At 44.9% G+C, this 55,483-nt stretch overlaps 1 protein-coding gene across 2 annotated transcripts; it reads right to left on the bottom strand.

Annotated features, from left to right (window-relative positions):
* Positions 1 to 10,721: 10,721 nt before the first annotated feature.
* On the bottom strand, positions 10,722 to 19,650 carry LOC144121789 (uncharacterized). Of its 2 annotated transcripts, none has more exons than XM_077655185.1 (5): positions 19,453 to 19,650; positions 17,253 to 17,410; positions 16,064 to 16,137; positions 15,437 to 15,520; positions 10,722 to 12,265 (listed from the first exon to the last, which is right to left on the bottom strand). In XM_077655185.1, the coding sequence occupies exons 1-5, from the start codon at positions 19,561 to 19,563 to the stop codon at positions 12,138 to 12,140; spliced, it is 555 nt and encodes a 184-aa protein (XP_077511311.1). In that variant the 5' UTR covers positions 19,564 to 19,650; the 3' UTR covers positions 10,722 to 12,137. The 2 variants fall into 2 exon arrangements, with proteins under 2 accessions (XP_077511311.1, XP_077511312.1); XM_077655186.1 differs by having other exon boundaries at positions 16,067 to 16,137; positions 19,453 to 19,641.
* Positions 19,651 to 55,483: the final 35,833 nt, after the last annotated feature.

The following is a 55,483-nucleotide window of genomic DNA, read 5'->3' as shown; positions in this document are numbered from 1 at the left end:
AAGCGCTGAAGCTTACTCTTCAGTCACCAAACTTGGCTACAAAGTCAATTTTTCACTCCTCTTTCTGATGCAACCATTTTTTTCTTCTATCTTTATTATTTCACGAGCTCTCGCACATTGCTGCGATGACTTCAGGCAGTTGTGACGCCAAAGCCTTTCGCGTTTCGCAACTAATTAACTAGTTGATCTACGGTCATCAAACGTGGCTTTTAAGCTCATTTTTCCTCCTCTTTCCGTTGCAACCATTCCTTTTCCCCTATCTTTATTAGGTCCCGAGTTAGTGCAGTTTGCTGTGACGATTTTCGGTGGATGTGACGTCATATCATTCCTGTGGCTATATCCACGTCCGTGTTCTATCGACGCAATTTTGATATTTTTGGCTATGATTTATTAACTAATTACTAGACGATTATCAAACTTGGCTCCTAGGTTTAATTTTTCCTCCTCTATCTGATAAAACCGTTCCTTTTTCTCCTAACTTTTATAGTTTCCTAGTTATTCGAGTTAGAATGCGTTACAGACGATCGGACAGACACGGTCGTGGCCGCGAGCATGAGCCATTAAAGGCTTTCGCCTTAAAACCACAGTGGCACATCTTGGCGGTGCGTTCAACCAGTAACTCGCGCCTACTGCTATGTAGCTGTCTTTTTGCGTTGTGTTTCGTGGCGTATCCTAAATTCTTTGTAAATAATTTAATTAATGTAAATTGAACATTTTTTCAATCCTCTAAATGTCATACTTCTAAAAAAAAAGCTGTGGCGACAGCGTGGTGGTCTGAAGCAGTGGCCAGCGGAACTCATTTTTTAAGTCCTACCGCGAGTTCGGATCCCACTACCCCAGTTTTAAATTTTTTTTGTGTGTCTTCTCCTGGTGCGGTGCCAGCTTTCGCTGCAGTGAGGCTCTTATGCGTCGCTTAAAAAAACACATTATTGAGGCCACTTGAAAAACAAACGGCTGGCTAAAATGCATCATTTGGGCTGAATAATAGTAATCACTAACTCCTCGTGTCTGGAGTGAAAGATTCCTGTGGTTGTCATTATAATGCTCTAGTGCTTCCAATCCGCCGAGAAGTGGTTGTCAGTCTGTTCGAAGCCTGCTTCTAGCACGTTGGCCACCTTGGTCACGTGACGTTTTGACGTCATGACAAGCTGCCCAACGGATTATGAGCAAACTGTCCACCGTGGCAGTTGAATTTAAATATTAGTCGCGAGAGATTCCTCAGGAACAATATAGGCCCCCCAAGCCTCACTGATGGCAGCACCTGCGATCGCAGGGCACTGGCGCGTAGCTGAAGTGCTACACCTCTGCGCTGGAGCGAAATCAGGACTCGCAAGTATTTGTGAATGTTAAGAATGACCAATTCTACCCCAGTACAAGTCTAAAATGAGGAAATAACACGCACACTTGCATCATATGAAATATCAACAAAAGAAAGCATGTTCAGGCCAAGCAACAGCATAGAAACTCAAGATAAACCATGCGAAACAGAACTAACGGTGCTATCGCACCATAATTCATGGTTAACCGCAAACGAAAGCACCCGCGATTTTTTTGCTTACCCGTCTACGCCCTACTCAAACGCTCAGTGCCAGTTACCTACCATGCCTGCTAGAAATTTGGCTCATAAAATCAGGCTTGCGATTACGCGGCCACAGGACTTATAAGGGACAGAAAGAAACCAAGAAATGCTGATGTTATTTCGAGAGCAGTAGAACTTTTTATTTTCAGCACATCGTACAATGCAAGTCTGAAAGAGCGATGATTCAGACCAAGGTGGTTAAGGTGCAGCTTTATTTTCATGCTCAGACTACAGAGGTCGCCTTTGCCCACCACACTGTGGCACCGCTTTCCTATACCGCAGTTCCAGAGTAAATAGAATACAGAGACAAGCTATGACTGTACTCAACTACCCACATTGTGAATAAAAAATTCCACAGCACGCCGCCAAAAGGCTTTGATTTGACAGTGGAATTTTGCAAAAGCATTTTTTTTGCACCGGAGCCAACGCTGTGCAACCTCACTGATCTGAAATCGGACTTCGTTCCGACAAAGAAGGCAAATAATTTAGGAATTCAACAGCTTTACTGGTTTGGTTTAGTTCGGTTTACATGGGTTTACCGTCCCAAAGCGAGTCGGGCTATGAGAGACGCCGTAGTAAAAGGCTCAGGAAATTTCGACCACCTGGGGTTCTTTAACGTGCACTGACATCGCACACTACACGGGCCTCTAGAATTTCTCCTCCATAGAAATTCCACCGCCGCCGCCGTGATCTAACCCGCATCTTTCGGGTCTGCAGCAGAGCGCCATAACCACTCAGTCACCGCGGCGGCTTCCAGCAGCCTTACTAGGTATAATTTCTGCGTGTTTTACTGTACACTCTGATCATCCGACAGACTAGGGGCAGATAATGAAAATGCTGACTACGGTACCATGGTTCCCGCTGGACTGGCAGCCACCCACACGGCCCGACCAGTGGCCCCTCGTTATTGCACATTTAGGGGGTTTCACTGAATACCTAACACAATTAAAAAAAGGTTTTCGAGCTAGAAGAGCACTTTTTTCGGCGACGGAGAAGGTGTGCTGCACCCGCTTTTCGGGTTCGCCTCGTGTACCACTAGAGGGCAGAAACTAAGTCTTCCCCGGCATCAATTCACCCGAAGAAGAAGCGATTCATAATAGGAATTCATAACATAACGTAAAAGACTTTGCACTTGCAATGTCCTTTACGGGAACAAATTCAAATTACGGGATAAATTGTTGAGGCTTTGGAGATAGCGCGCGCTGGCGATGACTGCATAAGTGTTTCGTCAATTCTGCGGTCACAAAAAGAGATGTCCTATCTTTTATCGTCCAAGTGTGACTCTCTATGACTGTTATCCGTCTTTCACCACTCTTTGTTAATGCCTTGCAGGCATTATCGAGAGTATAAAATTCCGTTTCTTGCATGTAATAAAATCAGTTGGAAGTGAGCGCTCGTGCTGTCTGTCTTATTCTGTCCTTGTTTATTGCGCTTTTACGTTCAGCATGAAAACCAACGAGCCCAAATGCGGTCTTTATTGCGGATATGGCATTTGTTGTCATTCCAGCTTTTGAAACAGGCTGTTTTAGGTGTTGTATAGAAATAAAAATGCATATCAACGTTTATATTATACCCTTTTCTATGCATCAGCAGACCTAAAGGCCAAATCGGCATCACAGTCATGATTCGGCTGATCAAGCCTAAACAACATAAGGGAAGGAAATGGAATTATAAATTTTTAATGGTACTCAAATACCACTTAGAGATTCATGTATTCTAATGTCTAATGCAGCATTTAAAAAATATGTGACTAAAGTTACGTGCTTATAGTCCTTGAAACTAATTTTTTAGGTTTTTGCACATTTCACTGTTCTCAATTTGCAGAGATAGCAGTGTTTTGTACTGCGTGCCTTCGTTTTGTTGTTCTCTTTTCATTCATTGGTTGTGCCCTGTTTTCCTGTGTTATTTTATGTTGTGTCATCGCGTAGTGCATACTTTTTTTTGCTTGTGTATTACTTCTCTTCAGTGTTTTTTTTTTGTGGCAAGCCTCATGACAGCTAGCAGCTTTCCTTTCAATTTTGCCTTCTCCTCTGACGGTGCTCATGGTGCTAGACAAAATACAGTTTACTGAAAGGCTGAATTCTAAATTTTACAGCATCATTTAGGTGCCCTCTTCCTTCTTAGCATATGCCATTAATGGTGATGCCTACTGTTGCCAAGAATCTTATATTGACACAAATTTGTTTCACAAGTGCAGGGCAGGCTTTGCTCTCATGCAGAGTTTGTGCATAGTTTGTACTGTGTATAGTTTGTACATTCTCTCTTAGTTGGTGACAGACACAGTGGCCTCGCTAGCTGACTTTTGTATTATTACGATGGGTAATTATAAAATGGCTCTTAGCAGTCACTGCGTGTTGATTTAAACATTGGCAGTGCACCTACTATTTTTATTTTCAGTACTTGCTGCCACACATACTAATCTGCGATTTTAAAGTCAATTTTTTTTCAATAATTGCGCAGTTAAAGTTGCAAATTCTAAAAGGCAAAGCAAGCAGTTGCCTTTTGTACTTCACACTGCTATCAAAACTCAACACTATTGCATGGCACCATCATCGTCAAGGTGTAAGTCTTGTGTTGGTAATAAAGGAAATGATTTCTTACTTCCTTGCTTCAACAAGCGTTAAAGCATACTGCCGCTGTGAAGTGTACAAATACGATTAAACATAATATTCCTGGCTGCGAATATGGCTAAGAAGTTTTATACGCTTGTTATTTTTCCTCTAGGTGTATCTGAATTCAAGATAGAGAAGGCAATGTATGACACCATGAAGGAAATCCCAAAGGATGCAGTGTCTCACAAGAGGTCTGCCACTACCATCTGGTCAACAGAAGCAGTTGTACAATGCAGTTCCAGTGGCAAGTGCTCAGGAGGTGACAGCGGAAGGCAAGGAAAGGTTCTCCTCAAGGCTAAACATAGAGGGCTGGGATAGTTGGTTCTGGGCATAATTATGAAAAATTCCAGAGCACAAAAATGTGTCCGGTGTCCGTCGTGTGTATTATCTTTGTTCGTGTGTTTTTGTGCACTGGAGTGATGTTTTATAATTCACTGAAGTGAAAAATGGATACACTGAGAGGTAACTGTTAGCTTTAGCTGGATTTATCTCAGAGGCATATACTCACTCCATCAGTGTATGTGAGAATTACGACTCAGGTTTGTTAGTGGTTTATAATATAATAGCGCGAAACAAAGGATAATGACAAACATACAAGACGTGACCAAATAATTGTAGATATTGTCTTCATGTGAAAGTTTATTTACAGGAGGTTATTTAATGGGTGCAGTTAGCTCGTGTGAGGATAAAAGCTGCTTAAAGGCCTAGCTATATGTGCAGTGCGGCAGTGCATGATCAGCGATATTGCTCATAATGAACAATTGTTATTGAATACTTCTCATGCCATGGAAACAGAAGACGGACGGTACTTAGCAGTCATGTGCCCTGAAGTTTGGAATTTAAGTGCTGAGTCCGATGTGATGCTGATTCAACATAGGTATTTTTGGGTGGCGTCACATTTGCCATCGTCCATAAATTCTCTGGTTGTCTCTACTTAACGACGAAAATTTGTATGTTATAACTTGTAGCCATTACTGAAAGCATGTTGCATGAAAATAAACTTGAATTGAATGCTAGCTGGCCTTTCGTTTAGCAGACAGATGCCATGCTGGAAGCATGCTGCCATGCTTTTCCCTTATCTTCTCCGCTCTCTTGTCTAGCTGTTATGCGTACAGTTTTGCAAATCAGGTTCTAACTTCGGCTACTTCAGTTTAGATGCAAAAAAATTTTGGCAACTTTTTACTGAAGCATAGGTGTGCTTGGGCTCTCTTTTGCTAGTTTGGCTGCATGCTTTGTAAAAATAGTTTGCGGCATTGAATATGGCAAAGTTATCTTAGCCACTTTTTTCACACTTAGCAGGGACGGCTCAGTGGGGCCTGTAGAGAAGGATCGAAGCGGTTCCAATACTTTGTTGCATACATGTTGGGAGGGAACATGCGACTTGTGGGCTATGAATACGTGTGGCAGTAAACATTGCTACTTTGGAAAAGGCGCCGGTCTGCCATACTATGTCAGCGAAGCCTAAAGAACCCCACTTGGTCTAAATTAATTTGAAGCCCTCCAATACAGTGTCCTGAAGCCGTTATTGTTATCTGTCTTGCTGTGAGAAGCGGTTCATGCAAGTGATCTGCCTGCTTAGAACCAGTCAACTGGTTAAGCTTATTCACTCAAGTCGTAATCAACTGGACATTTTTCGCAACTGCAACCCTAATGCGTGGATGCATCAAAAGAAGTGCATCTCACTGGAAGACAGGGAGTGCTAGGCGCCATAGTGGGCAGTGCACAGTATGCAGAATGTACTGTGGGTTTTGTATGTGTGCAACTGTGCACACATACACTGTGCAGTGAACTGCACCAGAGGCTCAGGATGTGTATAGCAAGCTATACCTAAACAAACTGATGTGCGCTCAGGCAGCTTTGGTTTCAATACAATCAGCAGGAAAAATAATCTGGCATCTTTGTTTTGCACATCTGTTGCGGTTTTACCAGTGCCAGGGTTCAGAGCATCTTGTTTAAGGTTTTTTTTTTTGAAGCATTAACATTCTAGCCTTGTCGTTTTGTATGTGGCATTCAGCTTAAAATAAATTTCAGCAGTCGGCTTTTTTTTTTGCTGCCAAAATAGGAAGAAATGAAGAGGAATGGTCTTCTAAATAGATGCAACCAGTCTGTGCTGTACTGTTCTGCGCCCTTTGCGCATACAAAGTCTCATTACATGGATTTTTTCACCCTTAATTGCACTCGCATCAATTTTTTCATGGAACAACATCTTACCTCTTTTTGTGCCCATTTTTACGGGCATCTTCTAATCATTTCTATAATTCCTTAATTCTTCTTAGTTTTTGTTTTCTGCAGCAGTAGAATTTCTATATCAATTTATTTCTCAAGGTTACCAAGTATTAGAGTCTCTGAGCCTAGTCATGAATGAAATTATACCCCTGCCACGCGGCAAATTTAATGTCAATCTATCGAATGACATCGGCACCTAATGTCATTATTCGGCTGCGGCACGGGAACATTTAATGTCATTAGGTTGGATGACATTCGCCATCGAATGATGTTGGGGAACTCATTCGCATTCGATCTCGAACCGAATGTGTACTCTGGACACCAGATACGCAGCAGAAACAAGCGACACGAAAAAATAGCATGCGCACTGTCAAAGTAAGAAATTGTGTTTATTTAGTTCTGCTAAAGAATTATTTATTTTGGCGCGAACCTCTTGACACTAGAAGCTGTCGTGGATAGCTGTTACTCTCGGTCCAAGCAGCAGCCAACGGCTGCGCCCTACCGTGATGCAGGGCCTTTCCCGCGACCATCGGTCATTTTTGGCTGCGTGTTTCTTGCTGGTTGACGTTCCATGTTCTTTTGGCTCGCAAGTACTTAAAAACGTAACTGAGCACTTCACCTTCTGGAAGTAATTTCCATGCTCCGCGCTCCGTCGCGTCAGCCATTTTGTTTGTGTACGTTTATCGGATTTGTGGTTGACTTTGAACTTGACCTGGCTTTTTAAGGCTTAAGTGCTGGGGAATTGCCGGAAATAATATTTTAATCTTATATTATTGTGCAGAAATGTACTCACCCGCTTCTGAAACACTACATAACAATTTTTGAGCATTTTTTATGCGCGCTGATATCTTTCAATTGTACAAATCTTTTTTTCACTGATCGTCACTGCCATCATTTTCGAATGACATTATTTTTACCGTGTTGCACCGAAGAAGGCCGAATGACATTCGATGCATCGAATGACTGCCATGCTCAATATCAGCTGCAACGCCGAAATATGATAGCAATTCAGATTATGATGCAGGCTTTCCCAGCTGTCGTGTTAATATATGCAGCTACCTATGAATACAAATGAAAAACACTAACGCAATAATTCAAACTTTCATTCACCAAGCTTGATGACGAACAGGGGCAAGGAGGAGGCACCTCAAAGCGTTATCGGCGTCTTTCCTCTTGTTCGTGTTCATCGTCACACTGTGTGAATGAAAGTGTGAAATACTAGCTCATCCAGCAACTGATTTCACGCAAATGAATGCAAGTGGGGTGCTTTATGTGAGTAGCATTGATTTACTATAAATCTGAGGACAGTTGAATTACTGCAGAGTCATTGCGAGTCGTATTGAATGTGTAGTATATGTTTGCACCACTTAGCTAAATTTAATGGCAGTATTTGCTAGTTGTCTTTGCACTGCGATCATTATAGTGTATTTCACACAAATTCGTGACTTTGTTTTGTTCTTCAGGCATTGTGGCTACACAGCTGTAATCAAGCTGCTATCAGGGTAATGCAACATAATCCAATTTATCAGAAAAGATGCACGCTATGATGCAAGGGGCCTCCATCTTGACTATACTGCCAATTTTGTCTACCAATAAACCTGTAGATGCTTGTGAGCAAATGTGAGCATTTTTTTCTTTCTTTACGGTACGTGCTGGCTCTTCACCTTCGGCAAGAACAGAAATGATGTGCTTATGTGCATCCTCCAGTGTACAATCACGTGAAAAATTACGTCACTGGGAGTGTGTGCCACACTATGCCTAACCGCGTGCAGGTGCCACCTAATGAAATGCTCGTGCCATCAAAACAGGCGCAGCGAGATTGGTGGATGTTAGTGCACCTGTCTCGACATCAGGAGTGCTTGCCATTTTACACCATTTTGAAGTGCGTTCGCAGGGATCTCTTAATTTTGCTCACGATAGTATGTCCAATCTCACAGCATCTCTATCAATACATTGTACGGTACACCAACCACACCAAATCGAATGGTACACCGACCACACCGGCAAACACAAAACCAAAGCCGGTATACCACCAGAGCCGGGCACACCAGAACTGGTATCGGAAAACCGGGTAACAGCACAGAACACCAGGCCAGAACACACTAAAACACACCACACTACGCCACATTATGACCCGTGTCTGAAATCCCGGTCTGGTCGGAACACCAGGCACGGTCACACCAGAAAACACTACACCGGGTCACACCACAACCCGTGTCTGAAAAGCCGGTTGGGTGTAAACGCCAGAAATGGGCTGGTGTTTTTTTCGATTGGCTAATTGCATTTCTTTCAATTGTGCCTATGAACTACTGGCAACGTATTGATTTCTTTTAATATAATTTTTTTGCGTAGTGTTTTGTTCAGGTGTAGTTTATTTTGAGCCCTCTGCATATGGTGAGTCCACATCTGATTAAGTTGGGACTTGGAAATTGCCTGGCGTTGAGTTTGGATTTGTAGACCTGAAAGCTTCATTTTTTACAATTGCTGTAGATAATATCTAGCCTAGGTTTTGGTTTATGGGCTTTAACGTCACAAAGCGACTGAGGCTATGAAGGATGCCGTAGTGAACGGCTGCGGAAATTTCGACCACCTGGGGCTCTTTAACGTGCACTGACATCGCACAGTACACGGGCCCCTAGAATTTTGCCTGTATCGAAATTCGACCACCGCGGCCGGGATCGAACCCGCGTCTTTCGGGCCGGCAGCCGAGCGCCATATCCACTGGGCCACCGCGGCGGATATAATACCTAGCCTACTACAAGAAATTAGCACAAGCATTAGTCTTGCTGTGCATACTGGCAGCTGACGGTTATATGCTTACATCACTCATCTAGCTCCAGACTACAATTTTGTCATGGTTCAAGGTGGCCTTAAAGTAACGGTTTCACTTTTTCCCCTTATCTTAATGTTTGGGAAGCATATGACATTGAGTCATGCATAAAAGGAAGTTAATATGATGATGAAAAGATAGGCGTATAGAAGACAACAGAGAATTCTGTTATCGTTAGGTTGAGTCACACCACTGTGATCATAGGTCTGTTTGAGTCCTCTGTATGATCCTGTTCTACATGCTTCTGATTTTTTGTTGACTTTCACATGGTTCCTCGAAGAGGGAGTTTTATTAAAGATTCATTGTATGATTTTCAGGCTTAGCTCGCTTTGTATTATCTGTATAATCTATTTCAGATCAAAAACCTAGCACTCATTGTGGGTGAGAGAGCTGATGAGGCTACAAAACTTATTATGAAGATTGTAGTGAAGACTCCTGTGGCCCTCAGGTACACATTGGAGGGGCGGGGCGAAAAACAAGTATTTAAGAACCTACGGCTGTACAGCGCAATTGTTGGTGACTGCATGTGAACCTTCCGAAGGTTATAGACATTTCGTGAATACACCATATAGTTGTAGGAAAAAGCTACTTTCAATTCACCAGGTGTGGTTTTCAGCACATCCATTATCAATTACTGAGTAGGCATCGAAATTTAAAGGACTATAGGTACCAAATTTTTGCTTCTGTGTTTTCTTCTTTCAAACCCTGCGTTAGACATTCTATAGACGTGCGACCACTAAATAACTTATAATTGAATTCCTTCTTGAAGCTGTTTCGGTTTCATCAGTCGAACGATGACTGCGACATGTAGTTCGTGTCTAAGTCACATGAGGCATAAAAAATCGGTTATATAATTGCTGACATTTCATTATTTTCATTCCATGTCTTGGAAGAGGCTGGATTAAATGCCGTAGCGAATTAAAACTACATATCAGCGATTGTATTAGTTTTTCAAGTTGGATCATGTGACCAAAACATCAACTTGACGGCAGTCGTCGTTCGGTCGATGAAACCACAATCGCATAAAAGAAGAAACTCAATTACTAATTATTTAGCAGTTGTGAGCAAATACCACCGGGTAGTCTATGTATTTTATAATTTAAAGCATCGTTTAGACAGAAGAAAACACGCAATAAAATAAATTTAAGTGTCTATAGTCCTTTAATAGCTCATGCACCTTTTGGTTATTGTTATTATGGATATTTATGCTTATTATGGTTATGGATATTAATAGCAAAAGAAATTTGCTGATATATCAAGAATTGCACATTGTAGCATCGCATCCAGTTATGAAGCATTTCCTGGAAGATCACTAATACTCTGCAAAGTGATTTTTATCCACCATACTGATTATCAATTTGATGTGTGTGTTTATTTGTTCACTTTTACAGCTGCTGTGCAGCGCAGAGTTCCAACAGCCACCATGGAAGCTATTAACAACAGAGTGGCTGCGTTCCTGCGGGGGGGGGGGGGGGGGGAGAGACAAGGATGGCGGTCGGAAACCTCAGATGAAGGGTGTGTACCCTTCACCTTAGTAATTGGGGCTTCGCGAACAAGGATGCTCAAAAATAGACTCCGAATGTCATGGAAAAACAAATAAATAAATAAGAAGCATTGTAACTTGCATTCTAGGGTCAGATATGTGGAATGTAATTTCAGTAGTAACATGTAAATAAAAATACTGATGTGAAGAAAGCCTCTCTGGGTTGGCAAGGTGGGCCTTAAGTCCAATTGGGTCGGTGAGCCCCAAGAAATACAGCTATGTGTTGTTCTATATGGGTTACCATTGTTGACTTCCCACAAGTGTCCCCTAAGAAGCCCACTGGGCTGTCCTTGTAGACCCTGTGGAGGCAGCATAGGTGGACCATGCACGGGTAGCCGAAGCGTGGCCCTAATAGGGTAGCACAAATGGGACCAGAACGGGCTAGTCCAAGAGAGCCTAGGCCGGGCTCGCCCAAAGGGGCCGCAATGGGCTAGCCCAAGAGGGCCCTGAACAGGCCAGCCCAAGCGGTTCCTACGCGGAGCTGCGTGGGGCTATGTAGTAAGCTTATTGGACACACAACGCTTGCTACAACGGTGGGGCGACCAGAATAAAGAAGCGAAAAAGGTTGAATTTAACTGATATAGCACAGAAGGAAATGCTTTCGTACTCGCACTATGAAAAAGAAAACGACCAAATTATAAGGATAACCACAAGTGATCTGTACACTGGGAATACAGTGACCTATGATTCACAATGATACTGTCAAGATCATGATTTTGCTTGGAGCTTTGAGTCACATAGTTTTAAACATGATTAAATGAAGTAGCAACGCGTTCTACACAGCGAAACAGCAGAATTACCTATATATACTCTACACTATGAAGGAGGAGTTTCCTCCGCCGCTTGGACCCATGCGTTGAATTAGATTCGGATAAAGCGTCGACTATACCTAGGGGTAAGCATTGAGCAGTTCGGAGATTAAATGGCTATCACTGTTGCGTACGATGCTCAAGCTCTGGTTCTACACAGTTACCTTCACGTAAATTATAAGTACAATTCTCAACAGGATGCAAGAAATATTGAGCCAACAGATTTTACACCACGGTACACCCGCACAGAGAGGCTGAACCGCAACGAAATTCGCCCCATAAGCATTTCTCGCAAGCAAAGTTGTCATTAGAGTTCAGAGTTTGAGCTGTCTTTCTATTACAAACTTTTGCTTCACAATTTCGTAATGCTGTCCGCTTTCTAGCATAGAAATAGGAAAATGCACGGTGTTATTCTCGGACACAAAATGCGCATGCCCAAAGTGAAATTCTAATTTATAAATCTGTCTTCACCGATTGTTTCAAAATCTCAGGGATTCAATCGTTGCTTTCGTTGTTTGGACACAGTACCGAGAAAATTTCATTGACAGCTTTCATCATATATCTGATACTTTGGCGATGTGCCACACAGCAGTTCGTACACGAACTCGCAGCAGGTAGTCTCTTCACCGAGAGCCTCATCAGTGACCCAGTAGCTGCAACCGGTTCCTGCAGAATGACAAACAATAAACTGAGCCCTCATGTAACGGACCAAATTGGCGAAATTTGTAATATCTCTGCTCGCGCTCAATGCCTGCGGCGTACAACGGTAAATCTGGAATTTTAACTTAAGCTAAAGTTTAATATGATGTTGTTTAACTGAGGATTGTCTGCGCAATTGAAAGCAACAAAAACTTGCTGCTTCTTTCTAGCAGATCAGGCTGAGTGAAAGATGCATTGTACCAGGCATATATTAGTGGCTGATCTTCGGTGCACTGGAAAATACTGGCATTTTACTCTTCTCCAGTTCATTTGCATGCATCATGAATAAGCACGCGCACAAACTACAGGCGCGTTAAAAGGCGTAGAATCTGTCCACCCATAACTTGGAAAACGGACAGATCAGCGTGACATCAACACCGCTGGGAAAATAAAAAGTTTGATTCTGATAAATGTGCGAACCAATAAGAAAAAATATTAATAGATTGTGGAAAGCGTTCCAGGCGGCATGTGCGACACTTTTTATGCATTCATTTTCTATTACGACAAGCGCACGTTCTTGCAATAGTCAGCCAAAGTTCGCCTTGCTCGTTTCCGACTTTATCCGACCATTGTTGTAAACAAACTGTCCATAAAAAGCAGTACAGTTTAGATACAGTCTATCAATCGTATCGTATGGTCTACTTACCATTCTTCTCTCTTTCCTCGAAAAAAAGAAGCAAAAATGCACAAACTACATTCAACATTTATCGCGTTCTGTGCGCTGCATCTGCATTTTTTTTCGGCTTCACGCAAACTAAGCCTGGTTACACGTCCAAAAGCTAGCGTGGAGTATTGAACGGGCACTGAGGACAACAGCATTCAGTTAGTGCTCTAAATCAATATTAATTCTTTGCGTCTTTTTGGCTATGTGGACGTTTGTGTGGAAGCAAAAGACGTATTTTTCCTGCCAGCCAATTGAAACTCGTGACGCCCTTAATAAAAAAGACGGATTGTCACCGTATTGAAGTGAATGGCTGTGTACTGTAGGCTCAGAGATCCGAACGCGAAAATAGGTGTGGACGCATGCATTTTACTTGCGAAATAAAGGGTGACTGCGACGCCCGTATTTCATTTTGTATTTCATAAAACTTCATTTTGGCTGGGAATGGTCACTTTGCGATTAGACAAAACATCGATAAAGGCGAATTATCTATTTGTCCTCATTGTCCTTTTATCTTTTTCGTTGACGGTCTTTAATTCCAGTTGCGCATCGCGCCTTAAAATTCACACCATCCTCATTAGTGAGCTGGTTTGTTTAAGCAAAAACTGCACGTAAGCGAGAGCTGCATTGTTTTTAAACGAAAACCTCTCAAAGAAGATGTACCGCCCAACTCCTCTGCGCCAGCTATTTAGATTCGTTTTCACGCGATCACTCTGGTGCCAAAAAAAGCCACTTCACTGCATCGCTTGCGCACCGACTCTTGCTTCATGAAAGCTTCGTTGCGCCGAATTCAGCGAGCATAGTGACCTCTGCTCACGATCTGCCACTGACGATGGTTTGCACCGTTTTCTTGTAATGTGTATATGCTTTCGCCACGAACATCAAACATTGCGGCGCAGGGTGACAAGGTTGGAAGCTAAACTGGACAACGTCGTCCTGGTGGCACCTCAGCGGTCAAGTAGCGAGAGCTGTAGGCAGCCAAGAAACCACCGATCTTCTTGGAGTACAGTGGTACCCGGGCCTAGTGGCAGGAGATGAAATGATGTTTCCTGTGTTAGACTCAAACAGAGCAGTGTTCGGTAAATTTGTTGCAGGTCTTATCACTTGTAATCTTCAGATCATCGCCGTCGATACCATCGATGAAAAAGGACCATTGGTTTTAAAGGTTACCTTGACGTCGTACTATATTTTACCCACACACAGAGCTAAGATTTCTGTCGAGAATCCTTCGCTGTAAACAACATGACCGCAGTAAACTGACGTCATATAAAGCTAATCATGGAACTAACGCTCCAGTGCAAGCATGAAATGACGCTACGAAGGACGTCAAAACGAAATGGTTAGTGGGTGTGCTCGTGGTCGCGAACAAGAAAGTCAGCGGCAGCTCAAGTAATTGCCTCGGCCGTTCATCATCAGATCACGAATCGCTGTTTTCAGGAGCGGAAATCTTTGTCGGGTCATTGTACACTATAAATAAACATATATTCCCTGATATCCCAGATGTTACGAGCGAAAACCATCTCTGCGCCTTTATCCATTTCTATTTCATGTGGAAAGACATACGTTGGACAAAGTGTTTGGTGTCAACGACCGCCTTCGTGAACATTGTAGAAATGTGAGGGAAAAGTGCGGAGAGTTCCTTGGTACCCACTGTAGGAAGCGCAATGCCATTGATAATCCTGTACCTTGTTCCGGCCAAAGTGGAGATCCCTAAGCGAACTTGAGTTGCTGGCCGTTTTGCAAAGAATGCACCATTGTCACGAGATACAAATGCAAACTAACCCTCGAGATTATTGAGGCAGAGTTGAGATATGTTAGGGGAAGAATGTGTGTCCGAGCAGTCGATCGCTTTATCATCAAAGGAACAGCAATACTTGCTTCGCTACTCACTGGTTGACCGCTTGTGCCTGCGTGATGTCCGGCAACGATCGCGTATATTCCGCTTCGCGGTTCACGATAAAATTTGTTGCAATTTAGTGCTCGTGTGCCACGTCTTCTTTCTTCGTCCTCGACTGTTTGTGTCCTTCAAGCACAAGTTTTTGGCTTTATTAGTCTTTTAATATTAGTAGTGCCTTAGCCGGCGACAGAGAAGAGGAAGTTTAAGTATTAACCTACAGTATTAGTAAGGTGGCAGCTCAGATTTTGTGCTATGGCTGCATAGACTGTATGAAGCTTGGTCAAAATAAAGTAGTCTCTAGAGCTGAACAGTCGTTTTCCAAGTCTTTCATAGCTTGCACAAAGCCGAACTCCGCACGTGATTATTATTCATTGAAGGCCTTCATGTTTCGGTACTTCTTGAGATGAAGGATTATGATTTTATTTTACGAGAAGCGCTTTTCGGTTCCTTCAATTGTATGGTGACGTTCCTGAGCACTCTGAGGACATACACCAGGAATACCACAATTGTTTAATCAGGCAACACGCATTTGCAAATGAAAAATAAAACACAGCGTTGTAATGAGAAATATTACTCTTACCATTATCAATGTAGCTGTGTCGGAAAACCTTGCACTGATCGCAGTCCCTGTAAGCTACAGTGAAGTTAAACGGCGGTGTTGAGCCTGAAAACAAAAAAGGGTACGGTTATTTTCTCACCAAGCCACCTTGACACGGGGAGAAAAAAGATAATCGTGCAAAACTCTACGAAGCCCACTGCGAATCATCACTGCTACAACCTATGGAAAGCAACCTTTGCGAAATGCGCTGTCCTCAACCACCCTCAAGCACGAACTCGCTCACCCTACAACCACTGCTTCTGCCCAAATCCTATAAAACTTTCATTAAACCTGCCCAGACTGTCCTCCGTTCTTGCGCCTGTCTCTTGTTTTGAATTGAACATCTTTTCGTCTCTCGCTCCGCAGAAGCTTAGCAGCCATCTCGACGTTTTTTTTTTTTTTTGCTGCAGTACATTCATGAGCTCCTGCTGTTTCCGGTCTTAATGCCCTGCGTGTCCTCTTAGTGCTCTGATAGGGCCCTTCGGCGCAGCCATGAGCAGGTTCATCCAGTAATGTCCGGCACGAACTGCAGCTCCACCGAGGTGCTTTCACTTGTTTGCCTGTTGTCCGTTCTCATTGAAGAACCGCCAGTTTGAGGAGATAGCTTACTACCTCGCGGCTGAATCTCCAGCAGGTTTCCGACTGTGTAGCCAGGAGTCGATGCTACTGTAATTTTCGTTTTTCTGAAAAAAAAGAAAATGAGAACAAAAAGTGTACAAAGGCTTTAACTCTAACAGAGCACACTGCGCGTTCAATTTCCGCACCACGTGCGTATAAGCGGTGGAAGGCAGGTTTTCATAGATAAGAAAAAAGCGACAGGACCAGTGAGAAGCAGGCCAAGCCGTTAGCTCCGTTATTAGCCTGTGACTCGAAAGGAAACGTTTGGGGGGAAAGGCCGACTAGAGTGCTGCAATAGGGGACTTTAGAATAAACTACTCGCTGAAGAATATTGCAGCTTTTTTTGCTTATTTATATGCAATAAAAAAGTTGCTCTCTGCATTCGTGCACCACTATAGGTGTGCACCGCCTACCATTAAGCCGATTGAGAGGAGCAGCTCCTGCGCGAGAAAGAACGATTTGAGCGCTTTGCGTTTGTTTTAGGTCCTGTGAATTATTAAGCAGCTTTCGCTTATTGAATTGGACGTCTTAGGCAACCATTCCTCGTCAAAATTAAAGCGGATGGGCAGAAATATATCTGAGACGGACATACAGCTTCGGAAAAGGGATAGGGCGGCAGGATATGACTACCAATGAAAAATCATTGCCTACAGTTGGCAGTGTTGCATTCAATGCAGGTTTATCAAGAGGGGAGTGGAGAGCACCTGTCCACTTTCAGAGAACATGAGGGAGAGGGAAGACAAAGATGGTGGGACGCGACGAGTGGTGGGTGGAGGACATTGGACACGGGGTACGCCGTGCACATGGTTATTAGTGCACTGAATCACGCCACCCACTTATTGCAAACCTCGCCAACGGCAGCTGGGCCGACAGTGAGCACTATATGCTATCGCATACACATCCTCATCGATCGTATTCATCTCCTATACATTTTTTTTATTTAGTTTTTTCCATGACGGCTTTGAACTTCTGTTCGGATATACTATGCCGTAATAATACATTAACTATCTTCCTAGCCTACTACTCTAGTCCAGGATTTAGAGCTGCCATTCAGTACATAGATTAATGCTACAAAAGACCACCCTTCACGGCGATAAGTAAGCTGCTAGCTAGTCGCACGCCAGAGTATTCTTTTATGAACAGTAGGCAAAGAGACCTAATAAAAAGTCGAAGCGCTTACAGCACACCATTGGAGCCATATTCAAAGGTATCATGCAGTTGAGAGTTACGCAGAGGCCCCGTTGGATTTGCCTTGACGCACTTCGCTTCGCCTCCGAAATAAGGGTCGCTCTTGAAGTTGCGGTAGATCTGGTGCAAATGGGACTTGAATGGGAAGCACTGAAATGTAGCAAGTAAATACGGAATCGTTATCCTTTCAAGTCGAAGACAACATGCATCCTGGTTAACAATTAAAAATTAAATCATTTTCACATGCCCTCACTATTTCAACATGTGATACCCTGTGCATTGGAGAGACGTGTTAATTACCAATAGCCGCTATATTCAAACTCGCACTCTGGTCTCAGAGCAAAGTTCTTTTACAAATGGCCCCCGCCGAAATGCGGCGGCTGCGAGTGCAGGAGGACCTTGCGTTATCCGCGAACGTCTGTTAAAGAATATTGCAAAGCATAATTCATGTCGTCCCTGAGACAGGAAGAGGGGTGGAAAAAACTTTGTTGCGCTAGATTTTTGGCGTCCAGGGTGGTCCTCTTAAATCAGAAGCCCAGCCCTGGCTGCGATGTCTCGCGCACTGCGGACCAGCAGCAGCTGGTGGCCGGGCAAAGGCAAGGACAGTCAGCATTCTTACGAGGCTTCTATGTACGTTTCTGCTACTCTTCACTTTTACGCCTCTTTTTCGTTCTCTCACTGCGATCTTCTTACTGTTCTTCTCCACTCCTTATTAGTTACAGTAAAATATATATCTGCACTTATATCTTTACCAAACGACTTCACTCGTCGACTTTTCAACTTTCGTCGCATTCCCCCTGTTCCGGAGATTCATTTGTCTCTTTTTCGTTTCCTGTATTTCAGATTGCCAGCAGCGGCATCCCGACCTTCCTTTGTTTTCATTACTTTTCATGGTTCTCCAAAGTGTGGAATGTGCGCTTTTGTCCCTGGCCAACACACTGTTTCTTTTCCCCAAATTTGATGTTTTCTTCAAATTCCTTTTGAGAGCTTTTCTCCAGTTTTTTATGCCGAGAGCTGCAAAGCTATGCTAGTCAGGACTTCATCTTCCTTTGATTTATCCGAACGAAAATTGATCGTTTCCTCTCTTATATTGATATAACTTATGACTGTAATGACTGATTTTTGCGCTGCAAGGTGAGGTTTGACCAAATAGCGCCATGGCACAAGGTACATCTGTCCACACAAGGTGGGGTCAGAGACCCATTTTCCAACAATTGCAACCTAGATAAGCCAAGCACCTAGCCAGGGGAAAGGTTGCACCCATTCTATCACCGGACGGCTACACCCAGATAAAGACTTATGGCAGCGCAGCATATAGCGAGAGAAAGAGACATACGCTTATCTCTTGACGCGACAGAGTCGATTCCAAGTGTAGAAAATGCATTCAAGTTATGGCAAAATATTCATGCAGTGTAATGAAGCTCAAAAATTTTCAGGACTGGGTTGGCTACGCTTTCTAGCAGGTGAGTCGTGAGGTAAATATTCAAAGGTATCACACTTCTCCACTCAGTATGACTGATGGCAATGATCGTGTAACAAACCTTGGTAGGGTATTAAGGTAAACAAGGCTGGCGAGTGCAGCCTAAAGCGTACAGTTCGCCACTGTGTGTTAGGAGAATTCCGGAATCCGTAGTAGAATTCAATTATGGGGGTAATTACTCATTTACATCCACCTGACCGGAGCCATACGAGTAAAATTAAAAGCTGTAGAGGTTTTCAGAAACTTCGTAGCTGGAAAATATTCAGGAGCCCACGTCCGGGGTAGCCTCTCTATCAAATAAGCTAATCAGGACGGCCAGCAGACGCAAGGCGAGGCTGAATTGATCTGCAACTCGATCCTGGAACGATGTTCGTCTAATGTGCTATGGGGAATCGCCCAAAGTGGAACAGATCTTGCGACAAAAGTAAGTGCTCATTAGAATCCACTTGGCTCAGCGAATGCATAAAAAAGAGGAATATTTTTCCGCCATGAAATACAGGCACAGCTTTATGGCTTCTCTTTAAAGTCGTGCACTTCCGTTAAGGTGGGTGCTATTAAATAATGAATGCCGGGACTGAAAGCGTACAACTATATCGACAGAAATCCTATTCCTGCGCGCTATATGCAGCGATGTTTTAGGCCTCAGTTTAGAACAATTATTTATCTAGCGGTATGATTTCTTTCCTTGCACGCTTCAAGAAGGATCACTTACGTCTCTATCATCCTGATAGGAGCCCAGGGCTGGGTTGAGGTCGGGCATGGACTGGCTCGCGCCTGAGATAGTTGTGAATATTATCACAGCTAGAGCGGCAGGGAGAAACATCGCTTGCAGGATTCCGGTGAAAATACACAGCTCTGGTCAAAAGCGCAGCACTTTATATACCGCACGCGCTATTGAGGGCACGTTCGCCACGGACTTTCACGAGCGCTGCTCAGCAACTGTCCGTGTGTTTTACCTCTTCCGCTCGAAAGGTCAACGTCAGAGTCGCTGAACGCACGTGGCGCATTCATAGCAATAAAACATTACCTCGAACTGCTCCTATTTGTATATTATTAAATACCCTGAAAGTAGAATGTCGCTCCCGAACATTTCTTTCCTGTAGTATAGCATGCCTGCGGTGCGGCTGAGTAGCAGAGTGCCTGCTTCTCATGTGAAATACTGCCGTGCTTCGTCACACACGAACATAGGATGTCGCAGCGATCGCGAACGAAGTATAAATTCGAGAGTGCAGCGAGTCTTTTTATTCTGACATCCACGTTCTCTCTGCCTATGCACTGTCTTTCTTCGCCCGACAGGCTTTCTTGACCTGTCTCGAAACGTTGACTAATCAGTCGTCTAAAAAACATTATTATTATTCAGTTGTCACAGCCATATAGCCCTGCAGCATGCCTGAGAAACCAAAGGCAATACTAGAACTAGAACAGAGTGAAAGAAAAAAAGAAAAAACACGGATTAGCGCAACGTAGAAAACTAAGAAGGAGAAAAGACTTAATTTAGAGGACGACGCAGATGCTACCCTAAGTATTATTCTCTTCTACGTTCGAGAAACGACAGTTTCACACTCTTTTCAATGAAACTCTAATCTCCCCCCTCTCCGTTGAAAGCTGCATGTTACGAGTCCCATAATCACGAATGTTTTCTGCATGGTTCATGTGGAAGGCGTACATGAACATATTGATCATACGGGCTGTACAGACAACGCATAGGGAGAGGCCGAAATTCCTGCAGGATCTATATGACGTCGTATATACTGTTAGAAATAACGTGAAAATCACGTGGAATCGACCGAATGCGTACATATGTCCGAGCATTTTTCATACCATAGCGACACCGCATTCCCATAAATACCATGCGCGGGGCGGCTTGGTGGGGAAGCTTCCTGCGATAGGTGAGATATGCCTTGTCCTAGAGTTCTTTGAAATATCTTCTGATCATAAAATTTTATGTTCTTATTTATCATTACCTTTAGTGTAAGTACACAATGCTTTACTTCTATGTTTCCGGGAACCCAGAATTCCAAGTGTTTATAAGTCTATTCAGTTTGTGCTTTTTGTCATTGATGCTCCTCAACAGTTGCGTACATTCGGTCACAAGGAAAACCGCTTACTCGGACCTAGACAGCATTATTTTACTGGTTCTCTTGTACAGACCCTTCAACAGCCACAGGTCCGAGCCATAACGTCCTTGAACCAATGACGGCATCACTGGGAAGACGGGGTGAAATCATTGTTTTGTTTAAACTCATTAATTTTGTGTCGATAGTTTGTCACTCAGTCAGTCGTTGTGGACCGGGCTGCAAAGAAAAGTAATAAAATTTCTGCTTCGCCCTCACACTATCAGATCCCGGACTGCGTAAAGTACCCAAGGTTCCCTTCTGACCTCATTTTTCCTTTGGTCTCTGGACGAACACTAGATAGCTCCTGAGAAATTTGGAAATCTGGGAACCGATCAGAATGGCTGACAACTAAAGCCTTTTAAACCAATACACTATGCTTTGAAGCATGGTATAACCTTACTTCCAATGTCTAAATGAGGTCAATAACAATGGTATGCTAAGTGTAATATTTATGCTAGAAACAAAAATCAGACGCTGAAAATAAAGTGATTTGGCACGTAAGTTTGACATTATTAATGTAAGAAACTTAAAGTAACTGTGGATAATTAGCTGTCTTTTGCAGCTCATTAGCTTGGCGTTGCAGCTTTTATATCCGCCTGCACCTGCCGAATTTGATAGCTACTGCCTTCGGCTGCTGTACACGAGGATGGTGGGGTCAAATCACGGCCCCGGAGGCCACCTTTAAGTGAAGGCTAGATGCAAAATGTTTATATGTGTACTGCGCACGTCAGTGGACGTTAAATAACTTCATGTGGTCGAGATTTATTCCCAACCCCAAACTAAGGCCGCTCTTAAAGCCCCATGGGATTTTTTAGACGTTCATCTTCACATACCACACCATATACGGCGCGTTTTAACCCTTCCGGCATTGGTGGCGTCAGTCGACACCAAAGGAGAAATTTTCCTCCAGCGCCTAAGCAACTATCCAAAAAGCTTTTTTTTACTGGCGTAGTTCCTCAAGGATCCCCGCTGCTCTCGGAATTACTGTTGTTGTATTTATAATATGCTCTATGACCTCAGGAAAAAGAATCAGCCGGGAAGGCATGGCTGAAGAAGCCACGGTAGCGCAAATTTGAAAATTTATACTTCACTAGCCATTCATTCTTTTGTGCCAATGGTTTTAAATAAATTGTAAAATACTTTCCTAAGCTCATAACTGCACTTATGGTTGGGTTTATTCAGTTTTAACATCCCAAAGCGACTCAGGTTATGAGGGACGCTGTAGTGAAGGGCTCTGAAAGTTTCGACCATCTGAGGTACTTTAACATGCACTGTCATCGCACAGTACACGGTCCTCTAGAATTTTGTCTCCAACGAATTTCGACCGCCGCGGCCGGGATCGAACCAGCAGCCGAGCACCATAACCACTTAGCCACCACGGCGGCTCTAACTGCACTTATGATTGAAAGCGTAGCGGCTTGTCTGTGGCACGTATTTCACATGTGCGACTTTGTACCACCGTAGCCCAACGGTTCCCAGCGGTTGCCATTGAGTGACAATGGTAATCTTTCTTTGGGAGATGAACTCACACTAATAAGTTTGTTATACTGCTGACATCGATATTCATCCCGGCAATTAGTCGGAATTATAAAGTACCTTTTTGACAAAATGGAAGATGTTAATTTTTGCTGTCGCCAAAGGCGACTTCCTGGATGGAGCCACATAATGACAATGTGGATGCCATCTTGACATTTGACATTTTATGTAATCATGAAAATGTACACAAAACATGACCAAAAACTGTTGGGAATATAGCAGAAGCTGATTCAAGCACATCAGGCACACATACGCATGTGCAGCAGAAAGGAGTATAAAAGAACGCTCCTTCCTAATAGCCAGCCATTAGGGATCGCCAGAATGGCATAACGAAAGCCAGACTTGCTAAAGATCCCCAGGTGGTCGAAATTAATCCGGCGCCCTCCACTACGGCACCTATTTCTTCATTTTTTCTTTCACTCCCTCCCTTATACTTTCCCATACGGCGCGGTTCAGGTGTCCAACGATATATGAGACAGATACTGCGCCATTTCCTTTCCCCCAAAAGACCAATTATTATTAAAGATGGACTTGCCGCCAAAGCTCCAAGCCCAGTATTTTACACAATCTATTGATATTAGCCCACGAAGGTGACACTGAACCAAAGAAGGCACTTACATCTGCCGGGACGAGTTATTTGCGTAGCGTCAACTTATACAGACTATCTTGACATGTGATGTGAATGATATAGCTCAATAATACGTTGATAGCAGAAGAATACGATAAGGACGACACACAAAAACACCTGCTAACAGAACTAGAAAGAAACTTCAATAAAACTTCTGTTGGGTCTAGTGCGTGCAAGGTATTCTTAAGGTGAAAGATGAGCGTGAACGCAAGACAACCTACAAAGGAGAGACAAGCACAAGCGCTACACCAAGTGCTTTATTTTTCTTGCAACAACGAATATATTGCACTAATTGGCCACGCATGCGTAGCATGATAAAAAAACACACGTCACTCCAGAGACCGCCAACACATCAGCGAGGACACGAACTTGTGTTTGGCAGCGTAAAGAGGGAAGGAAGCATGGCTCATACAATCATGCAATTTTCTTTGTGTCATAAGCCTCTAAAGCCTGCCAACCGTGTTCACTTTTGCTTCCACCAAGAATCAGTCTCAGAAAACCGTGGTTCACAATAGCAATGATGATTAAAGGGAGACACGAGATGTGCCGCTTTGTCAACATTGTTTATTAATTTCTGCGCATATTCCTTCAGTCATTCCTCTATGAGGGGTCTCGTGGCGTCATTAATAATTACCCACATCTTCTCAGAATTACCGTGACCTGTATGTATCAATAGTGTGCTGAACTAATTTCTCCCACCAATCATTCCAACGAGCGAATCACGGAAGCTATGAAACTGCTGTAATGAAATTGGCTTTTAAGAGAAAGGAAATGGCGTGGTATCTGTCTCACATCTCGGCGGACACCAGAACCGCGCCGTAAGAGAATGAATAAAGGATGGTCTGAAAGAAGAAATGAAGAAGGTGATGCAGTAGTAGAGGGCTCCGGAATAATTTCTAACACCTGGGCGGGTCGGCGCACTCTCCTGTCATGGATGACAAGCAGTTCCGATATTTTTTTTGCCGTTCCTCTGTATGAAGGTGTGGACGGTGTCAATTGCTCTCAGAAGAGAGCTCTGGATCTCCCCGTCTGAGGCAGAATTGGTAGAGAGGGAGATATCGTCGGCGTATAGGGAGTGTTTTACGTCAGGTATGGCGCTCAAGGGGGGGGGGGGGGTATAGAGACCCCTCATGGGGACGTTAAAGATGAAAGAGGAGAGGACAGCGCCTTGTGGAGTTCCTCTGGTGCCCAATGTGATCTTGTCACTGCTGAGTTCTCCAATGTGGAGTTCTCCGAAACACGTGAGCTCATCACGCTCCGGTTTAGCACACACCCCATACCTTTCATTCCGAGCATTCGGGTCCTGGGAATGTTGGTACAGATGAATACACACAACTCACAAGCGACACAACGCCTTCCCACCACAGCTCACCAATTAATCGGCCTTATCCGCCGCATCTACACACGCCGTACAGGCATGAAGGAGTACGACCTCTGTCGGCTGACGCAGGCATTTCTCATCACCAGGATAGTATACTCCTACCCTTACTATCACGGTCGCCGAAAAGATAACGAGGCAGTAAACAACATCATCCACTCGGTGTACAAGGCAACAATACTCCAACGCCCACAACCTCCTCAAACTCGGCATCTACAACACTCTGATGGATCTTACAGAGGCACACAAGGCAGCCAGAATTCATCGCCTTTGCAGAACCGAGCAAGGGCGTCTCATCCTCGACCGGCTAAACGTCAACCAAATAGGCGATCCCCATCCCACAGCCCCCTTCCCGACAGGCGTACATATATCCGCCTCGTTGTCAAACCGCCACCCGAGAACATGCTCCCTGGCCGACACCACAAGCGCCGTGAGCACAAAGCCCGAGCACTGGATGATTTCTATCGTGCCGACGAACACGCAACACACGTGGACGCGGCAAGGCAACATTCGACAACCTACGTGGTCCGTGTGCAACTACGCCACAATCTACCCTTATCTCCGCCGCCACTGTGCGCGTCCCCCCTCCCCCACTTCAGCGGAAGAGACAACGATAGCGCTGGCCATCGCTGACCGCCGTACGCGTACAGCCCTCAGTGACTCAACACGAGCAATTACTCGGCACGCTGCATCCTCTTCCTGCCGCAGGCATCCTGCGTGGCTGCAGTGCCCACCGCAAAATTAACCTAATCTGGGTGTGCGCTCATGCGGGTAACTCTGGAAACAAAGGCGCCGACCGACTTGCCCGATGATTAACAGTCCGGGCGGCCAACCCCACGGATCCAGACGCCCTCGCTGAACTGCCCCAGTCTTTCGTCGACGTCACCAATTTTCATAAAAAGATGAGACGCCGATTCCCACCTCCCCACACGGACCTCGACAGAGCGCAAGCGACCCTGCTCCGCAGATTGGAGACGCACTGAATTCTCAGCCACTCCAGGCTATCACTAATCACCAACGGGGACTATGACCACACATGCCCAAATTGCAACCACGGAGAACCCGCCACTCAGGCGCACATCCTCTGGGGATGCGAAAATAACCTGCCCCCACAAGCCCTCCTGCCAGCTTCCTCTGCGGAAAGCTGGGACCAACTCCTCTCCCAGCCAGACAAGGCCACTGAAATTGCACTGATTTCTTAGGCCCCAAAACGTCGCCCACACATGGGGGCCACACAGGACCCACCTGCCCTAATTCCTGACACCCGTGGCAATAAAGTTGTCTCTCTCTCTCTCTCGACCACCTGTGGGTCTTTAATGTGCACTGACATCGCACAGCACACCGGCGCCTTTGCGTTTCGCCTCCATCGAAACGGTTCCGGCGCGCTCGGGTTCGAACCCGGGTACTCCTGATCAGTAGTAATATATATTTTGTCTTTGCTGCTGCTACTGCGAGATTGACTGAACCCCTGACCATGCGCTATTTTTTTTATTTTTTTACCACTTTCTTTTTCCTGTAAGCATCTTCAGCAAGCTGCAGGAAGCGACAGGTCATACACATTGCAACTCGCGTACTGCCGTTTATACAGCATATGTGAAGCTGTCGCATATAATAGGGAGTCTGAAATAAAAGTATGAAGGAACGAGGCTTGAAGAAGACGAAGAGGTTGGCGATAAGGATTACGTGGATTAACCGAAGACTAAAGAAGATGAAGAAAAAGTATTCGGTGAGGTGGGAAGAGATGACTGGTGGAGAAGAGAAGGAGAAGACGAGGACAAGGAATACATGGACTAACGCGAAGACTATTGTCTTCGCAGGCTCGAAGGAGAGAGAGACACGGGGGGAGGGGGAAAGCGGGAAGAAAAGAGAAGCGGAGACTCTGGCGGGTCAGGGAAGATTCGGCTGGAAGAGAGCGACGCCGACTACTGCTCCGGTGAGCTCTTGTTCTACGGCTTCACACCGCGGACTTCCTGCCGTTCCTGAGCCCGTTCCGGGCAGTCAGCGGAGGACGCTAACACCTGCTACGGCCAGGGGTGTCTCCAGCGCTGTTGCCACCCATCCGGGTGGTGCCCCGAACGCTAACAACACCGGCATCACCTCCACGGGCGCGTGGACTGGGAGCTTGTACGACGCAGCCAGCGACTCCAGCCGCAGCACGTCGAACGCCATGTCGACGCCGGATACTGGACCCATACAATGCCGCATCTGCACCGAACCAACAGTGAGCACAAACGCCGACCCCTAACAATAGAACGCTAGCAGTAGACGCCAGTGGCAGTGTTACTGGGTCGTGTGTATTGATAGTCTTTGTGTTTTATGTTAGCTTTGTTAGCTAGTTTTGTGTGGTAGTGTTTGTGTCACGTACGGTGTATTAAATGTGTGTCTATGTGCGTACACCTGTCGCCTAGTCCATTCTTTTGGTCCCAGTGTTCTCCGGGGAGATCCGTGACACATGGTTCTAAATCCCAATATACTTGCACCTCGAGCTTTAAACTTTTTCAGGGTGATTCTGGGATCTTACACATTGAAAAGATTGAGGAAAATATTTGTCACCAAAATAAAAATACCATGACTGAAAGGGTAAAGAATCATAAAAAAAAGCCAGGGTATAACTCCGCTTAAACCGATATGTGACGTGCGAAAACGCGATGACATAAATGGTGACGCCGCAAGAGACACCATAGCAACGAGGTAGCGCAAATCTCAAAACTGTGAACAACTTTTTCGGAGGTAGCACGGATGTAATTTTCGAAAATGACCCGGTTAACATTTGGATGTTGCCATCGTGTCGGGCATGCACAATTATAATCGCACAATGATTTCGGTCCTAATCAGCAAAGTTCAAATTTCGGGAGTATCCAGGGCCGAATTAGGAAGTCGCCATCGAGTAGAGCACGCCCAGTTAAGGTTGGACATCGATTTGGGTCCAAACCGGTCGAAGTCAAATTTCGGGAGTGGCGAAACCAAATTCTTACCGCTTGGCGTCACAGTTGCTCTGGCAAGGAGCGATGCACTAGCAAGATTCAAGATGCACTCGCAAGGTTTGTTCTCGGCTCTGACGATTGTACGATTGCTTCCGAACTAAAACTTGGTGGCCATATTAAAGACATTCGTAAAGAAAATGCGATAACCTTTAGGTGGCCCGCTATGGTATCTACAATGATCGTCTAACGCTCTTGCGACTTCCCCCTCTAAACTCCAGTTGGAACCGGCTCCATTAGCCTTATATGGTATGTAGGAGTCATCACCATCTAGAACGTTCAGGACCTTACATTGTATTATCACCAACGATTATACTTATCTGATCCACCCCAATCCATCCACTAATTCCTACTAATTCACCTGAATAATTTTCTGGGTGGGCCTATTCATCAAATTTCGGGGGTCCTTTGTAATTTTGAAGATTGTAAAAAATTCAGAATTTCGGGGTCGCCTGGCACGACAGGAAGATTGTGATGACGTCACAAAGTCACCTGAACTCTCTCGACCAATCAGGATGGCCCATCAGCGCAGGATGTGATCACATCTCAAGGTCACGTAACCTCTCTGCACCAATCAAGGATTTCGTTACGGAGATCCCGGAGACTACATGACAACCTAAATGCTATTCCATCAAAATCTCGCGCGCACAAATTTGTTCTTTGATGGACCAAACTGAGGTGCGTCAATTATATCCGTAGTCCAATACTAAGGCGTTGCCCCGTTTTTCTGAGATGTAGTTTAAGGACGCTAATAATAATAATTGGTTTTGGAGGGGAGGAAATGGCGCAGTATCTGTCTCATATATCGTTGGACACCTGAACCGCGCCGTAAGGGAAGGAATAAAGGAAGGAGTGAAAGAAGAAAAGAAGAGAGAGGTGCCGTAGTGGAGGGCTCCGGAATAATTTCGACCACCTGGGGATCCTTAACGTGCACTGACATCGCACAGCACAAGAGCGCCTTAGCGTTTTGCCTCCATAAAAACGCAGCCATTCACGTTTTTGCTCCATTGGCAGTAACTACTATTTCGGCTGAAGGCGTGGTGCATGCTTGGGTGCAGGTGCGCCTCTCTATGGGCACCCACAGGTAAAAATGCATTTCGTCTTTCCGAGTCTCCACCCAACAGAAAGCCCTGCTGCAGAGGAACAAAAATTATAGGCGGACTCAAATTCAAATGCCCAATCTGAAGGCGATTAATTTAAAAGTGATATGCACTTTACCCAAAAAATGAAAAGCAAACAAGGAAACTGATATACCGACTAAAAACACGAAAGTATTCTCTTTAGGAGAGGAAATACGAGCGAGGTTAATTAGTGTTGGTTAAAACGAGTCTCAGAGCTTTCGAAACGAAAATAATCTGCATTTGTATCGAGGTCCACCCGACTAAGACCTCATCTCGTTGTTCGCGTTTCAAGTTTTTGTTCAAGATTCAAGTTTTTGTTTCAAGTATGTGGTGAGTATACCACAGCTAAAACTGCTAATGCAGATGTGCCGCATCAAATCATGTGATCACCTGTGTTTTCTTCTTCTTTGTACGCTTCCGAAGAGACGACTAGTTATGAGCGTCGAAGATATTGTAGAAGAAACTGTTCGTTACGTCGCGGTGCTAATGTATCTCACAAGAGCACATGACTTAGAAACGTGTAATGCATGAATGACGCACTTCATTGGCCGTTGTTGTAAAGCTTTCTGAAGTGAACAATCATGAACTGCGTTTTAGCGCACAGCAACGGCTTTATTGCCTTAAAGGGTCATTAAACCGGGCGCATGTTGACGGCCATAAATACGGGTTTTTTGTGTAAGACAGAATAGAAGCACTTGCGGAAATCCTCTGGCCTGTACACGAGCACAATTAATCAAAGAAGAAAAACTACACGCAAACCTACACCGCTGTAAGACCCAACTGCAACTGATATATAGGCTTTTTGTTCGCCCATCCGTCTGTCAGAACCTTACGGCGACTTTAAGCTCTTAGTTTTGATTTGGTCTTAAGAGGGCAGCTGCTAAAATGCTACGTCCACATCATCCTTCCGGTTTATGTCGCCTGAAATATGTGCATTGCTCAAAACACCCGCTATGCCCGGTGCTAATTCACAAAGTGGATATCGCAATGGTGACAGAGAGAAATGGAGATCTGAGAATAAAATCAGTTGTAGGTCCACCGCCCTGCCCTTCGCAGCAGAGCAGCGCACTTAACTTCATGTTTACCTATATCCAGTACATTAAACTTCTGGACAAACTGCAATGCCTAAACAATGACTACCGCACCTTTCTGTTACCGCCTTTATATTCTCAAGACCTCTTCACTGCTAACAGAGGTAGATTGCGGGCCGCTGTCATAGTCGAACAACAATGTAAAGTTCATATTCAGAGCCTCTTTTGTCTCCTAGAATCGAGAAATCTCGAAACAGCAACTCCAGTATTGGAAGAGCTAGTGTCTTATTCATTTATTCTTTTTGTGCACGTTCTATCAAGGCCGGGGGGGCATTAGGCAGGGACTAAATATGTTTATGCAGTTCAAAGAGGAAAAAGAATGGAAGGAACACTTAAGCTCCCCCTTAAGGGCATGATGTGTTATAGTAATGATTAATTTCCCATATATGCAGAATTGGTCACTCTCTACTTTATAATCACAGACCCCTAGAAATCACTTTATCACTCCTGCCGCAGTGGTGCAGCGGTTAAGCGATGCGCCACTGCCCTGGGATGGCAGGATCTGCCACCGGTGGGGCTTGTGCGACCCAGATTGCTGTTCCCGAGCGACCTATCGTTAACCCTCATCTCTCAAGGTGGGCACTTTGCTCACAATCCCATTGGCAGGTTGTAATGATGCCGCAAGGTCACGTGACCCACCTAGGTGGCCTACCTTCCTCCTACGTTGCTTCTCTGGGGATATCAGAGCATTAGCTCTACTGGTCGCGCTTCGAGACTGAATTATGCCGATTCCATGGACAGAATCCAAAATGGCGGCCTCCATAGAAACGACATGGAATAAAATAATAAAACGTGGCAGCCCTATGCCCGAGCAGAACTCGGAACTAGGCCATGTCTCTCTGGTATATACGCGTATATACGTGTCTGGCAGGCGTCCAAGCCGGCCATCAAGTCCCGAAATTGGTGTAAAATTTGTGGTCCAACCGTTCGCCTAAGAATATTCCGGATGATGTCATACGATTCGCCGTACTGTGCACCAAAAACTTATTAGTTAAGCTAGTGCCTAGCTCGCGGCAGCGATTCGAACCGGTGACCTATGTACTCCCCGTTTCATGTCTTTACGAATCTTCATATGAAAATTGCGACTCAACCACTTTTCGCAGAGTGTTCGGGGGGATGGTGGCATACGATTTCGCGTTTCCTGCAGCATAAACTTACTAGATAAGTTAGAATCTAGCTTGGGGCAGGGATTCGAACCGGTGACCTATGTTAGGTGCGTTAACGCTCGATATTCGATTGCTGCCTCAGCGTGAGTTCATTTTTCCGTTGATTTTTCGCTCGCTGTCAACGACTGCGACGACGCCGACGGCGACGCTGTATTCTTGGCGACACGATCTCCTTAATGCTGCCGCGTTAATAATATCCCTCTACGAGGCTCATTAGACTCAGTAGTGGGCTCTGCCACCGCGGTGGCTCAGTGGTTATGGCACTCGGCTGCTGACCCGAAAGACGCGGTTGCGATCTAGGGCGTGGCGGTCAAATTTCGATGCAGGCGAGCCCTTCATCACAGCGTCCCTGATACCCTGAGTGGCTTTGGGACGTTAAATTGTCTTAAAACCTAAAACCAAGCAGGCGTGGGCTCTTATGGCGTAGTAGAACGCCCTTCCGCCTAGCGTGATCGGAAAGCCAATAAACTTATGCTTCCTCTTCTCCAGAGGCATGTGTCATTGCTCCCCCTCTGTCACATCGCCTCGATCCGTCCTGCCTCCGCAAGATGGATGGAGTGCGATTGAGAGGGCACACAAGGGTTAGACACGACTATTACGACACAGAGCAGGACTGCCGCCCTATTGTGTTCTGTTCCGTAACGTTGAGGTTCAGTCGGCCGTACGTCGTGGTTCGGTTTCATCCGAACGTGTACAACCTTTGTACGCTTTGTTCTACACAATAAGCGGCCTTGGATGGCAGGTGAAACGTCGTAACTCACTTTAGTAATTTTTCAATCAAGCGGAATCCCCCGAAGTATCCGCGTAGAAGCTTCCCAGAGAGTCCGTGGAGACGAATAGGCCTCCAAAAGCACGCATAGTAGCCTGGCTCATATGCAACGAATTGCCATTCGTGGTTACAGCGCCCAGCGTCTACTGGCTGTTGACGGATTATTTCGTCTTGCCACTTCCTCGCTTCTCGCGAACGCTCAACAGAAGTGTCGACTTCGACTTTAGGACCACTCTCAGGGCAAAGCAGGTAAGGGTCAGTGGACAGCAAGCATCAAAAGTAGTGATTTGACGCCTGAAGCCAAGCAGGAAGAGGTTGAGCAGCGTCGTCTCCTGCAGGGTCGTGTTTAAAGTGAAGGTTGAGTACGGGAAAATTTGTTCCCATGTTTTGTGCTCCGCATCAACATGCATGTAAACCATGTCGACCAGGGCTTTGTTGAACCGTTCCACCAGGTCATGTGTCTGTGAGCGGTACACCGTCGTACGTCTATCGCTGGTGTGCGTCAGATTCAGCGCAGCCTAAGCTAAGCGGGCCGTGAAAGCAGCGCCATGACGCAAGGAAAGATGTGCACCGAAAACAGAACTAATACGCAGGAGTTCCGCTAGCAAGCAATTTGCTCTAAATGTATTGTGTTAAAAAGTATGTAGTGGCAGCAGTCCAACGTTTTACAGTGGTTGATTTCGGGAATGGGCCAAGTTGGTTCACTTCTGCTTGCTGAAAAATATCCTCGGTAGCACGATGGGCTGTAAACACCTGACTCGTTTCGAGGGTGCAGATTTCCGGCATTGACAGTCGTAGAAGGATTTATTGTAGGTCCGCAATGACGGAGATAATCGGAGCCAATGGTACTTCTGCCTAATCCTTGCGATGTACGAATCCCTCCGAAGTGGGCGCTGGATGGTTTGTCGAGACAACGCTCGAGATATCTGGTCGTAACTGGGATGGTGCAACAAGTACAAACGTCTCTTTGTTGGCGTAGAAATTGCGCTCGTAGCAAACGCCACTTCTGAGATTCACGAGCATTGCAGCCCTCCAAGTACTCGAAAAGTGGCGCTAGCTCAGTGTCCGACCCTTGAAGCTGCGCTATTCGCCATACGCTAACGGCACAAATAAGAGGGAATCTTCGGCGATTCGATGCGGAGCCACGTAATTTTAGACTTGCACCGAAAAAGAGTAAGCAGCATATTATTTTTGGTCCTGAGCAGTTGACTAAACTCTTTGAAACCTTTGATTCCAAAGCAGTTTCCCGCAACAGTTCCGCCATCAATTCCACCTTGTTTTTACCCGCTGCCACTGCATTATTGACTGCACAAAGCTGAGAACTGAAGGTCCCCCTAAGTGTGGAACGAAGACGGACTTTATTCTCACATTATAAGGAAGCCTATCTCTAGAAGTTCCGGATTTAAATTTTTACAAAATGATGCAGCAACTTTTGTGTCCGAGGCACACGAATGCCGCACGTCTGACATCCAAATAACAACAGAGTCTGCGTTTCTAGATTTGTTCGACTCAGGAGACCGTCAAGGGCTTTCCAAGTAATAGTTCCCTTCCTGAAGCCCAAAAAAGCATTGTTTGCAGACCCTTTCTCGAAGCTAAATTTACAGTTGAGTTATGAATAACTGCACGAGACGAATCATGTTGTCCACATCCATGTACACCTCGAAATGCGATTCAGCATGTGAAATTTTTAATATATTCAGTGCAAAAGTCACAAATGACCCTATTCTTTACATGAGCAATAATGTACGCATGTGCTGTTTGTTAGTTAATCTAACACGATGAATGACATTTTAAATGCTGATAACTTCAGAATAAGCCATGCAGTGCAGCATTTCTTTTGAGTTGATGTATTTTGTTTTTGCTGTGTGCCAGTAAAACATTTCATTGCATCAATACTTGCAGTGTGTTTTATGTCCTTATTTGATAGTTTACTCCACTCATTTGTTGCCCAACCAACACGCCCATTGCAGAACAATTTTTTTTAGAGACGCTTGCATATTTTATTTGAGTAAGAAATTCAGTTCCAAGTAAACACTCAATGAGAACGTTTAGCACGTAATTAAAATAGAACCCATCAAGTTTTGGCGCACATTCAGCAAGGATTGCATCATCCCTGTCCACATGCACTGTTATGCTACGTAGTCTTAATTAAACGTAGAAGAGTGCATGCTGCAAGTTCAAAATAAGCAACATTAGCATCAATTGAACGTAGTATGGAAGCTGTTTCTTCATGAGAAGGCTTCAGCTAACATACCTAATGTATGGCAAAAAGCTTGTTTGTTTTCCATGACAAAATGAGGCATGTGTTTCAATGAAAATGGGTGCGTAATCTCAGCTAGTTATATAATGTCAAAAGCGCAGATAATGCTGACCGGAAGAAACTCAGGCAAGGCTACTGTAGATTTATAATGATGGTGTGGTTTATTGGGACGTAACGTCCAAAAGCGACCCAGGTTGTGAGGGGCGCCATGGTGGCGGGCTCCGGAAATTTCGACCACTCGGGGTTTTTTAGCGCGCACTGTCATCTCACAGTACACAGGCCTCCAGAATTTCGCCTCCATCGAAATTCGACCTCCGCTGCCGGGATCCAACTCGCGTGTTTCGGGTCAGCAGCCGGGCGTGATAACCTTACACAACCCCGGCGACGGATCTGTAATGAATCGAGCCTGTAAAAAAAGGTCACATTAGTAACGAGACCTTCAAATTGAGCTTTGTGCTCACCTCATATATCGGCGTTGCAAAAGCCATCGATATATCTGTCATTGCTTCATTTCTGTCGCTTTCTCTCCAATGTATGAAAATTCACCTTTTCATTACATGCGCATAAAAATGCAACACCAAAAGTGCATCTTAAGGTGAATCAGATGAAGCTTCACAAAAAATGTCAAAAATATTCTTTCTAGATCAGTCTGTAATGTGCAGTGCATTTTACAGAAGTAACAACTACTAACCAGAATTCTAATGTTTCAATAACCTATCTTGAAAGCTAATTATCTTTGCCTGGCCCAGGCTTTCTTTACATTGCCGTGTTATATGAACTGTTTGACACTCGCCATAGAATTTGGCTCCTGTTGGAAAGCCTCTTGCTTGGAACAAACTGCCTTCCAGGACATTATACTGTGGCTGCCTCATTTTCACCTTGCGAGATCCGCTGAGCTTATGATTTTGTGGCGCTTTTCCTTATAGCAGGTGTAATTAATTATGAACCATTCATGAACTAACACAACGACAAAGACCATCGCTTGGCAAATACCGGTGAACCTTGTTTTTGCCGCCTGAACCCTTGCCATGGAAGCGATCTCAATGATCTCTTGATTATTTTTGTGCACAAATTTCTTGTTGAGTTCCTGCTATTTTTGAGACAAGACAGCATACCGCGCCTTTTCAGCTTCACGGTGCAAGCACTTTTTACTTAAAGCATGGCTTGCGGGTGTCGTTCTCCACTGATGAGATCAATGTCTGCTCCATCGTCTAGCCTGCTTATCAAAGCAGAATAGCAGCACTGCAGAAGAAATGACAGAAACGTTATTTTAACGAGGCTGTCTCGAGATCTCGGCGAACCAAATGCTGGTATCCACTATATTTACTTTCAAATAGCTGTTTGACAGAATGTTTCGTGTCAAAGGTTGGACGTGATGATGGCCTCCGCAAGGCACAAGGCAGATCCGTGGGCGACTCGTGCCTGTGTCTGATGACATACACTGTCATAGCTGCTGCGTGTTTGCAGCCACTTCTCTATCCGGTGCAGCTTGCATTCGGGTTAACTCGCGGGCTTACGGATAACTACATAAAACGGAAAAGAATTACACACGCGGTGAGGAAATGAGACGCCAAAGAATGAAGCTCACCTCCAGTCTGACGTCATACACAATGCTTTTCATCTGGGCACCGCATTTCGCGAGCGTTTCCTAGGGCTCCGATGCATTGCAAGCTCCTTCGCGCACATCATACACGTACTTAACCAAATATATTTTCCGGCCGCGCTACATACATCTGTTGTAAAACTAAACTTCGTCATTTTCGTTCGTTTTAATTCGCAAGAACAGCACGCGCTGGGGCGCTTAGTCAGCCGTGACTGGTAGTTTCTCCGGGAAATGCGCAGTCAGAGATCTCTTCATGCACGAGAACTAGTTTCGACCCAGCGAGCAAAAAATAAAAATTACAGAGGGCACTTCAGGCTGCTTATGTGCTTTGAACGCGACAGCGTTTCATTGTGAGATCAGTTGAGAGTTCCTTTAAAGACTCCTACCTTTCAAATGGCGCACCTACTCACTAACATACAGTCGTAAGGAAACGCGTAGACTAGGTTCACCTTTATTCGCCAGTAACGCCGTTTTGTGACCTATCGGTCGCGTGCTCGCCTTGCAATCGGAAGTCCTTGGTTCAATTCCCCGCCCCTTCAGAAGAAATTTTATTTTTCTTCTTTGCATTAAACATCACTCTCTTATGGTCTAATGCTGACGTAATGCGTGAGCATGGTGACGTCAAAGTGGAATTTCGTCCAATGGACAGCGGCTTTTGTGCTAATCGGACCTGTTGTTTGTGACGGACCTGTATTTGCAATAATTCGTGCTGAGGTTGCGTGAACCTGAGTCTCTTACCCATGCAGAAGAAGAAGGCATTGTTGACATGCAACTGATCACTGCACTCATAATTTAAATCTCTCCCGAAACATTCCTACGTCTGTCTGGAATAACAGATTGAATGAGGAAGGCGTCACTGCAGGCGACGTACGAAAGTGCACGATGCCTTGGGAAAATAAAGATTCTTGCTTTTCCTTCAATTCAGTCATGTGTCACAAGAATATGTACGTGCCGTAAGATAGACGCGCAAATAGCAAGGAATCTATACAGGCTTAATTTGGCACGCGAGAAATCTATAACTTAATACTGCTGGACCAGCAAAAGCTTTGATTTTAGTACATGACAGTATCAGCGTCTAGAAGAGTTATGCCTTTACACAAAATATGAATTGATCGCAGAAAGCTTTCAAAGCCCTAAGCACGGCGCTTTTTCATTTAATTTACTATTACGCAACACCGTGTAAACCCACTAATGAGCCAAAGCGCGTCTTGCACGCTTTCGACGTTATCCAAAGGTTCTTTTAAACTAATTTTCAATGCAGTTTTCTGCAAGCGGGTAAGACTGCATACTCTAGCACAGCCTTCTTTTGGCCCTAAACAGACCTCACCAAATCTGGACATAGCCAGTTTAAGGCTGCCATAATTCCAATCTGATTATACTATTCGTAGTCAGAAGCACTTCATTTATTTCCACCCATGATCATTACCTCTGATACCGCTAAGCACGGAAATGTCCATGACTGTGCAGCAGACGTGTTGCATAATGAGAATTACAAGAAGGGGTTACAACGGTACGAGAGCCCAGTCACGGACTCGGAATGAGCGTCGAGTATATAGGATCGGAATCTAGGAACGTATTCGCCAAAAGGTTAGATTTTACTCCCCAAACCCTCAAGTTTCGTTCCTTCTCTGCGAGCAATGTGTACGCATTAACTGACGTTACGCTAAGTCAACCTTGAAACGAGGCTATAGGATGACCGCTAAAAGAAACTGATTAATGATTGTACTCAAGCAGTAGAAATAACATGAAGCTTAGTGGCAGGGGCAACCCATTCCCGCCTATGAGCAGCCCCATTTTTATTCGCGTTGTGTTGCACTGTGGCATTATAGATATGCTTCCTGTAATGACGAAAATGTGTTATATGCGACTACAGTTTCGGCTAATTAATCGGTAATATATTTCCAGCATTTCGGTTGATGATGCAACGTTTAAAGTGAAGAAAGGAAAGGAATTGCAGGGAGGTTAACCATGCAAGGCACGGTTGGTTACCCTAGACACTCAGGTATTAACGTATTGCATATTGTATTGATGTGCTTAAACAGAAGATTCTGATACGTCGTTACAAAACTGCATCTTGTGAAATGTTGTATAAACCAAAAATCCACCTAATAAAGGTGACCTGACACTGGCCGTCAGGGTCAGTAACACAAACGTCGCTGAACGGTTTTCTTTTCAGATTGCTGAGTTGCACGCAGCTTGTTCTGGTGAAGTGCCCTCTTGAACAGGATAGACGTTTTCTGGTTTTCATTAGAATATTAACTACAGCGAATAAAGCCGAGGTCGATAAAAGGCCCTCGGAGAACAATTTGAATTTGTTGGGACGGTAGTAGACGTCAAGAATTTGAATCGTGGGCGGGGGGATTTCTAAGTGCAATTTTCTCAGCAATAAATGAGTTAATTCTTTTTCTTTGAACAAACATCACCATAGCCAGAAATAGTAACAGAATAAGTTTTTGCTTAGAACAGAAATTGCATGTGGTTGTCCTCCGTGTCCCGTCAATCTTTTTAACCTATTGATTTCCAAGCATAGTTTTTCCGTAACGGAAACCTTAATGCTCGTGTCCATCAATAAAGTCCGGTTGCCGGTTTGAGACCGAATTCGACAAGCTCGTTATTTCATTGTTTTGCAAAGAACATTTCCTGAGTATAGCAGGGCATGAAGTTAGGGAATGAATTTACGGAGAAAAGAAAAGCACGACGAGGGAAGACGACGTAGCTTGAACGAGAAAGCTTGAGGACAGCATGCTTCTGCTGTGCTGATTCATCACCATCAGCTTGACTACGCCCACTGCAGTGCAAAGGCCTCTGCCATGTCTCTGCAATTAACGCTGTCCTTTGTTAGCTGCGCCCAGCATTACTGTCCTCAATGTTGCCGTGCCGGAAGACCATGCATTTGTCGCAGTACATGTAAGCCACAATGAAGTTAAATAGCGGGATAGAACCTGAAAGGAAAAAGACGAGCCAATAAGAAAGAGTAAAAAAAAGGGACTTTGCTTTATGAAAAGTCGATAAAGCCCACCTTACACTAGATGTTTTCAATGTCACAGTCAGTACAAAGGAACTTCTGCGAAATCTGCCAATCTCAACCAGTCTCTTTTCTACAGTCCTGCGTTAAAATGTAGATCTTGCTTTTCATTCTCATCGCTAAAGTGTAGCGACAGTTTTTCGACAAGTATATGGCCATCTCATCAGACCGAACTTCGTGTGGTGTGCGCTCTCTTGGGGCCCTCGTCTTGCCGTCTGGGGGCGCCCCATGCAGCTACAGCAGCTAACGTGTGCCACAAACTGCAGCGGCGCCTAAGAACTTTCCCTCCCTGTTTTCCGTTGTGTGTTCCCACTGAACAGCTGTCACTTTGAGGGGGAGTCTCACCGTCTTGCGTCCTAAACTCGAGCACGTTTGCTACTGTGTAGCCGGGTGACGACGCTACGGTAATGCTCGTCTCCCTGAAGACAAAAAAGAAAACGATAGTGAGGATAAATAATCAGCACGCGATACCGTCATGCGTTAGGGCGGCATGCTACAGAGCACACCACTTTGCATATCATTCTGCGAGTTGGTCTTCAGGAATAAATGATATCAGCCACGTTTTAGACACACTCTCGCGGATTTTCGACCAGCAACGATTTTTCTTCCGTGATGATTTCTGTATGTAAGGGAAAGCAGGCAGTTCTGGTCGAGCTGAGAGTCCAGCCACCGATCACGCTATATAAAAATCAGCATTTCACGCACTGAGTACAGAAACCTATCAGCGCCGGAACGCCCTCAATGGGGCTCATACTGCCGGCAGATAGCGGGGCATGAGTAGTAACACGGAGGAAATCATACGACATCTCTGAGGGAGCGGGAAGATGGAGACGGAGTAGATTAGCGCTGTGGATGTCGAAGTTTCGTAGCTGGTGCATTTCTCAGAAGCATTAACCCTTTCTCATGGCTTAAGGGCAGTTGAGGCTGCGGGAAAGCTTGCACAGCTCTTCAGCTTGTTGTTGGCATCTGGAAGCGCCTTAATGTTTTGTCGCAGCTTTGCGGATCTAGCAAAAATCAGCAAAGAGTTACAGCAACGATGTTTGTGCCGTTTCGACTAGGTGGCTTCTTTTTCTTACCACTCTAAATTTCTTCTACTGCGTACACGTTAAATCTTAAGGCTCCTCAGTTATATTTTATCAAATAAATATCTGCAATGCGCAGGTGGTGATCAATGCAGGCGTATGCCGCGGAGCAGTAACAAAATATTGGGGGGGGGGGGGGGGGGGGGGGGCGGATGGCACATTGACGGTGTAGACCAAGCCAATCCGCGCGACTTTGGCTGCTACTCTTGGTGCCTCTGTGAATTATCTTTACTTAATTATTAGTTACTAAATCCGTTTCTTTTTTCCGTTCATTTTGTGTTTTTTCGCTGTCCTGTGACGACTACCGGTGGATGTCACGTCACAACGTTTTTTCGACGCAATTTTTTGGCACTTTTGACTGTAATTAAGTAATTATTCTACTGTTGTCAAATGACTTGTAGGTTCCATTTTTCCTCTTCCATCTGTTGCAACCATTAGTTTTCTCCTATCTTAAGTGGTTCCCGAGTTATTTCACTATGTTGTGACGACTTCTGTTGGATGTGACGTCCAACCGTCCCCTTGGCTATATCGAGGGCGGCGCTATATCGAATACATTTTGGCATTTTTAGATATATTTAATTATATAATTACTCTGCAGTCGCAAAAATTTGTTTCCAGGGTCATTTTTTCCTCCTATATCAGAAGCAATCATTCTTTTCCTCCTATCTATATTAGTTCCCACTAAACGAAGCCTCACGGACGGACACGATCGGTGGCCGCGAGCACGAGCCATTAAAGGCTTTCGCCTTAAAATATTCACTTTGGAATTCACACTCTAGTGCATTGCTCCAAAGCTAGCTATAAGCTCAGTTTACTAATTCTACATAGCATTTGACTCTACCATGTAAGGTTTAGTGTAAGGTTAGCGATGGCCGCAATCACGGCGTGAACTAAGCAACGAGCAAGCTATACGCTTGAGTGTTGGGTTTTTGCCCTAAAAAACCAAAAGAGCTTCAAGACCGAAGTACTCACAGCACTCCGTCCGAACCGTAGTCTGACCAGTGGTCTTGTCGGATCGGTCTTAACGCATTTCGCTTCACCTCCGAAGCGAGGATCGCTTTAAAATTGTGGTAGGTCTGATGCAGATGAGACTTCAATGGAAAGCACTGAAACGCAGCAGGTCAATGTAAAATTATTGTAGGTTCCAGTCGGCGACCGCATGCATTCATCATGTTGAGTGTGTTGAGCACGTGGTGCAGGAGAAAACATTGGACACTTCAGTAGCTCTGATTGTAGGGCCAGTTGGTCACTGCAAGGAAATCAATGCCCTGAAATGTAGGTGTAAATAATCAGTGCCTTATAACGTGCCCACATTGCGCAAGCGTATGAGCCTCACGGCAGTAGAGAGAGACGGGTTAGTACTGACTGCCTGCAATTTTGAAACTCGCACAGAAGCCTCCTTACAGCGTTGTCCTTTTTTGCATTTCTCCTTCAAAGAACTGCGGCGACTGAGGACCAAGGAAAATCTTGCGTCATGGGGGAACTTCTCGTAGCGAAGACTGCAAGCCATAATTTGTGCCACCAGTAATTTTTTGTGTGTGTGAGAGAGAAGATACTTCTTCAAAGTGTTTTGCCGTAGAAGGTGGTAGTATTTATTCTCAAGCCCAGAGCTGGCTGCAATGTCCCGCGCGCGGCTAACCGGCAGAATCTGGTCGCTAAGCACAGGGAAAGGGCAGCCATGGTTTTCACCAGGCTTTATTGTGGTGTCAGGTGGACGGGGTGGAGAGTGCTCGCTCATATACATGCCGTGCATGTGGTAGATGTTCGAGCATCAAGCTCAGAACCTACAGTTTAGAGGAGAGTTGCTATAGTAGATGGCATGTCGGCTTTCGGGGCGAGTGAACACCTCTGTGAGGAGATACCGATGCATGACCGCTTGCTTTGTCGAGAGGGTGCCGTGGGGAGGAAGGTACGGTCTTTGCCAACACCAACAAAGCAGCGGAGTTTGTTTCTTCGCCGTGTAGCGCACGCAGCTCTTATGGCACTTAGGCTTTAAATTTGGCCTTTAGGAGTGCCGTAAGGGCTGGACTGCATGGCTGAGAAATAAAACGCTTTTTTCCGTTACTTTTCGCAAAGACAGTATGTGCGGAGGTCCTCATGGCGCCCATTAAGCGCGATTAAGCCCCCCCCCCCCCCCCCCCTCGTTCACCGCCTCCGAGGCAACCCATTTGTAAGGAGGCGGAACGGTACCGCATGATGGTGCGCCGAATATTGCTCTGGTGAGAGAGTACACTACCTGTTGTTCAGCAAGGAGCTATTCGATAGCCTTAGCGGTCGTCGGATTTTGCGTGACTGAGGAAGCACACATGGGTTTAATCAATTCGAAAAACAATCAAATTGATAGGCGCACTGTTAAGACAGTAAAAGAGAATGGCGAGTTGAAAGCAAACGACTATTTGTCATAATTTTTACACAGTAATAAAGGAGTAGACAGGGCGGCTCGTTTAAAGTGCACCAGTGGCAAACGGCAGGTAAAGGGACCGAGCCGGTACCTAAGGAATACAAATGTAAAAAAAAAACTCTCGTCAAACGATTAAGTAAATCTCGATTTCATTAATGCGGCTGCAATACTGGCTCGTATATGGGGGTTGTACTGCCGCCACAAGGACACCGAGGAAGCCACTCAAGGATATCACTTTTCTCCAGGTAACATGCATCCCCGACCATGACGATAGTGTAGCAAGCATAGGTATAGTGCGAGTGAAACAACATGCATGCGAGTTCATCAGAAAGTGTATAGATAATACAATGTGCTTAAATGAATTTCCCCCAAGTGTGAAGCGGAATTCAACCAAATGAGTGATTACTTATTGGCATGCACTGGTGCGCAACTATACCATTCAAGGGAGAGCTACAGAGTTTCCTCTGAGATTTTGCAGTTCCAAAAATATACGTTTTTTCCCCAAGCATTTGATCTCACTTGGGTAAATAAGCTACTAATTACTCCCTTGGCTGAAATCTAGTACACCGAATAGAATACCTACTTGCCACTCTACTCCACATATAGCAGACCCATTTAGCCTTCCCCAGAACATCGCCGTTAAAGTAATATTCGCTCTATATAGCCGTTTGGCTTCGTTCAAGTAGCTGCTATTATTTACTCCCTTGATTGAAGGCGCATAGGTATATTGGTGACAATGCTATTCAAGCGCACATACCGCGTGTTTTTTTTTTTAGTTTACAGTAAATTTATTTTAAAACTCTGGGAGGTAGGGTACTTCGATGCGGTCTGTGCAGATGGATTGTACAGCATGGCGGGCATTACGCACGTCACAGAGCTAAATAATTAGACGAGTAAGTAACTAAAATTAAATAACAAACTTTTATTTATTTATTTTAGGAGGCAGGAAGATATTGCGATATTGAAGGACGTAACGATTGACGGGAGTGAGCTTTAAAATTTTCTTTGTCCCAAATCAGGTTGAAAATATTTCACATAAAAATACGCATTCGGAAGCTCGTTCAGTTGGCTTGCCTATGTTGCACATTATTAAAGTATTATCGCTCGCCTTTTGTATGCGTAGTTTGTGTGCATACTGACGCCCAGACGTCGCAGTGTATTATGACGTAGAATAAGTTCTCTTCATCTCGGCGACGATACTACGCATAGCGACGCCATCTCATAAACATGCAACGACGAGAAAGCCAAATCGACAAGCCAGGAAATGCATGATTTTGACGTTCGGCAGCTTCAACCACACTTACAACAAAGCAGATCGACAAATTTGGCTCAGATTCATTGTTGACGGCTTTCAATCCCGTGATATAAACTTGCCCCCTAAAATTAAAAATAAGCAGTTCATCAGGTATTTGTGCCCTATTATTCATATAATTATCGAGCTTTATCACTTACATAATGTTTACCTTGCTGTGCAATCCACCTGCACAGACCGTGGCGACGTATCTCTCACAGCTTTTGAGATGAAAATTTGTAAATGTTAAAAAAAATTCACACTGTGTATCAAGCTCTTTCAGGCCTTAGCGTCAAAAACTTTTTAGTGAGCGGCATTCGTTTTTCCTCTGCCAAAGAACAGCTAGTTACGTCTGTCTCGTCCTGATAGGCGCCCAGAGCAGGGTTCAGGTCAGGCCTAGACTGGCTTGCATCTGAGCTGACAACCGTGAACGCGATCACAGACAGCATTAATGGAACAGTCATTGCTCGCATGATTTTAGATATCTACCAGAATAGTTGTAGCGAACCCAGCAGTCTATATAGCGTACGGAAGATCCAGGACAGGGTCACCACGTGCCGGAGTGCAAAGCAAACAGAGCACTAGTCCTTGCGTTGTGCCTCTTCCGCTGGCAATGTCAATGCCAGATAACTGAACGCACATGGAGCACTAACAGCGGTATTGCTCGGGAACTGCTTTCATTATTGTTTCAGTAAATACTGCTTGCAAGTGCACTGTTGCCACCCAACATATATTTCAAGCGGTAGTGCGTCTGCACCAGTATCTTCTCCTGATGTGAATAAAGCCGTGCTTCGCCGCACACCGAAAGAGGGTATGACAGTGAAGCCGAACGTAATCGGAGCCCGCTAGTTCATTGACGTTGTCTCTTCATATGCACCACTTTTGTCGATCAGGCCTTCATGAAATCGCTCAACGCAAGCAAGGCAGCAATGTGGCCTAGTTGGTTCTACATTTGATGTGAATAACGCGCTACACACTGACAAAAACAACTGGAGCGGCGGACACAGGAAAAGCGCGCACTGATAACTGAGATTTATTCTGGTACGAAGGTACATAAATACATTTCATGCACATGCTCAAAACAATCAATTCATTGCCATCGGCTGTGTCGCACGCTCCTTCGTTTCTTTATTAGATCTAACTCCTCACTTGATAACAACACCGAGGGTGTGCTTACACACTCGTCTTCACCGGCCTCCCATATCTCGAAGGGTTCTTTTATTTCTCTTTCCTTCTTTTCCTTTGCACGAGCTAAAATTGGAGTCCGTTCAAAGTAAGGGGAACATTTGTGATTTGCGCAATGGGGGGGGGGGGGGGCAAGTTTTCTAGGATTCATTATTTTTATTAAGTTATTACTGTGTTCTTTCAACCTGGTGTTTAGACATCTGCTGATTGACCTATGTAGCTCATGTCGCGTGACAAGAGAATTTTGTAGACTACACCGACAACACACTCTACGAACTTTTCTTGATGTGCGATACCACAAGTGTTAGCAACTTTTTCTCTCGTTTTATTCTTTTCATGACAAAGGCTCAATAATTTCTGGGGTGCGGTAAACACGAGGAAAACACCATAGCTGTTTGCTACTTTCCTTAAGCCATGCGAAACATTATGTACGTAAGGAATGAAAACCACACCAGCAGCCTGCTCTGCATGCTTTTTTTGCGGTCTTTTGCTGTCCAGCAACTTTTGTAGATTCTTTTCAGCCACAGACGTTATTAGCGCGTCAGGGTACCCGTTCATCCTTAGCCTATCAACGCGTTCGCTGTTCAATCCTAAATCGCACAGGCTGCGACAGCAGTGAGAGAAAGCTGCATATACATAGGGATGAAGATATGACACAAAATATGTTTTTGTTAATTTTATATTTGTTGTATAAAAACAAGAAAACATATATAGGGTCTTATGTCCATCTTCCTCTATACGTGCCATTAAGCTTTAGGTCATCATCATAATATTCCTTCTTACTGTTTTCTCACCCTGTGAGACTAAAGCTTTTAATTACAGCCCTTTCTCGTGATGCATATCGGTCTCAGGCATGCTGAAAGCAGTTAATAGGGGCCAGACTGCATACACCTACAGTGGAACTCCAGACTTTTCACGCAGACTGGATCTATGTGAAGATCGCGTCTCATTAATAGAAACCCCTTTTTCTCTATGAGGAAACAAGACTATCCTACGCTATTCAGTGATACAGCACATTTACACAGGCTATCATACTACTTTAGAGTAAAGTAAATGAACATGCACAGGGCCAAGCAGCTTTTCTCGTCAGACAAGAATATACAGCAACCATATTACAAATTCCTGACCTAAGCAACGATTTCAAAAAATTCGTCGCGGTTCGGACATGTTCGTCTGGGGAGCGGCACAATGTGGCTGTCTCGATCTATTACGGACGCCTCGTTGGCAGAAGTAGTAACGACTCGTACCAGTGGCTCGGCAAGGCACAAGCAGGAAGCCATCCCATCCTGGTGGGAGCAAACTTCATTGTTAAGCAACCGAACTCGGGTTGTGCCAAAGGTAACCCATGATGCCCCGTGCTGCACGACTGAATACAGATGTCTAGTCTATGCATCTACAACACCCCAGAAACTCCAACACGCATTGGGCTACAGGCCCGGCGAGAGGAAACGACACCCCATAGGGTTAACCAATGGGGCGTCGAATCGACAACATGGAGAAGCGACCATTTACCGATTTTGATCACACTTAACCCGGGAATAGAGGCAAGCTGTCATCGACTGGGTTAAATTTCGAACAGTCACTCGCGGCTCCTTCGTGGACTTTGCAGGATTCAGTGCCATGGTCGCAGAAGCACGATGGGAGGCCAGATATATGACTTCATGCTACGGTACTGTCATACACATCAACATAAATCTTGCCAACATGCGGCGAAGGGCGAACAGACTCACGCTACAATACAGACATAAAGCAAAGCGCCACCGGGATGCCATACGTCTTAAGCGCCACTATCGACTTGTCAAAGGATATCAACAGCAGCTCGAAACGGATAGAAGGCACAGTAGTTATGTGACGCTTGACCGCGAACCCAGCCTTAAAAAGTTGCGAGAAATTCTACGGAGCCTGCTGGGGAAAGAGAACAGGGCGCCCCCGCTTGCGGAGAAGTCAATGCGAGAGGTTAAGTTGAACAAGGTGATTCATACATTCTCTTCATATGCTTCCGGGACACCCATGGCACCACTAGACACAGTCTGGATTAACAAAACAAAGACGAACTTATCGTTCATTTCACACTAGTGGAACCACTGGCAGCCCTAGCCCAGAGCAAACCAAAATCGGCCCCCAGACACAGCGGAATAACGTGGCATGAGCTCAGAAACCTAATGATGAAGCCCAAGACTGGCTCCTAACCGCCATAAACGAATCCGTGAAAGACGGACAGGCACCAGGTGCACTCAGACAATCTTTGATCCCATACTGAAACCAGGAAAACACTACAAAAAAACCTGAGAACCTACGCACAATCGCGTTAAGGTAAACAATCTGCAAACTGATAAAAAGAAAACAAGCACAATAATGCAGCCTTACAACGAATACGTAAAACCAGTGTTGCACATAGCTCAGGCAGGAATTAGGCAGAATATGGGCGCACACGACTGGCTTTTGCTGCCAAGGAGGGTAATCAATCCTTAATAAAGAGTAATCAAGGCGCCAGATTACATCATCGGTGTTGATATGTGCGAAGCCTTGAACAAGATTAAAGAACAGGTTTATACTACGAGAACTGGGAAATAGATACCCAGATTGTAAAGAATACATTTGGATAGGTAGCTTCCTACGAAGACGACCTATTCCGATTCATTGCATAGCGTCAGGATAAGTCCCAGAACATACTATTTGGATAGAGGAAGAGGGTGCGCCAGGGCTCCATCGTCAGCCCTATGCTATTTAACTTGACCAGCGCCCGTGTAGCACAAGCGCTCGAACGAGACACAAGTCGGCTTGACCATTTACGCAGATTATATAATTTTATAGACGGAAGCACAAGATTACCCAAAACAAAGAGCGCATGCGGACCGAACAGCAAAAGGCGATCTTCATTCTTACTGGCAGTTTAGGCGCCTTCGGACTACAGCTGTCTTCAGGAAAGACACAACTGAGCAGTGTAGATGGAAAGAAGGCCACTGACGACAAAAACGATTGACCTGCACAATGCCAAACACGACATCAAATTTACAAATAGGCAAATGAAGATTTTGTGGTTCCAGATCGCTAAATGTAACTGTCCTCGCAGATGGATTCGTACACTCGAGCGAAACAATGATTCTGATATTGCATATCGTCTAAAGAATATCGAAGTAGTGCTCGCTAGAGTAGTTGCGATCAGATGGACTTTATGCGGGGCACCCCTATACGACTTCTAATCTCCACCTCGAAGGAATCGAAAATCTACACGCGGCCACCATTCTCACCATTACTGTATTGCCGAAACACACAAGGAACGAAGAGATGCTTAGGATTATAACCATACCACCAATACCACACATTTACCAATAATGCGAAATTACGAATGCGATCCGTGGAAAACAGCACACCGGAAGCAGATTACGGCATAGGCAACAGAATCAAGGGGCACCGGGGTCCATGTGGACAAACTTATTACCCAGTGGCAGGTCCTGGTGTCCGCACGAAGGCCACAGCGACATGATAGCAGGCGAAACGGGGTTGCTAGACAAGTATTGAAAACAGATCGGTACTGACAAGACCACCGAATACACTAGACGCACGCTGCAAACAGAAACGAAAAGGTTGGTGTGGCGTGGGCCTCTGCGCTAGTATCGCAGCTCAACGCACACTACCGATGCTACCTTATACTCGGAGGCTCAATCCTACAGGCGAAATTTCATGTCATATGGGAAGCCGTCAAAACAGTTACGACCACCACAGAGGACGTTGCGGAGCGCAGAACTGCAAATGACTGTCGATTATATCCTGACTGACTCATGCGCAGCGATAGCAGAGCTGACATCAACGACAGTGGTCGCGGTGGCCAACGACTTAAGGAAGAGGCTGAAGCCTACGCAAGACGTGGGAACAAGCATCCAAATTATATGGGCACGGGGACACACTGGCGCGCGCGGAGGAAACGCAGCCGGTCAAGCAGGTGGGCTTCATCACTTGTACAACGCCCTGCACCTTAACTCCCTGCCGAACCAGGTAGACCAATATCCCTGCCGAAAATTGTTCGCTAAAGGGTCCCCCGGCAGAGAACTGATGAAATACGCTCGCACCAAAACATAAGCAGACAGCCGGCGCCCGTTATCGGAAGGAAAACCAGATCATGTGCTTCGCGCTAGGGGAGATGTAAGTCCGCCACAAGGGATCTTTTCAAACGAAATCTTTACAACCGCAGCGTACATCCCGCACGTGTAGGTACATGTGGTCTCATGCTAGACACTAAATACTTGTGCACAACCGATGCACTCACTGTCAGGAACACTCTATAGCAGCTCTACTACACCTTATATGGAATTGCCCATCTTTCTCGCGAGGGAGACACAACGTTCAGCACATATTAGAACACGACACACGAGATACGATCTATTACTGCAACGCAACATGTCATCGCAGCATACGATATTGAGAGTGGCCTGCTGTAAGAGATAGTGACTAACCTACGACGCGCAGCTTTGAAGGCATGAAAACAACCGACAAAGAGTTGCTTCCGCATCTACACCATAATCATTTTTAATTCCTGAACAGCGGCCGAGAGCCATCCCTTCCTCGCAATAAAGGCGTTATTCATTCATCGTTTCTCGTTTAAAAGATCGTCCAACAAGTAAGATTTTAACCAGCCCCCATTAAAATATTCGACCATTCCCGTAACTGAGTACAGCGCGCGTGCGAAACTACACGGAACGCAAACGGAGAAGCCCAGATTCATACGGACTGCATGTAGCGTCTTACACATAACATGACAATCATGTGCAACCTAATGAAACGTAATGTGCGCTTGCGGATTTCCACACGTTTTTCCCTATGACGCGGACGCCGTATTCCCATAACTTCAAATATGCGGCTGATACGAAGAGTGTCCGAGAACGCATTCTGCTGTTGGGATGTGCGCTCCACACGCCTGAAAAGAAACACGTGGGTTGGATCCCGATCACGGCGGTCTTATTTCGATGGAGGCGAAATAATAAAACGCCCGTGTATTGCTCGATGCGAGCGCAGATTAGAGAACCCAAGACTGATGAACAAAGGAAAAATTGTAAATTGTGACGCTTAACATCTCCCAGCGACACATGGGATATGAGCGACGCCGTACTGGCAGGCTCCGGGTTTATTTCGTAATCCGCATTTATTTAGTAATCACAGGCCCTCCGCTATGGTGCCCCTCATAGCAAATGTGTCGCTGCGAGACGTCAAGCTCCAAAAGTTGGAATTTTTGGTTTGTTGAAGAACAAGAATCACTTTAAAACGGATGCTCGGGTGAGTTGGTGCGACATTTTACTAAAGAACAGCGCGAACCTGGACAAGGACGAAAGGAAGTGAAGGAGCCATCGCTGCGTCACTTGCGTGCGGCTAAAAAGTACAATTCTTTCGATGAAATTGCCAAAGAGGGGCTGCTAACGCATGTGTCTGCTGACCTGGCGATTTGTTCGGCTTCGATGGGTTTTTTTCTGCCTTTGCCTTTTCGCACTTCGGCTGGAAATTTTTTCTGTCACAGTCTGCAAATGCGATAGCTCCTTCAGTGTCATGATTGAATGTGTGTGTTGTTCAGCTTTTCATTGTTTGGTGGCCCCCTATTTATTTCCACGGTACCAGCAGTAAAGTTTCAGTTGCAAGTCAGCGCCCGTCTATGTGTCTTCCTGCAGTCCTTATCCAAGTTCGCTCTGTTCTTTAGGAACAAGAATCAAGGCACTGCTTTTTCTAACAGCTGCTGCCTAAAGTGAATATTTAGCTCATGGAACATCTAAGTCCTTAACAGCGGTGGGAAAATTGTGAAACGGCGACACCTATCCTAAAATGGATAACGACTTCCGCCTTTATAGCCAGCATCCTTGCTTGCTAACGATGCGATTTAGCTTTCCTTTCAACGCGTATTTCATTGAACCGAAATAAAGCAAATTAAAAAAACGGGTGAGTAAATTAGCAATGCAAATAAAGTAAACAGTATGGCTTAGTGGCTGTACTCAGTCGATTTGCATGGGCTGTAGTTTCGTTGGGAGGAGGCGTTCTTACGGGGAGTGATCGCAAAAATGTCCATTTGCAGACATTTGGCCGTAGGATGAGGCGCCCATGGTGGATAAATTTTGTATCAAGTCCTAGACATTTCCTCTAAAATCATCGACTTTATTCCGGAGTACTACACAACAGCCTCTGTCGTAGCCAACGTGCAGCTACCGATATCATGTCATGCAATGCCATACCATGTACCGTACATTACCGTACGATACCTTGCCGTCTTTCTCTAGGATGTAACGTTTTAGTTTGCTTCTTTGTTTCCAAGCTTTGCCTGGCGCTGGGTTCAAGTCTCAGGCTTTAATAAACAATCTATGACCCCGTGGTGCTACTGTATTTCATATAAGTAGACGGACTGAGAAAATTTCAGTCCAACTGCTGGCCGCTGTTTTAAGCTTCGAATCAGTTCAAAAGCGTTACAAATGTTTTAGTAACGCAGCAGCAACGTTATGTTTTATGAGATGTAAGCGTGCCTGGTGCACACACGAGCTCATATATACAGAGTTCTTTATCTGGATAAAATAAATTTAATAAACATCTGTCAGACGTGAGCTTTACATCCGCAAAAATAATCAAAGCACACAAGCGAAGCTGTATGCTTGTGCTGGTCCGGGAAACGTCGGCTGGAATTTATGCACATTCGACCTATCTGTCGGCAGCTCATGGCGTCTTTCGACTGTTTATTTTTATTTCCCCACCACAAAACCGCTGCTAAAATGTTGCGCCTGCAGCAGCCTTCCAGCTTCAGTTCACTGAAATGTGGCGCTATTGCTCGCCGCCTGCGTTGCGTCCGGCGTTGCCCGCCTAGCAACGTGGCTGTTGCGAGCGTGAGGGAGACAGAACTGCAAAGGAAATCTGTTTACGTCTCTTGGCAGTAGCGCATGGCACTGAGCTTTCTGAAATAAATTCAGTCGTCATACAATTTTATTCAAATTCAAACAATGCTATAAGAAAAAAATTATACGGCGATTAACAGGTATCCTGTTGTTCTTTTGTGAATATTTTTTTAGGAATTTATGCTTCGCAAATTTATTATTTAATTTCTCCATGTGGAGGGGTTGTGGTCGATGCACCACTACCACAACCAGATCAACTCGACGATCTTACCGTCTTTTGCGGGCGGCTGGGAGTTCCAGAGGCCGCACCTCAGGGTTCGTATGCGACCAAGGAGCAGGGTGCATAGCAGGGCATAATGTAGCTCTCCGCAGTGTATTCGGCAGGCTGAATTTTTCTAGAAGAACGCGCAGTGCGCGTACGGCGCTCTCCGTCGCGCTATGTTCTCTCCCTACGCTCGCCGACGTGGCTTTGCGGACGCTTTGCCCTTTTCGCTATCATCCTTGCAGAACTGGCTGGAAAGAGCCGCGCCGACGCGACACACGCCTACACTGCCCCGAAATAAAATGCTGTGGTGACCAGCACCGCACTTGAGAAAAATCCAGAGAACGCGTCCAGCTACAAGAACCCCGGGGTTGCAAAAGCGGCGGCGCCGCTCTAAGAGTGCGAATACCACGTAAGGCTCAGGTGTCGCTAGTTACAGACAGCGGCAGCCTGCGCATCGGCGGCAATTTTTCATTGTTCATTCCAGAAATCGACAATGTAAGTTGTACAATTTTTCCAGCCCTCTTTTAAAAGCTCCTTCAACATCTCTTACTCAAATACTAAGTCTATAGGTTGAATATCTTTTAAACAATAAAGCTTTTTTTCACTTTCTGACCGCATGTAAACAAAGGAGCAAAACGTGCAAGTGAGAAAAGCCGTTTTGTGTCAGCTGGCTAAACATCCGAGCCCCGTACTCGCATCTTCATGAAGCGATAACCGATAATTTTGCAGTCAGTTTTAAACCTTTATGATCAGTACTGCAAGAGTTGTTACCAACATTTCATTTAAGAGAGAACTAGGCCAAAGTCCCCGCCTAAAACAGTTACGTACATTTATTGCAACAAAAGCTTAAACTATAAAACTGGACATTTTTAGACTCCTCAGGTAGAGATGAAATGAGGCGTTGCAATTTTTCTATATATGGGTCAGGTTAACTGAGATATGTTCATATATTCCTCTTATAGTAGTTTTGACGATGTTTCTATGCAACGAGCCTCTGCGGTGGCTGCGTGTTTATGGCGCTCGGCTGCCGGCCCGAAAGACGCGTGTTCGATACTGGCCGCGGCTGTCGAATTTCGATAGAGGCGAATTCTAGAGGCCCGTGTACTGTGCGATGTCAGCGCACGTTAAAGAACCCCAGGTGGTCGAAATTTCTGGAGCCCTTCACTACGGCGTCTCTCATAGCCTGAGTGGCTTTGGGACGTTAAACCCCGATAAAGCAAACCAAACGTTTATAGGCAACGAAACCAACGAAACCAATTGTGGTTGGCACCGTTAGTGGCTGCAAATCTCGTCAGCGTTCTGTATATTTTAGCCCGAAGCGTAAATATGTTTTTTTTTAGATAGATATGATGAGGGTTCAGCAACAGGGAAAGAAAATCTATATCGGCACTTTTTCGCCAACACTCAAGGAGGGGGATACCATGAGCCGGCATTATTTCGGAGGATGAATAATAATAATTGGTTTTTGGTGGAAAGGAAATGGCGCAGTATCTGTCTCATATATCGTTGGACACCTGAACCGCGCCGTAAGGGAAGGGATAAAGGAGGGAGTGAAAGAAGAGAGGAACAAATAGGTCCGTAGTGGAGGGCTCCGGAATAATTTCGACCACCTGGGGATCTTTAACGTGCACTGACATCGCACAGCACACGGGCGCCTTAGCGTTTTTCCTCCATAAAAACGCAGCCGCCGCGGTCGGGTTCGAACCCGGGAACTCCGGATCAGTAGTCGAGCGCCCTAACCACTGAGCCACCGCGGCGCGGCTAGATTTAGAAAATTAGGAGAACACAAACCTAACAGCTTTCCTTTGTATTTTTCAATCTTCTTTATGTTAGATGTCGTATGCGGATCCCAGACTACACACGCGTATTCGAGTTTTGGCCTAATATAAGATAGATAACTAAGAAGCTTTACGTTGGGAGGAGAATTCCGAAGTTTGTGTCTCAAGAAACATAGTTTTCTGAAGGCAGATGAAGAGTTAGTTAGTTATATTGGTTTTAATTGCGCAAAAGTAACAATGGCTATGATGCGCCAAACACAAGGTTAGGTTTTTGTTAAATGTTACACTTTTTTATAACTAGAGTTTGTTTAAAACATTGGCTTCATTAAGAAACTTAAAAATACTTGAAATATCAACTAGTGCTTGATCACCTAAAAGCAACTTGGGGTGCAATGGGATGTATTCATTGTAAAGTGTTGTAAAATATTTTTTCCTCAGTTGTTCCAGTTTTGTACATGAAATTAAAATGTGGTTTACAGTGAGTACATAGCCGCACATTTCGCAGAGAGGTTTGTCTTGTTTTGTCAGTAAGAAGTTGTGTGTGCCCAATGCGTAGCCGACATAAAATAACTTCAGTGAAACGTTCTTGATGTCTACATAATTTCCATTCTCCTAAAACGGGTTTTATAGAATGCAGTTTGTTGTTTGCCTGTTCTTCCCATGCAGCCTGCCACTTAATTCTGAGTTTACTGTGCACTAATTTCAAAAAATCCCTGTGTGGTATGTTATCTTGTTTTATTTGATCAATTCGAGCTTGTGCTGCGCATGCATCTGCTCTCTCATTACCGACAATTCCAACGTAGCTGGGCACACAGCAGAATATAATGTTATGTTTTTGTTTTTTATTTTAATTATGTTATGTATGATGTTTCCTATAATGGGTTCAGCAGCGTTTCTACAGTGCAGCGCTTTGAGCATACTCAGTGAATCGGTGTAAATGACGCTATTTTTAATGTTTTCTTTTAGTATTTGGTATATGGCTACAAAGACTGCATAACTCTCGGCAGTAAAAACCGATGCATACTGTGGCAGTCGTATCATTTTTTCATTTTTTTCTTGAATTACTGCACTTCCAACATGACTTTTTGTTTTTTACCCATCAGTGTAAAATTCAGTGAAAGTGTCATATTTTTCTTGCAGTTCAAAGAATTCTTGTAGTATGAGCTGATGTGGCATTTCCTTTTTATGTAAGTGTGTCAGTGTGAAGTCGCACACTGAAGGCAGGCTGTACCATGGTGGTAAATTTTCATATTTTTGTGCAATATTCGGCAAGGCATCCAGTACTCCTAACTCTTCACATTTATCTTCAAAGCGCATTATTAGTGGCCGGATGGATTGTAGTTTATTGTTGAATAATCTTTTGGATGGGCACTTGGTAACAATGGGATGGCAGAGATGTTTAGGAAGAGAACGGATTTTTAGGACGTATGCGCATGTCAGTGTGACTCTTCTATCCTCTAGTGCAGGCTCATTAGCTTCAATGTAAAGACTGTTTACCGTGGATGTTCTATATGCTCCAGTTGATAGTCGCCGACCAAGATTATGAACAGGGTCCAGTCGTTTCAAGTAGGATGCTCTTGCTGAACCGTATACTATGCACCCATAGTCCAGCTTGGAGCGTACCAGAGAGCGATAGATGTGTAATAGGCATGTTCTATCGGACCCCCACCGTTTTCGCGAGAGCACCTTTAATACATTGAGGGCTTGGGATGCTTTCTTTTTAAGGTTGATAATGTGTGGTAGAAATGTGAGTTTCTTGTCAAAAGTCAGTCCTAAAAATTTATGTTCTGGTTTAATTGGTAGCGTGGCTTGATTCAAGAATAGGTTGGGAATGAATTGTAGGCCTCGTCGCAATGAGAACAGAACAGCTACTGTTTTTTGAGGAGAGAACTTGAACCCATTTATCTCTGCCCAAGCAGCCAGTTTATTTAGTGTGATTTGTATTTGTCTCTCGCAGGACGATATGCTGGAGGAAGTGCATGCTATCTGTAGGTCATCTACATAAACCGAATACATTATGGACTTGGGTATTATTTTGGCTAACGAATTCATTTTTACTACGAAGAGTGTCGTGCTTAGAATGCAACCTTGGGGTACGCCATCCTCTTGGGTGAAAGTCATGGAAAAAGTTGTTCCTAGGCGGACCCTAAATGTGCGGTTAGCCAGGAAGTCGTTCAAGCAGTTCAGCATCCTGCCTCGGATACCT

The sequence above is a fragment of the Amblyomma americanum genome, chromosome 2, assembly GCF_052857255.1.
Source record: "Amblyomma americanum isolate KBUSLIRL-KWMA chromosome 2, ASM5285725v1, whole genome shotgun sequence".
NCBI lineage: Eukaryota > Metazoa > Arthropoda > Arachnida > Ixodida > Ixodidae > Amblyomma > Amblyomma americanum.
Note: the sequence above shows the minus strand (reverse complement) of the source record. Positions and strands in the feature narration are given on the sequence as shown.

What these genes read in the sequence shown, in the direction of transcription:
- LOC144121789 (XM_077655185.1), bottom strand. Translation starts at nt 19,563, where the DNA reads ATGTTTCTCCCTGCCGCTCTAGCTGTGATAATATTCACAACTATCTCA. An exon ending in CCTATCAGGATGATAGAGAC is followed by an intron (nt 17,411 to 19,452) that starts GTAAGTGATCCT and finishes GCTACATTTCAG; the next exon opens with TGCTTCCCATTCAAGTCCCA. An exon ending in TATGGCTCCAATGGTGTGCT is followed by an intron (nt 16,138 to 17,252) that starts GTAAGCGCTTCG and finishes CTTTTTTTTCAG; the next exon opens with AAAAACGAAAATTACAGTAG.